At 45.3% G+C, this 68869-nt stretch overlaps 1 protein-coding gene across 1 annotated transcript; it reads left to right on the top strand.

The window, feature by feature from the left end:
- Nucleotides 1-9139: 9139 nt before the first annotated feature.
- Nucleotides 9140-27407, top strand: LOC144098090 (thiol S-methyltransferase TMT1B-like). The gene is made up of 3 exons (XM_077630642.1): nucleotides 9140-9514; nucleotides 18189-18338; nucleotides 27174-27407. The coding sequence occupies exons 1-3, from the start codon at nucleotides 9140-9142 to the stop codon at nucleotides 27405-27407; spliced, it is 759 nt and encodes a 252-aa protein (XP_077486768.1).
- Nucleotides 27408-68869: the final 41462 nt, after the last annotated feature.

Raw genomic sequence — 68869 nt, 5'->3', positions numbered from 1 at the left:
TGGTTTATGGGGGTTTAACGCACCAAAGGCACTCGGGCTATGTGGGTCGCCGTAGTGAAGGGCTCCGGAAATTTCGACCACCTGGGGTTCTTTAACGTGCACTGACATCGCACAGTAAACGGGCCTCTAGAATTTTGCCTCCATCGAAATTCGACTGCCGTGGCCGGCATCGAATCCGCGTCCTTCGGGTCAGCAGCCGAGCGCCATAACCACTGAGCCACCACGGCGGCTGAACTAAATAATGTACAGGCGACATTATTAGATGAAGTCAGAAATATTCATGAAAAGCAGACTGAAAACGACAAAATGCTGCAGGATACCAAAGAGAGAATAGCTAAAATCAAAGAAGAGTGTCCGTATCTAACGACAATCAAAGCAGATGGTAAAGTGTTAAAACGCTTGTCAGATCAAGCGTTTAACTGCTAGAGCAAACTATGCTGAAAATAGGGCGCGGCGAAACAACCTGGTCTTTTTACAGAGTGGATGATGAGTGTGACGAAAGTCGGGCGAGCTCTACGGAAAAAGGTTCCTTTTTCAAGGAACACTTGATAGTTTGCATCAAAACGAGGGACACAGAGCGTGCCCATAGGCTTGGGTCCTTTTGTCCAAAAAACACTAAACCAATTATAGTGAAGTTTGCGTGTTTTAAGAATAAAGGAAAACTGCTGGCCCTATACAATAAGAGTTGCCCAAGTTCTTTGTCCAGCCGCCCGCTTAGCCCAGAAAAACCTAATTGAATTTAAAACAAAGCTTTCGCAGCACTCTTTGCCACAACAGACTGCAAGCAGGAAATTACGCATAAGTTTATGATACGGCCAGCAAACAAGTTGTTCTTCATTCAACATAGCATTTGGCACGTGCCAACCATGGCAATACAAAGAAATCCCTCTCCTTCCTTTCCAGCAACATTAGGAGTGTGCTACACAAACGCGATATCTTTGCTAACCTTATCGATTCATCAGATTCTAATGTCATCGCGTTAACGGACACATGGCTGAATTCATCTATAGCCGATTCAGAGATTTTTCCTTCCCATCCAGACTTCCAAAATTTTCGTACCAACCGCAACAACAGACGCGGCGGCGGTTGTCGCATCACTACTCATCTTGATTTGAATTGCCACCGAGTAGCCATTCATACTTCTCTAGAAATCGTGTTCGGATGCTGTAGAGCTGCACACCTCCATATCATCTTAGGCGCAAACTATCGCCCACCTGATTCAGACTACTCATTCGTGCCCCAGTTTCATGACCCACTTGAAGGTGCACTAAAGAGGAATCGGAACTCGTTTTTTACCTTCGGAGCTCTATATACACGTTTCGAACATTCTTAGAAATTTCGGATTATTGTCCTGTGGGGCCTATTATCTAATTAAGTCTGACTAAACGTCCCGGTCCCGCCTTTTTTTTAACACAACGCGGTAGGTAGGCGGAGTCAGCCAACGCGTGGAGTGCCTTTCAGGCAGTCCAGTGGTGGCTTCGCTTTCGCTTTTATGTTGTTTTTAGGTTTCTGTGAATAAACAGTTTCAGTCACAGACAATATAGCCGCAAATTAGACTGACGGAAATAAAAATATACGTGGACTCTTTGATGTACGTATCACTCCGCCGATGGCAGAGCGGCAAGCCGCCGAGAGACTGGCTGACGCGTTGGTTGACTCCTTCTACCTACCGCGTTCAGTTAAAAAAAAAAGGACGGGAGCCGGGATGTTTAACCCGATTTAATTAGGCAATCGGCCGCACAGGGGAATAATTCGATGTTTTTAAGTATGACCGGAACGTGGAGATAGAGTTCCCGCGAAAAAAGAGTTCAGGTTCCTCTTTAGTGCACTTTTAACTCTTTAAGATCTCTATAACTACATGCCGCTATTGTCATATTCGGGGATTTTAAGTTTCCTGTTACTACTTGGTCTGACCTTGCCCTCTCCACTTCGATAAATAATACTGAAAGCAAGTTTGTTAACACATGCCTAACATTTTCGCTATCCCATATTGTTGAATAAGCAACTAGGCATACCAGTCATTCAGCTAACATGCTGGATCTTGACTTACAACCCACCCCAATAAAATACCTTCGCAGTCATACCTAGATGAAATTCGCAATCATAAAGTAATCCACGGCACATTCCTCCTAAAATTAAACCCGCAACCAAAAGCAATATAAAAACTGACCTTATATGACAAAGGTAATTATCGAGACTTCACTGAATGATTAACCAGGTTTTGGGAATTCCTATTGGTTGATTTCTGAGCGCGATCTGTCGAGAAATACTCGTTATAGTTTAAGTCTAAAATACAGGAACTAGTCAATACCTGTATTCTAACCATAAGCATTAGCGAGCGTATTTCCTCCCGTCGGTTTTATTCTCAACTCAGGCGTCTTCAAAACAAGAAGAATCATCGATTCCGTGTAGCTAAACTTATTAAGAGTCCAGAGGCGTGGCAAAAATGCCGCACCACATCCAAATTATATAACTGAGAGGTTACTAAATCTAAACATTCCTTTTATGAAACCACCCTGCCTAACTTACTTGGAACTAACCCAAAACAAGTTTGGAAAGCAACTAATCCCAAAGAGAAAGACAAATCAGTTTTATTAATGGATCAGAAGGTCAGCCTGTTCCCAGTGAGGAGGTAGCAGAAATACTCAATCTAACCCTTTTTTTCTATTTTTACAGGAGAACCAGACGATGACCTCCCGTATGTTTCTTCTAATAACCATATCATCATGCCAGATGTCACATTTTCGCTCCAAGAAATCTTGAAACTAATCAAAGCTTTAAAATTGACTTCATTAGCTGGCGTCAACAGCATCATTGTCAAAGTGCTCGAAAGCACGAATTAAATCACCAGTGTTGTTTTGTCCCACATTTTTCAGCAGTCATTGTCACCCGGCATCGTCCCTTATGATTAGAAGGTGGGTAAGATTGTTCCAGTTCGTAACCCAGGTTGTGCTAACTACCACCCCATATTCATAACCAGCGTCTGTTCCAAAGTTATGGATAACGTTACTTATTCACAAATCACCAATTTTCCTACATCTGTTAAGTTCTTTCACCGTAGCCAGCACAAATTTCAAAAAGGACTTCCATGCGACACCCAACTTGCTCTATTTCTTCGTGACATAAGTACTAATTTAGACCTTAACACACCTGTTGACGCTCTGTTCATCACCTTCGAGAAGGCTTTAGACAAAGTCCCTCACATACGCCTACTGCTAAAGCTTTCACAACTAATTTTAGACCCGCTCGTCTTCAACAAGATACAGGATTTCTGCACTAACCGCCAGCAATATGTTAAAGCCAACAAACAATCTTCACTCTCTAACGTACTATCTGGGTGTGCAGCAAGGCCCAGTTCTTGGCCCAGGCCAAGAACTGTGCCTTGCAGCACAGCATGTGTGTGTAAGAAAAGAAGAGGGCTTTTCTTTTTTAAATTACATAAGCGACTTTCTTAATCATATTTCATCAAACATCCGCTTATTCGCCGACGATTGGGTCATTTACCGTTCTATTAATAATTCTGCATCTAATAATGTTCTTCATTTTGATCTATTAAGGCTGGGAGAGCGGTGTCGTAGATGTCTGATGGTCTTAAACACTAACAAAACTGCGCGAGTTTCCTTCCACAAGGGACAAAATTACCCTGCCCCAAATTATCATCCGAACGGTTCTAGTGTCCTACCCCGCAATTGCTTAAGTGCATTGGTGTTGACATCTCGGGTATCCTTAACCGGTCTATCCATATAACGCGGATAATTAACAATGTTGAAAAAACTGTCGGCTACCTTCATCGCAATTTACATCTAGCTTCGCCAGCAGTTAATTTACTAGCTTATAAAACATTAATTTCGCCAATGTTAGAGTACGCATCTGGCATCTGCGACCCTGCTCAACTTAACTTAACCAACTGTATTGAACTTCTTCAAAATCACGCCGTACGATTCATCTACTCAATCAACTTATACTCCACCATTCTTACTTACCTCAAAAATAATGCCTGCCTAACCTCATGCAAGGCCGTATAGTTTGAAGGCTATGCTTGTATCACAAAATATACCAAAACTTTCCTTACAACTGCCCTATCCAGCCTGCTCATCGCTCTTCAGCCCGCAAAAGCCACCACAAGGCCGTTTAGCCACCTCCTGCTCGCACCGTGGCCCAGCCTCATTCCATCTTCATCCAAACAGCACGTGACTGGAATAGTCTTCCCACTAGTACTGTCTTTCATAGAAACCCGGATCATTTCAAGAAAGCCACCGAAACGATGTTTTATTAACACCATGTTGCTAGCCCACCCCTCATGTAAAGCCCGCATCCAAAGGCCCTTAGGGTATCTGCGATAAATAAAAAAAATAAAATATTACGTATACGAAGGCAGGTACATATTACTGAAAGGAGCATGTTCCGCCCTTTCGGCTTCCTTTCAGGTTTCTTTACAGCAAACGTTTTGTACAGATAGATTGGAGGTGGTTCGTTAATTTACACCTTAGGTGCGAAGTTTTTACAGAAAGTTCCAAGCCCATGCGGTGGGAGAGCAATTCAGGGTAGTTTCTGAAGTAAGGTTTTGTTAAGAACATCTATAGGTGCTGCAGCTGCCGTCTTCCTTAATTCATGTATTTATTAAACGGCTGCATTGTTACCTCCCTTTTCCGAAATTTTTTCGGTCCGGTTTCTGTCCGTCTACATCAGTGTAAAAGTCGCTAATGCCGTTTGGGTCCTAGGGTTACGCGCTAACTACTCGAACACTTCCTCATTGTTGCAGGAAGTATTTGTATACGGTATTTTTGTGTACCTGATTAGAAACTACTGACTTTCATGTTTTACAAACGATCACTTGTCATAATCCAAGAAGGGAAAAAAAGACGATGCAGAAAACAGATAAGGGAGAAACAAGGAGGGCAGAAGGACACTAGATAAAATGAATTGGAGCGAACACTTAGGCTCAGCCTTAGGGGTATGACGAGATAGCGCAAAAGGGTTAGATCTCATGTACGCAGAATTGGGCATTCTCTACTTAACAATCGCTGGTGGTCATCATACCATTCCTGGTGCAGTGGTTAAGTGATGCGCCACTGCCAAGGGATGACAGGTTCTACTACTGGTAAGGCTCGTGCGACCAAAGTTGCTCTCATCTACCAACTTCTCGCGACCAATCATTCATTGGACTGTCACCTGCCACGGTGAGCAGTTTGGTCACAATCCAGTAGGCAGGTTGTAGTGACGTCACGAGGTTACATGAAGTAGGCGGCCCACCTCGATTCTAGGTGGCTTCTCTGGGGATTTTTCGCTCACGGTCAGCGACCCCTACGACGATACAAGTTTCTTATTCTACTGCCATGACAAGTTAATTACAGATTAATTAAAAGTAAAGCGGATGAGATCGAAGGCCACGAGGAAGGGGGCACTCGTACCCGTCCTCTAAAGGATGGTCTAACCCGGGATGCAGGTCAACAGGGCTTGGAAGAGGCTCAGCCTGTTTTAACCAGTCCTGTAGCCTTCTTTCATGTCTCTGGCAACGGGTAGCCAGGCCAGCTGTGTCAGCGGCCATTAACCAAGTAGATATTTAACCAGCACCAGTTATGCCGCCGAATTCTGCTAACAGGACGCACTCCAAACCACTGACAGTCGACAGCTGCTCAACCGCGCCGTGAACGAATCGGCAAACTCGTTTTCTTTGCACTGATAGCTGAGATAACAGCTTAACTGCGTGTTTCAGTTTATGGAATAAACGGCCACTTACCCTTCTGCAATGAGCATATTGTTTTTCCTCGCTAAGCGTTATATTTAGCGTACGTTCCATCATGCATTTGTGGCCTTTCTTGTAAGAGCTAGCGCTTGCCGGCAATCGCACATGCTTGCACTTTGCGAGTTGTTCTCTTCGTTTGTTATAGCTTTTATTTGTCTGGTGGTCTCGTTGTGCGCCTGGTGTCCTCGTTGTTATATCCCCTGGGAGCGATCTCTTCATGAATATGTGACAATACTGGAAAAGGAGATTTTTAGCACAAGAAAGTAGTACTCCTGCCGAAACGCCGCGAAGAGGAAATTGTCTGGAAGCCGACATGACGTGAGTGCTTCATTACCGTTGTTGTCATTTGAGAGCTGACTACCGATGCAACAAAACGAGTGCATGAAAAGTTGTTTAGCCACCTATGTGCTCACAATACTCGCAGTATACATTTGAGAAACCACGACACAGCACTCGTGCATTAGTGCAGTGGGTGAATCTAGGGGTAGCACAGAGAAGGCCGTAAATATTTTTCCCTTCTCGTGGAAGTTCTCATCTTTTAAAATCTATGTTACAATTTTCACGTATTAAGAAACGTGCGTGTTAGTCATTAGAAAACACGCAGTTTCAACCTGATTTCTGTTGCCTTTTTTCTGATGAGAATGCATTTTACTCACATGATGGCGCAGCTAAAGGATATCAGCCAGAAAAGTCACTTTAAACCTCAGTGGGCGCCATTTATGTTCTGATTCCGTTGCGCATTTACCCTTTATTAAGTTGGTAAATCAGAAAAAACTCAGGTCTCAAGTTCGTAATTTGTAATTTAATATAAAATGCCAAAACGTCAAAAGACGAGAGCTGAGCGACTGTTTTGTAAGATTGGCATTAAGATTAGCTTTGCAAGATTGATGCACAGCAGCAGCACATAAGCGCTTTATGCTGTACAAAAGTACTGTGTTGCCTTAGGCTCAATACGCGCAATGTAACTCCTTTTATAACACTTCTGATTTATAAAAGTCAGTATAGACCAATCGTCTAATAATAACAAAAAATATTCTGAGGCCAGCAGACTCCTTGCTCTTGTTCTGACCTGGAAAGCATTCCGCGCCTCGGAGCAGAGTTTATAGCAGTAGGTACGGGCATACTGATTTACCAAGTTTCTTGTGTAAATGTGACAATCAGCAAACATTTGGTTTCAAAACCGAACAGGACCGCTTGAAGCGGCTTTTCCAGACTGCTGACAACTAGTTGCAACTGACAAAATGAAACTACTTTTTAAGTAAAAAAAAAACACACGCATCACATCAACGTCACAAATTCGTTTGTATTCCTGTTATCAGTTCTACCAACGACTTTCGCCGACTTTGCTCTATCCGATGAAGCTCGTGCCCTGCTTCCACCCAAGTGTTGTCTCAGGCCAAGCGGCCGGCGCCCAGTGACGCCAATGTCAGCGGGAGACACGCGTTTGAGCGTTCGTGTTAAGCGTGCTGACGGTGGTGCATTACAAAAAAGTAGAAATGGCACTTTTCTGATGAAAATCTGGCGGGAGCAGCTACTCTTATCGTGTGTTCATCAAAGGCCCTATCCGTAATGGGAATTTTTGTGGCGTACAGAAAGAACATACTAAGCGTAATAGGTTACGAGAGTTTTCTAGACGTGTTTTTTTTTTTACAGCGAGACAAGGTTTTAGGGCCACTGAATCTATATAATCCACACAAAAATAACAAAAATTTGTAATCTGCGCTCAATGTACCCTCGGGGCTATTTTCAGGACCGCTGCGCTGCTCGTGGCGGTGCCCGTTCCTTGGCTGCATTCATAATTCTGGAGTAAGCGTCGTTGTGAATTAATTGTATCTGCTGTACAATTAAGGCGCAGTAACGTGTGACCAGTCACACTCAGAACAAATGTTCTTGTATTCAGAACAACGATTGTTATACGTTGATGTTTCTTCAATGCCTTGCATGGTCTCTCCACGGTTGTTTCATTGCGCGAAGATCGATGCCACCCCATCTACTTTCAGGAGCACCATACTGACAAATTTCACACAGCGCATTTCTTTTACACAGGAGATTTATGAACGCAGTTTTTTCGCACATTGATCGCGCTGAAAAAATCTATAAATCCCCCGATTCATTCTCAGCATAATTGTAGTTTTTTTGTACAGGTGTTAATTCTCAAATCCACATCCCACTGATTTTATATCTGGATTTCAACTACTCTGTGTGAGCCCAGAAAAAGCGTTAAAAGAAAGACTTTCACACGCACCGCCAGGTTAGACCATTCCGACCGATGTGTTCATAACAATAGGTTACAAAACTCTGCAGTTCGCTCACAATGAAAAGTGCCCTCCAAGAAAGCCATACTTGTTGGAGCAGTACACCAAAACTGTGTAGCAACCCCTGTGTCATGCATCACGGTTCATCGCTAAAGTGTTCCAAACTATAGAATCTGACCAGCTTCATCGGATACTATCTAGCACACAGATACTACGCTGTAGATCGCACCGAGGAAAGAACATGATTATTGGTTTCGTGGAGATCGTTTTAGTTGGAACACCGAACAACTACGCGTAACGTTGACATTGTGGTGGTAGCTGCGATTTTCAATAGCATCACCGGTAAACGCCTGTTTTTTAGAAAACGTTGTGAGAGGTTATTTTGCGCCTTTTTAGGAAAGAAGTGCACTAAAGGGCTTATATTTAATAGAATATTTGCGAAACAACTTAATTTAACTGGTGTATTTTGCATCCGGTTAGGAATGGATACTGATATTGTCTGCTGAATAATAGTGCAGTAACAAAGTAACAGCATCCACTCTATATAAATCTGCACGGTGCCTTGAAATCTCAAAAGCCGTGTTTTATGAACTCATTACTTCGTCTTTACACTAATTTATTCAAGTTGCTTCTCGAACTGAGCGGATGCTTACTGAATTTTGCGCAGGCTGTTCGCTAAGCAATTTTGGCCTGTGAAAGACAAAGAAAGGGAGACCCTCTAAAGCGTGTCATATGCACGAGACTTGTTTATATAGCGACAGGGCACTCCACGCCTTCTCTTCATGAATGTGGGGCAGGGCTCGTGGATGCTGCTTCAACTGGAAGATTTTTATCATAAAACGGAGGTCTTATCGGCCATTTCATCAATGCAAACGCTCACAACTCCGCCGAGAGAAATATATCTAAAAAGAATTATTCACATAGGATTGTTGCGTCAGAGCGTCAAGAGCCTGGAAACTGTAAAAGAAGCCTCTCGTGGAGGAGAGCGGCCTCGACGGAAGGAGCACGCGGAAAAATAAATGTCTGATAAACACTTTCCGTCTTCCCCACGACGAGCCAGCGAAGCAACCGTCCAGGCTAGCTGCTAACCATCCTCTTATGAAACGTAGCAAAGCCACAGTTGCCCTCGCCATCCGACATGCGTCTCACTGGGCGCCGCTGGCTTGGCTACGCGAGTATTACCGCTGTGGCTTTTCTCACAGTTGTGCTGCTGGTGCCTCTCACCCTGAGCCGATGGCTGCGAGAAGCCTTGTTTGTCCGTCTCTACACCCTCATTATGTACTTTATGGCCGATGACCTGGTCCCAGTTCGCAAACAGGTGATGTCTTACATGGACGCCATGGACTCGCACGACGACTGCCTTCGCAAGGAAGGACTGCTTAGGGTGCTGGAGATCGGTGCTGGGTACGGGGCCAACTTGCCTTACATCCGGAGGAAGATCAAATATTCAAACGTTGACCCGAACAAGGAGTTCGACACACTGCTTATGCAAGAGCTGGCGAAGTACAAAGGCGTAAGTTTTATTATCAAATTTTCATTTACTGCGGCTTCTGCCGCTCATAATACGCTGTCTAGGTGACTCCCTGCTCGTTAGAGTAGGTGGTGCTCAAGGGGTTCTAAGCAATGTTTAGAAGCCTATGTATGGACGAGAATACGTCTTTTGGCTTTCAGACACAAGCGTCCCAGACATTATAATACTTTAGAGATGGTTCTCAATTCAATTTCTGTGTGCCGCTACGGTCAAGAAAAATGGAAGGACATTTTGTGTCTTCTCACATCAGGAGTCACTCGTCTACACAAACAGATGATCATAAAGAACGTAATTTTGAAACTGTTCTTCGATATCTCAACCGAAAAGGATGTATCTGTAGTCAAAGTACTGGAAACAGGCCTTACGTTGCAAGCTTCACCTGCCCACCCCAACGAACAATGCCTGTGTGGGCTGAGGCGCCTCTAATAAGCACCAAATTTACTTGCTCAATTTTGCTGGATCTTATTTCTACCGCTTAGCAAAACTCAGCCAATACTTGGATGTAATAAGCGCCTGGTACTGCAGTTTTGGCTCCGTGCTAATAATCATAAGGACACCGTGCTCCCCTGCCTGCAACTGTATATGTGCACGGCATATCTTCAGTTGTGTGAGCTGCGGAAATCTTTCATGCTTCCAGGCAACCCTAGTGCTCACTCTCTTGGTTCAAGCGGTATATATGCACAAATTTATCCTAGCGTTGAACTATTCACAAAATCGGTTCCCGTCGTCGAACCGTGAAGCGACTTAAGGTTCCCACATTGATTTTTTGTTTGATTTCTGAAGTAAAAATTTCCCCACTTAAAGCACACCGCCGTAAAACATATTGACTAGCGCATACACAAACAGGGACCAAAGTAAGAGTAAGAGACCGGACACACGCTAGTGTCAATATGTTTCACAACTACAACCAACTAGCCCAAATAAAAGCCTTAGCACACCGCCCTTCGGCGAAAGAAAATAGTTACACAATCCGTATCCACGAATACAGTATTCCCCAACTCCCTGGTAGCGTGAAATAGAATTACTCATATTGCTTTGCAAACAGATTTATTAAGCCCTTATTAAAGCTGTGCGATGTGCCCATCAGTCCACTCAAAAAGCGTGTCTGGAGCTCCTGATGTGAGATCTTTACAACCTACAGTTGCATATCGCGGCTTAAGCCCGCAAAGTAGGACGTATAGTTCCTTATTTAGAGGCATATTTACGATCGGTTTTCTCGGAAGGTTCTGGACATAGGTCGCTCGGGTTTCTTTCATTTTTTTGTCGTTTTGTTGCCTTCTAATTTGTGTAGGATTAGTGTTTATGCCAAATATAGAGTTTGTGCATAATTTCCCGTAGCAATAGCTTTCTTGCAATTAATATTATTCCGGAGTCTGAAAAACCGCGAAAAGCACTTGACGGTTAGTAGCTCGGCAGCGTTTCGCAAGTCCGAACCGGACCCGTAAAGTCGTGGAGGAGCCCGAGGCAGCTGCCCCGGGTTAGAATCTCCTGTCTCCGAGTCGGAGCTATTGCGTCGTTGGGTAGTCGGGCATCCCGTGAGTGGAGCCGCACCATTGGTCAGCATCGACGCCCTCCCTGTCCTGGCCAGACAAGAGTCGAGCAATGATAAAATGAGGGTCAATGTCTCGCTGTCCCCAGTCCCATCCCATTAACCATAACCCTTACCTCATTCCCATTCCCACAACTTATGTCCCACCCCCTCCGCTACGTCCCAGGGGAGATCAGGGGAGTCTCCCCGGGCCCGCTCCCCCGGCTGTGGGTCGCTTAGTAGCATTACCCCCCTCATTTTTTTATTTTCCCACCTACGGGTGGCAAAAGCACAACATTGCCTTCGGGCCATTTCATCTATATTACGATTGGGTTAAGCCTGTTATACTTAAGTGGCACAGGCAGGGGCCTATTGGTTTACATTCTTTTTTGGCTGCCCCACCCTATTTTTTTGTTCATGGACAAAAACTGCTGCAAACGGTTCGTGAAGGTGTTGTGCACCATTTTCATCCACTTTTCAGGACTTTCGAGCCCGAATTTTGTGCTTGACACGTAGCGGCAGACGCTTCGCTGGGCCTTGAAGTAGGCCTAGCTGGAACCTGCCGCGCCTAGGCTAGGGTAGGCCTAGCCTCACAGTGCCACATCGCGTCACCAAACGCTGAGCCTGCCTGCAGCAGCAAGGAATACCAAGTGGGCGGAGCTCTGCTTATCCACGCAAATGAAAGCTGGGTTAGCTCTACTGGTAGCGTTTCAAGCGTTCGAGTTATGGCGATTACAAGCATAGAATCAAAGATGGCGGCCTCCGTAGCAACTACATTGTATTAAACCATTAAACTGAACTTCTCCCGTTTCGGGTGTCACCGTTTTTCGTAATAACGCAAATCGCAACGCAGTGGTAGCCATGGAAACCCAGGTGGTTGCATAATGGAATAAAATAACAACAGACGGGAACGTGATGGCTGAGCACCACTACTCGAAGCTGAACTATGTCGCTGAACTAAGTCAATCCGGTAATAATTGAAATTGGTTTGAAAAATTGGTTTAGAAGAAACGAAATCGCGCAGTAATTCACTGAAATCTCGGTGAACACCCGAACCACGCCACGAGGGAAGGAAGGAAGGTTGGAGTGAAATAAAAAGAGAGCTATTAATTAGTTGTTGGGGAAAGGAAATGGCGCAGTATCTGCTTCACAATTTCGCGGACACTTGATCCGCGCCGTAACCGAGGGGATAGAGAAGTGACTGAGGGAAGAAAAAAATTGGTAGTGGCTTAGCTAGGCTATGCCAGGATATACGCAGCGAGAGCTTTAGTTCCCCACTGGTTACGCATGTTGTCGAGTTTGTTGTTGTGACTAAAACGTTAAGCATTGAAGAATTATTCGGCAAGACACATTATTTATTCACTTGTTTTGACAGAGATAAACACTGCCCGATGATCTGTAAAGTAACGCCCAGTTGCCTAAATGCTGCCTACACAGTATTCAGACTGGTTGCTTTCTCTCAGATACACAAGGTCAATCCTTGCGGTCCAAGATCCGGAGTACCCAGGTTCGAACGCGACCGCGGCAGCTGCGTTTCGATGGAGGCGGAACGCTAAGGCGCCCATGCACTGTGCAATGTCAGTGCACGTTAAATATCCCCAGGTGGTCGAAATTTTTCCGGAGCCCTTCACTACGGCACCTCTTTCTTCCTTTCTTCCCTCAGTCCCTCCTTTATCACGCCGGTGCACACTGATGCGTTCAGCGGAACGGCACCTGCGATCCATGCGACGCATTCCCTGGAGACCGAGAACGCAAACCGCTGCCGTAAGGATAAATTGGTGTTTGGGGAAAGGAAATAGCGCAGTATCTGTCTCACATATCGGCGGAAAACTTAACCGAGCCTTAAAGGAAGGAATAAAGAGGGACTCGGAACGAAAAAGGCGACGAAGCGCGCGGCGCACCCACTCCTCCTCTCCGGTTGCCATGGTAACGGCGCATGCGCACATGGCCTCCCCCATGTACCATGGTAACGGCGCATGCGCACAACAGGCATCTGGCGTGCACCGCGAAATGCTTGACTGGTAGCCTAGTGTACCCGCCGCGGTGGCTCAGTGGTTAAGGCGCTCGGCTTCTGATCAGGAGTTCACGGGTTCGAACCCGACAGCGGCGGCTGCGTTTTTATGGAGGCAAAACGCTAAGGCGCCCGTGTGCTGTGCGATGTCAGTGTACGGTAAAGATCCCCAGGTGGTCGGAATTCTTCTGGAGCCCTCGACTACAGCACCTCTTTCTTCCTTTCTTCTTTAACTCCGTCCTTTATTCCTTCCCTTACAGAGCGGTTCACGTGTCCGCCGATACATGAGACAGTTACTGAGCCGTTTCCTTTCCACAAATACAATTACTATTATTATTATTATTAAGCTTAGTGTAGCTCCCGCTACAAAAGGTGCCGTAGTGGAGGCCCCCCGAACAATGTCTACCACCTGGGGATCTTTAACGTGCACTGACATCGCACAGCACATGGGCGTCTTTGGCGTTTCGCCTCCATCAAAACCCGGTACTTCTAGCGTTTTATTGCGAAAACAATACTGCTCGAGTTTTCCGCTCTTGGCCGTCGTCCCGGAGAATCCACCATTGACCTTTAGCGTGACCTATGTGTGACGTCATACCAGCTGTGGAAAAGCGGAGCCCCAACTCGGCTCGTCGCGATCGTCCCAGCGAACCCTCCATGCTGCAGCTGCGCGCCGCTGCCGCGAGGGGCGCCCGCTGTACGTGACGTTTAAACGAAGAAGACACATGTGCTGTGTGTGGTAAATCTGTAGAAACAATAGAACGCCTCATCCTAAAATGCGATGGTATCCATCCCGACGTCGATGCAGGCACAGTCACTCTTCCTGAAGCCTTAGGGTTTAGAGATAACAATAGTCATGTAAATAAATCTGCGGCGTAAATTAGCAAAAAGCGATTGGAGGATTGGTGGCACAAAAGCAGAGATGTCATAGTTTTAAAGTGTAGGAAGAAGTTTTTTTAAAGTAAATGGCGAATTGCATTAACAACTTACAGCAGAGTAAACAAAAATAAAGGAAAAAAACTGAGCATAGTGGCAACAACCACTGCCCCGTTTCAAAGGGGACGCTCCTACCTACCTTCCATCCATCCATCCATCCATCCATCCATCCATCCATCCATCCATCCATCCATCCATCCATCCATCCATCCATCCATCCATCCGTCATGCCAGCTGTGGAAAAGCGGCCCCCCCAACTCGGCTCGTCGCGATCGTCCCAGCGAATACTCCACGCGCCGCTGCCCTGGGGGAGCCGCTCGCTCTACGTGACGTCATGCCAGCTGTGGAAAAGCGGCCCCCCAACTCGGCTCGTCGCAGTCGTCCCCGCGAATCCTCCACGGTATGTCGGATGATGTGTATAAGGTGAAGCTGCAACGATGTGCTGCAGCTAAGAAGCGGCGGCGTGCGGAAGAAACGGATGAAGATCGGGATCAACGTTCTAGCTAAACAGCGTGCATATTGTAGTCGTTGTGGAGAGCGCGAAAGAGACGCAACAACGACAGAACGAAGCGAGCAAGAGACAACGCGCTCAAGAGACGCCAGAAGAACGCGCCGCAAGACTCGAGAAGCGTCGTAACGCAGATGCGGCTAGAAGAAGTGACACCTCCCTTAGTGACTCTTCAACTGCGGAAGAGACCGCTTTGAATTCTCGAGAGCGTCGGAATGAGACGCTGCGTAAACGACGTGCCGAGGAAACGAAGCTTTCGCAATTCGACTTGGGTTAACCAGAGCTAAACCACCGACAAGTTTTTTTGTGTCAGCGTTATGCGTTATAACGCTAATTGTAACGGAGTGGTTGCCATGGTAACCGAGGTGGTAACATAATAGAAAATAACAAGCCCGAGCACCACTACTCGACAATGAACTATGTCGTTCCGGTATACTATCTGTCTGGCAGGCGTCAGAGTGAGGCCACTAAGTCATGACATTCGCGTAAAATTTGTAAGCCAACCGTTTGCCGCAGAATTTTCCGGATGGTATTATACGATTCAGCGTTCCTACAGCATAAACTTTCTAGTTTATTTAAAGCTTAGCTCGCAGCAGGGAATCGAAACGACGACCTATGTAAACCAAATTCCGCATCTTTACAAATCTTCATATGAAGACTGCGGCTCAACCGGTTGTTGCAGAGTATTAGATGTGGTGGCATACTATTCCGTGTCGCGTGCAGCATACACTTACTAGTTAAGTTAGAGTCTAGCTTCCGGCAGGAATTCGAACCAGCAACGTATGCTAGGTGCCTTAACGCTCGATATTCGACCACTGCCTCAGCGTCGGGTCATTTTTTTTTGCTTGTACTCTAAGTCGTTCGTTTTGTTTAGGTATTACACCATTTTAATGTGATAGCAAGACAATGCATTGTTAGCCATTAAATTAGCGGATTGGTTGAGACAGGGAAAACGTCGAAGCGTCACGTGACATAGTCTAACACTGATTCGTTAATGAGGTCTGTTACAGCATGACACCGCGTGACATGGCCGAGTTAGCAGGCGGTTTGTTGTAAAAATACGGCGTGGTGAGTCTAAATAGAACAGAACATGCTTAGGCCTAAAATTCGCTTATTGATAAAGTGATGTTGCACACAGGATCACGTGGCCTGACTCAGCACTGAATCGTCGACGTGGTGTGTGTCGCCCGAGACCACGTGGCATGGCTCAGTATGCATGCGCGCTTTGAATTGGCAGCTGCGCTGTGTGGTGCGCAGACATGACTAGACAGCTCCCCGCATCAGCTGGCAACGGACCCAAAATCAACGTCACGTGTGTCTGCTGTAGTGGAAAATACCCGAAAGCGGAGAGGATGGCAACGGAAGTACGTCGCTGAAGATGGGGTGTCGCGGCTGGAAAGGAGAAGCAGGCCGAGCGGACTTCGGACTTTGTTGTTATCTCAAGCTCAACACGTAATGTAATGAACTGTCCTCTGAGGATTTCTCTGAGGGTGTACTCATTTTAGGTTGCATTGCGAGATGCTTCAGTGCGAAAAGCAGTGCTTAGACTATTCCTACAAAGGAATTTTTCTCGCTCATAAAAATTGAATTGAGGTGTATGGAACCATTTCGGTTGCATTTCGACATTGCGTGTAGCCTTAATCGCCGTTTAAAACGCTTCCTGACAATCCAGGAGAACAAATCAGAGGTTCGTGCACTCTACCGTTCACGGAATGAAGATACGCGCATTAGAGCTGTGCAATGTCTGCGCGTGTGCTGTGCAATGTCAGTGCACGTTAAAGATCCCCAGGTGGTCGAAATTATTCCGGAGCCCACCACTATGTCACCTCTTTCTACCTTTCTTCTTTCACTAGATCCCTCTTTTATCCCTTCCCTTACGGCGCGGTTCAGGTGTCCGCAGATATATGAGACAGGTGCTGCGCCATTTCCTTTTCCCCAAAACCAATTATTATTATTAATATTAATAATAGTAATATACCAAATCAGTTCAGCACGTTGACACTGGACATGCCGCCTTTACAGAATGTCAGAGCAGCATCACATGGGGCAAGGGAGATTTGTATTTTAAGAAAGCCTCTATTCAGAGCGCATACCAAGACAACGTCACGGCGTAGGCATACCAAACCTCACTGCAGACTGTCGAGAGATGAAGCTGTCATGTTTAGACAGCTACAGAAAGGCACTATCCCCTCACTTGAAAACGGAGATGCATGCGTTTTCGTAGGTTCCTCAAGACTCTACCACATGGACTAAGAATTCTAGAGCGCTCCACAAGCACTCATTAGAAACCGCACGAGAGCCTCTTGTGAATACTGCCAGTTCTGCCACTTCTCTAGTCACCAACTTCTGCTATGATCAGGCTATGAGGGATGCCGTAGATGGGGGCTACGGATAATTTCGGCTGCCTGGGGTTCTTTAACCTCCACTGACATCGCAAAGTACTCAGGCCTCTAAAATTTCGTCCCCATAGAAATGCTACTGCAGCGGCCGGGATTGTATCCACCTCTTCCGTGTCAGCAGCCGAGCACTGTAACCGCTAGGCCACCGCGGCGGCTTGCGAAAATCGAAAGTAATATTCATTACTTTCTGTCTCAAATCACATGGTCAAAAAGGGCTCCTTGGTGTTTTGAGTTCATCCGTGCAGACACTTCCTGCAAAGCTGTGGCTGGGCTGCTTACCAGAAGATACACTTAATGATGAGAAGCGCATATTTTGGCGAATATTTGTGCAAAAAACTATATCGTCGCCGAGGTTTTTTAGTGCGTGCGCCATTGGTGAGGTGTGCAATGCACCCAGGCTGTGGAGTCGCGTGGTTAGGAAACATGTGGGAATAGGGGTTCCAATATCCTAGTGGGTGTTTCTTTCAGCCAGCAAAAAGTTCGAATTAGGCACATAAGAGCGAATAAACGCAGCTGCTGAAATGAACTAAAAAGATTAAAACATGCCAGCATTAAATGAAAGCTTTAATGTGGCTTCTTCGCTTCCCCAACTGCCTGTTGATAACCAGCGGAGCTCAGAGAAAGCTGGGGCGTCATGGTCGAAATATTTTTTAGAGAGAAATGTGACCAGGCGCATGCTCTAAAAATGCCGAAATGTACGCTCGCCGCTTATTTTGAGCAACTGCGCTTTTATGTCGGTTTTAAAGCGCTGGAATTTATTTGATTCGTGCTAAAATACATTTGGCTCTAATAGGAAACCAAAAATCTTTTCTTTATTCAATTTGAGTGCCTTTTCTTCAAAATGCAGTTGTGCTATATAGAAGTCCTTATGCATGAAAGCGATCATTGGAGAAAAACTTGGTCTCTTCTAGCGCAACAAACAAAATCGAAAAGCCTCTGGTCGGCGTCTTTTAGCCGGAAGAAAGAGACGTTAAAAACCTTAGCGGCAATGTGAGACTCGGTGTATAGTTTTTGTCACCTTCTCAAGATCACTCATTCCCAGTGGGATACCATAAGCAAGAGAACAATTTTGCACGTTCCCTGAGCTCCTTCTGTCTGTCTGTAAGATCTACAGTGAAATCCTTAGCGATATGACCCGACTCGTCGCTATAGTGTAATGGACTCCTTAAATCGCTAACCATTGATAGGTAACCAGGATTAAGCACCTTATTTGGGAGAGTCACCAATGAAAGATATATCGTTTCATGCATGTAAACTTGTTCTCTTGCGGCTGTCAGGTGCACTTGGAGGATTCCATCTGCGGTCATGGTGAAGATATGCACAGCCTTCCGGACGGCCACTTTGATGCAGTGGTCATGACATTTGTGCTGTGCTCCGCTGATGACGGCCACAAACTTCTCCAGGAGGTCAAAAGAGTTTTAACAAAGGTATGTCTTCCCCGCTCTCGACTAAGAATGTACCAGCTTCTTCTCAACGCTAAAACATGGCGGCCGCCTTTTGTTCCCGAGCCTCTCAGCCATGGCGATAATTCATAACCCACAGATGAACAATTTGCATTGGAGGCACGTGGACAACTCCTCCGAAAATAAATTTTTCACGAGAAATTTGAAATTGCCGTGCATAGCTCTTAAACAATAAACACATTGCTTACGTGAAATATTATTAAACGTTAATTTCCTAAAAACTAAGGCGAAGTAATTGCTTAGCGACAAAAAGTGTCTAATAAATGAGAAAACTGTCACGTGGTTGCAGTTATTACTACAACACCACCCATGGGCAACGCAGTTAATTTTAAGAGCCATCAAGCGCAGCAGGCAGTGGCAGAAAGTCAGGTGAGCGGATGTGATCAGGAAGTTTTCACGAATAACGTCTCCGCAGCTAGCACAGGGGAGGATTAAATGGAAGGATACGAAAGAGCCCTTTGTCCTCCAGTGAGTGTCGTTAGACTAATCATGATGATGAATATCCCTGCCTCTAGATAGCTATAATGTCAAAAGGGATCAGTAACAATTGAAAGAAACGTTTACGCGTGTTAGGCCCTCCTATTAAAACATGCCATTTTATTGTACAGCACTCACACGAGGAACTCTGGCAGTGCTGGATAAGATAACTGGCGGTGTCGCCGCCAAAGCGGCAACACAAAGACCTTTCACAGAATATTTGATCTATGCTTGCTGACTGGGCCTATTTTGCAGTGTTGAAACTTCTTTCGCAACTTCGCACTTACCTTCACCACTCTTGTAACCTTTATGAGCGCTATCAATTCCCATTTAAGGCCCTGCACTTCGGGACATACGTTTCCGGGAAAAACCCCGTTCCCCCCTACCTGTGCCCCGAGCTGAATTTTTAGGCATAGTGTGAAACCCAATTTCAAGAGGAAAAGGCAGTTACCAACGTAACAGTTCACGAGTCTACAACGCTGAGCGATCCGCATGTAAACTATCTGGTGCCTTGAGTGAGATGTTGCTTCGCGTATGATATTTATACGGTCTTTATATAAGAAGTGAGGAAGACGTAGAGCGCCGAATACCCCGCACAGAAACATGCGCTAACAGAAAATTATATTTGCTGCAAAAAGCAACTGAAACAGCCTGAATTAAATTTGCTTAAGAACGAAAAACTGCGCAGGAACACTGAACGACGCGACGCTGCAACGCACTGTTTAGCAACTTGTTTTTGTTCAGCCAGAAGCGAATTGTATAAAGTTAGAAAAATATCTAAATAACAAAATCACAACATTATAGACAGCCTCTATACAGAAGGTGCAATGATTGCAGGTGTTCGGCACGAGTCAAATTCAACACCTCTATCTCAGCAGCATTCACCCACAAGGCTGAAACGCGGAGGCTAACGAAAAGGGTTAAATTGGTGTAAACGCGGCGGGCTATGAAAGGAAAATGAAGTCCTTTACTCTTAACGACCATTGCTTGTCTTGCCTTCGGACTAAGTGCCCCTGCCCAAGAACATTACACCTCCTGATCTCGAGCTGGATGTAAAAAAAAAAACTGGCTGTGGTTTAGCTCTGGTTAAACCTGGTTGAATAACGAAAGCTTGCTTAGTTTTCTCCTTAGAATTTAACTGTTCCGAAGCAGTAGAGCAGCTAGATTCAGATATAGACTCTTCGTCGGTAACTTTTCCATGGCGAGACTGATCAACCAACGCGTAGCGCACCGCTATATATTCCAGTGAAGCCGCCACGGAGCGAGCGCAAGGCGAGGAGGTCGTCATATCAACGAAGAGACCACATGTTAGGCGCGCCGCCGGATTGGGGGCCACGACACACGCGAGGAGCTGCTCCCTTCTAGCTGCGGCGGAGAGCAAGCTTAGAAGTTGACTGTTCCGAAGCAGTAGAGCAACTAGATTCAGATATAGACTTCGTCGGTAACTTCTATGGCGAGACTGATCAACTAAAGCGTAGCGCACCGCTATATCCCAGTGAAGCCGCCACGGAGCGAGCGCAAGGCGAGGAGGTCGTCATATTAAAGGAGAGACCACCTGCTAGGCGCGGGGCCGGCTCATGGGCGACGGCACACGCGACGAGCGGCTCCCTTCTAGCTGCGGCGGGGAGCAAGATGACGTCACGCGTCGTCATAGCAACAGAGAGAGCTGACGTCACACCACCTGCCAAGCGCAGCGCCGGCTTTGGGGGAAGCACGGCATACGCGACGGGCGGTTAGACCTGGCGTAGTATTGCTTTCGCAATTAAACCCGCGCCTATTCCCTGGCCCAATCTGCCCTCTTTCTGCCTGATGGTTACACCTAGCAAAGAGAAGGAAAGCGTAGCTGGCAGCGGCAGGAAGTTAGGTTGGAGGATGAGATTAAGAAGTTAGCTGCAATAGGGTGGCCACAGTTGTAACAGGAAAGGGTTAATGAAGAGATATGGGGGAGACTTTAGTCCTGCAGTGGGCGCAGTCAGGCTGATTATGAAGAAGCTTGCATAGAGAAAGCCGTGGCGTGTAGCATAAACAGGAAGTGGGAATATTTTACAGGACGAAGCCCCCCATGCTACTCTAACCTCGTGGGTATTTTAGTTGTTAGGCAGCTGACTTTAACCAAGGTTACCAAGATTCAATTGTTGATTAACTCTGGAGCATTTTTCAAATCAATGCGCCACAGAGAATAATTTTCACTGTTTTGTGAGCGCTCTCTGCTCAGATCTTGTTCTTGTTTGTAGATTACAAAAGATATTTTGGGCTGCTGCACACTGAGGAATGGTCTTAACACAACAGAAACATAACAGATTTGTAGTTCCTACTAATTAGCGCTTGTTCATAATTGGTTTTATTTCTTACGAGGTTGGCGTCTATTACTGAGTTTGTATTACAGTGTAACACTGGTGAAGAATTTCGCATGTTTTCTAATTATCTGCTTATTATTGTCTTCTATACTGTAACTAAGTTTTAAAGACTTTTTTCAGAATTTCTTTTCAGTTATCGTAAAATTTGTACGAATGTCCTCTGAAATACAGTACAATGTTTGACGGGGTGCTGATGATACTTTTCGCATTTTTCAAAGTACTCTGCTGATGTAAACCTCGGTATTAGTGCGATACTACTGCTGCGGATACCTACTTATACTTTTGGAGGAGTGCATTACACAGACACAGGAGAAAAGTGTAAGAGACCATCGCTGTGAAAATCACTTGTCCCTTTCTTTGTGTCCCTGTGTATTTCGGGTGCGCTGCTACCTAATTACGACACAGCAAGTAGCCTAGCAGTCCGCATTACTGGGAAGGCATGTGATGGTTCATGCAATTTTGGAAACGTTCATCACTGGCACCAGTGGCTACAAACCTTTCGTTTGTCCGTATGCCTAAATATATATGGTATTTAATGCGTAATTTAGGTGCTTAACTGGACGATTGTAAAATCACCAATTCTCACAATAGTAGAAAGCCGAGCAAACTTTCCTTGTCTTTTTTTCTTCCTTGTTACTTTTTTGCAGTTCCCCCTTTCATGCAGGAGTGACAATGTGAAAGCTTCATTCGTTCAGCTGATGTTGCACACCATGGTTTCAATCATTGAAATACCATAAACACCTGTCAAAGTTTTCCACACTTTTGTTCGAAAGTTTTTCGCTCGCTCTCAGTCAGGAAAAGTGAGGATTAATTATAAAACACACTTTACCCGAAGCATTCAGAAACAATCTGTTTAAGTTTTATTGCACAAGTATTCTTGACGTACACACCAAATAATTTGGTCGTCTGCTGATAGCAAGTAAATGTGACACAAATGTGTTCATTGTCCTCGAATACGCGCTGAGAGGTGTTTCGTGTTGACGGCTGTACTTATTGCTCTTTATGGCAAATTTCTAGAGCAGAATTTTTACTTTACAGTACATACAATAGTTTATTTATTTTATTTCATGTCTTTATTCTACACCTAAACTTCCTCTGGTAGCAGTTAAAAAATTGTCTGTGGTTTACCTCTGGTTAACCCAAGTCGAATTGCGAAAGCTTCGTTTCCTCGGCACGTCGTTTACGCAGCGTCTCATTCCGACGCTCTCGAGAATTCAAAGCGGTCTCTTCCGCAGTTGAAGAGTAACTAAGGGAGGTGTCACTTCTTCTCGCCGCATCTGCGTTACGACGCTTCTCGAGTCTTGCGGCGCGTTTTTCTGGCGTCTCTTGAGCGCGTTCTCTTGCTCGCTTCGTTCTGTCGTTGTTGCGTCTCTTTCGCGCTCTCCACAACGACTGCAATATGCACGCTGTTTAGCTAAACGTTGATCCCGATCTTCATCCGTTTCTTCCGCACGCCGCCGCTTCATAGCTGCAGCACATCGTTGCAGCTTCACCTTATACTCATCATCCGACATACCGTGGAGGATTCGCGGGGACGACTGCGACGAGCCGAGTTGGGGGCCGCTTTTCCACAGCTGGCATGACGTCACGTAGAGCGAGCGCCTCCCCCACGGCAGCGGCGCGTGGAGGATTCGCTGGGACGATCGCGACGAGCCGCGTTGGGGGGAAGGGGGGGGGGGGGGGGGGGCGCTTTTCCACAGCGGGCATGACGATGGACTCTGCTGTAAGTTGTTAATAAAATTCGCCATTTCCTTTAAAAAAACGTCTTCCTACGCTTTAAAACTTAAGGCACCTCTCTGCTTTTGTGCCACCAATCCTCCAATCGCTTTTTGCTAATTTCCACCGCAGATTTATTTACATGACTATTGTTATCTCTAAACCATAAGGCCTCAGGAAGAGTGACTGCGCCTGCATCGACGTCGGGATGGATACCATCGCATTTTAGGATGAGGCGTTCTATTGTTTCTACAGATTTACCACACACAGCACATGTGTCATCTTCTTCAGTTAAACGTCACGTACAGCGAGCGCCCCTCGCGGCAGCGGCACGCAGCTGCAGCATGGAGGATTCGCTGGGACGATCGCGACGAGCCGAGTTGGGGCCCCGCTTTGCCACAGCTGGTATGACGTCACACATAGGTCACGCTAAAGGTCAATGGTGGATTATCCAGGACGACGGCCAAGAGCGGAAACCTCGAGCAGTATTGCTTTCGCAATAAAAAGAAAAGTACATGCGCAAAATAATGATGGATAATACAGTACAATCTACATGAATCCTTTTTGTTTTCAAGTAAAATAGGGCTTCACACGATTCTCTCACCATGGGCGTATTTCTCAAAACTGGACTTGACCTTGATTTTTATCTGGAAATGCGTCTTCAAGGAAACATAATTTGCGAGACGACATAGTTGAAGGCACCACCCGAGAATTAGCGGAAGTCTTCCGTTTCCATGACGGCAATGTTTTCAGTTTAATATTTTTGACTTTGTTCAGTGTCGAAATGAATATCTGTGCGTTGGTTTAAACTGCTTACCGGTACAAAATACGACTTAGAAGCAATTTGTAAGAAAGCAGGTATATTGCCGGAAATCTTACTAGGAATATTCTTCAATGCTACCTTCCTTAACGTGGTCATGCTTCAACATTGAAAAGCGAGAAAAAAAATTAGTAGGCTTCCCCAATGCTGCCATCAGCTTAAAATGACCACTTTTGCGATTGAATAAATGTTTGGAGCACTTGAGAACAGGTGGGTCTTGCACAGGTGCGGAGGTGCTGCACATGAGTATGGTAATAAGAGCAGTATTGAAGATCACATAAAGGGAACTGTAGGACAGCACAAAAAGGTAATGATAAAAAAGGTCACCTAAGTACTACGTAAGAAAATTATGTAGGACTAGGCTATTTGTGTAAAGCATAAAAATTGCCCTAAAAGTCAAGTATCTCTTCTATGAGAAATATTCCTTAAAAAATGTTACAAATGAACATTTAGGAGAAACGATGACTGAGGCCTGACAAGTTAATTTTTGCAAAAACAAACACGACGTTTCGGGACCGGTTCGGTCCCTTGTTGATGGTGTGACTACGGGCGAGGCAGCTTGGCCAAGCTGCACCTCGCCCTTGATCACACCGTGTCAGTCATCATTTCTGCTAAATTACATTAAATTTCCCAACCAGACTGACTTCGGTTAAATGTTTTTTTTTCTAATAAATATGTGTCTAATAAACTTGCTTATGGCAAAAATTGAACTTGAGAAACTGAGTGCGAATGCTGAAACTGAAATTTCAAAGAGAATAAATCCAGAAAATGATGAGCCGTACATATACGCGAGGAATCGTAAATTAATGACAGTCACTTAAAGGATAATGTTTTGGATGGGGATCTTGAAGTTAATGGTGCTGGCGTGGAGTGTGCCATCGGCAAGCAAATCATTTCAGTCGACTGATGTCTCGGCAAAGCAAAAACGCCGGTGCCCAGTGGCATGTGCGCAAATCGGATGCACACAAAACTGCCCGACAGTCAAATACACACAGATGATTCTCAGATGGTTTGTATCAAATCCATGTCTTTACGAAAAATTTTCCAGGCTTTTGTTTCAATGACACCGAAGCTGTGTCACTCCAGGGAACAAGTACTGTACATACGTAGTGTATTAAGTACCAGCCCTGTAGCTCACTCAAGGGAGCTTCCTGGAACGATGAGAGTAGTCTGAGCACATGAATCTAATTGAACGAATGTGTACTGATCCAAATGTTTTATCCAGAGGAGAAATGCCCGGGTCCCTCATTGTGCATGCATATTCCTCATTTGTGTGCTTCGATTATGTGTATGTGAGAAACTTGACAGAAGAAGATGAAGCTTATCTCAAATCGAAGGCTCTTGAACCTTATGGGTCTTGTGCGCTCATCTGCAAACATGCTTGCACCCGTGCCCAGGCAGAAGTGTAAATGGATTGCAAAAGAACGCTTCATTCATGTAGTGCATTTCTTAGCGAAAATGGTGTTTTTAATCTTGGGAAAGGCTGCAAAGGCACCATTAACTTGCAATGACGTTCTTAGAGGCTCATATACATGGCAGCAGTTATGGGGAAAGGCATTTTGGAGCGGGAAACCATTTATGAACGGAACTTTTTCACATAATGTTAGATTTCACTATAACAATCAATATATCCGCAGATTTTCGAGGCAGTCTTTCATTTCTTTATTACATTTTTGCTACAGTCAAAAGCGTTTCCCATTGGTTTTCCATTCCAGACTTAACTGTTCAATGAGATCGACGGGAAAGCTTTAAAAGAAAAATTTTGCTTCATATCAGAAGAACGGTTCATTAGCTTTAGTACTTCCGTAACAGTGTCTTACAATTTTTCAATTTTCCAAATTTTTGTCCGAGAATGTTGGACATGAGTTCGAGCATAGGTTTTACCCGACTATGAGTGCATAATGAGAGAAAGAACAGAAACGGAGGAGACTGGACAAATGCGGAAATAACACTCCTCCATCCTGTGGTGACCAAGCAGCTCAAATAACTGGCAGAGAAGTTTTGTTTCCTAGCCTAAAAATGACAACTCCGCCGGCCAGAAAAGAAAACCACCACCGCCGCATATCGAGTGCAGCGCTTAACAACTGCTCTGCGGCAGCTTCCTCTCTTGTACTTTTCACTATCTTCGTGTTGCGCGTGGCCAAGCATAAACGCAGTTGACCCCACATCGCCTAGCGGCGATCGTAGAACGTTATTATACCGCAGGTACTCCGCCTAACCCGATGATCGATTAATTACACGACGTCGAACTTTCGACTCTCTCCGTAGCGTTGTGAGATTTGGCTCTGGCCACCCGTGGTTAGTATTTTCCGCATCTTGCAACACAGCAGCGCTCACAAAAGTGAGAGCGTTTCGCTTCACGACAAAAATCACCTTTGCTCACCGGAGCCAGCCCAATAGCTCCTGGAAATGGAATCCTATTATTATTATTATTATTATTATTATTATTATTATTATTATTATTATGATTATTATTATTATTAATAATAATAAGGGCTCCGCCCCTGGAGGCCTCCATATGACCGCAGTGTATAATAAAAGTTTTCGCCTTCATTTCTTTGTACGCTCGATGGAGGATGGAAGTCAAGCTAACTAAAAACGAAGGGTGCTTTAGGCGTTCCCGTATTTCACTTCGTGCTCACTATCAAGTTATTTCGATGAGATCGCTGCGCTCTTAAGATTCAATCTGGATAACCCCTCGGTTCAAAGCCCAACATGACGACATTACCCTTGAAAAGGTCTCCAGAGGTGGCGAGACGTTGAGGTAATTCTACATGCGCAGCATCTGCCGGGTCTTGAGCCGGTCGGTGCCAAAACGATGTGGTTGAGCATTCGGCTAATGCTCGATAGATGCGAGCTTTATGCTCGCCCTATAGTCACTCACCGAGTAAAATTTTTCTCGTAATTTGCGGCGTTTGTCAGGCTTCGGCGTGGAATTGACATTTGAGTTTCATCATGCTTTGTTTGTCGCTACGCCTTCGTTTTCAGCTGTAATGAACCTTAAACGCCTTACACCTTGACAAGAACGACGAGCTCTCGCGGTAAAGCCGGTGGCATTGAGATATATGCCGGAGCACCCGAGAAAGGAATGAACTGAGGTTGGGTACAAAAGGAGTGAGAAAGTACAAGAACTGCCATGTAGCTTAACTAAGGCGTTTCTGCGAAGGCTCAAGCGCGAAAAAAACTGTAGCGACTCACGCGGCCACCACCGGCGAAATGCCGAAGACGACGAAGTCTGGCCAGCCCGCGCTAATGAGAACGTTCGGCCTCGGCCGCCGCTCCGAGGACCTGCACGTCGTCCTGTTCTCTAATAAATTTGACCGCGGTGACGTGATCGGTAGAATATTTATAACGCAGGCGCCCAGCTTGTGCATACCGCAAGAGCCTAATGCAGTGTGTGCAAACTTTCACCTCTCCATCGTATTGCAGGGCGGACGGCTGATATTCGCCGAGCATGTGGCCCATCCGTATGGAACCTTAGCAAGAGGGCTACAGGACCTGACGAGCTTCTTCTCGAGGCGTGTCGCGTGTGGATGCCGCCAGAACCTCGAGACATGGCGTACCATCGAAGACGGCGGGTTTCAGAGACTCCTCATGAAAGACGTTCACCTGAACTTGCCCCTGCCCTTCAGTCGTAACGTGTTCGGCTTCGCAGAGAAATGAGCACGTAAACAATCTCTGTGCGAAGAAAGTTGCACGGGGCTTGTAGTTTTTCGGTTTTCACCAGCAAAGAGAAAGAAAAAAAAAGTTCTTAAAGGGGTCGGACGCTCCAACGAAGATAAGTGCCAGCGAACTGCATTATGCACTCTGCCTGTCCCTGTATTGCAACATCTTCTGGGTCGTTGAGATGTCTCTTCTTGCGTCGAGGATACGAGCTTTAATCAATAAACGCTGCAGGGGATTCAGGCTTTCTGCAATTTTATTTTTTCTTTTTTTATCGCAAAGGACACAACAGGCCCCATGTGACTAATAGAAGATTTGAGCAGACAAGGGCAGGAAAAAGTGGGGCTTGTTATGACCTACATGAATGAAGCCGACAGTCGCCGAAACCAAAGAACATAGGGAATATTTGCTTTTTTTTTAATTCGTGCTCTTCATCAATAGGAGGTTAATAGTGTAGTTATTTTATTGCATAAAGGTAATTGATTAGAAAGCGAAAGAAAAAAACAAGCACATGGAGCCGGTGGGATTCTAACCTGTACGCTCCGAACACACGACGTTCAAAGTCGGGGGACTTGCTCACGCACTGGCTATTAGTTCGTAAGCACTATTCCGATGCACCAACAACAAGCAAGTTCATGGAATCTGTGTATATTAGCGGTGTTTGTTAATTTGTGCCAAGGGAAAACCCTGAAAATTAACCCAAGTAAATATATACGACTTGAATTCGAACCCGCGCCGGCGTGAAAAGGTCACCTACGCAGGCCGCTGGGCAAGATTCTAGACTTTAGGCGCTTTTTTTTTGCATGGTATCTATTGCAGTGTAACCATATGCCTTGCCTAGTAGCGTAGTTCGTTTCCTGTTTGTTCGATTAAAAGTCCGCAGGTGAACATGCCCAGGGTTAAACTGCAACACTCACTCGCGCTGCGCCCTCCACATCCTTCTTCTTCTTCTTCTTCTTCTTCTTCTTCTTCTTCTTCTTCTTCTTCTTCTTCTTCTTCTTCTTCTTCTTCTTCTTCACCCCAGGTATATGGCACATACCCACGCGGGGGGATTGGCCAAGGTGTAGTTCCTCTTGCTCCTCTTCATATTCTTCAAGAGGAAGAAATGGGCTTGCGCAAGGCAAGATTACCGCTGGTCCTTAAGAGTAACGGAGAGGATGTCAAGGGAAGGCAAGCTTAGCACAAGGCGGCAGAACGTTAGTTTGGCGGAGGAGATTAAGAAGCTTGCGGGGCATACGGCGGGCGCAGCTGGCAACAGACAGGGCTAATTGGAGACACATGGCAGAGGTCTTTGCTTTGCAGTGGGCGTAGTCCCGCTGACGATGATGATGATCATGACTAACACCAAACTAGTATTCGCACGTTGAGCTATGTGGCGGCAGTGAAGGGCAGATGTGCGCTGCCATGCGCTGGAATGGACGACGTTGTGGCAGAAACACAACACTGAAGCAGTACATGTCGGCGTTGACAAGATCTCTGCTGAAACGCGGCACTAGAGCGTAGGCCGCCGGCGTGCATTAGGTAAATTGGCATTGACGATGAGAAAGTTGAGGACGCGCATGACTGGCTCCCTGGGTCAGTGGTAACCTCAATCGGCCTTTAGATCCGTGGAGGCCATGCCCACGCATGGCCTCGCACAATATTTCTTGCTTAGCAATGCTAAACCGCCAGCAATTTTTTTTCGATTTTCATATTATGACTGAAGTGGAGGGCGGCTAACATGAACTAGTTCTCCCCTATCACCATGCTCGCGTTCGAAGATGCCACGTAACACTGGGAACAAACAGCGATATTGGCGCGTAGGTGCTGTCTTACAGCCGTCAGTTGACTTATCTACCGAACATTACTGCACGTAATGGCTACTTTTCTCTTAGCAATAGGGGTCTCTAGCCAAAGGCTAATTGCGCAGCTTTTAGATTCGGTTTCCACTCACCCAACCTGAGAACTCTTTTGCCCGCTAGTCGCTCGCTGTGATTGTCGCACGGCTTCCCAGTGCGAAGAGTGAGCTGTTGCAGAATATACAAGCAAGGCATCTTCGTTGCGACCGAGGGATTCTGGCCGTGCCAAGAAATTCCGACAGCTCACCACCTGTGTCCAAACCGTTGTCACTTGATGCGGTCTGCACGTCGGGTTCGCAATTACATAGCTCGCCTACATTGGTCTTCCCAGTATTATCGGAGATAAAGTCGGTAAAGAATTCTGACAGAGCTGCTTTTTGTAAAAGTAAAAAGGTTTTACGTTCCCTGATTATATGGCATGCGTCCGTTTCATTTTGCTTCGTCTTTAGCATTCATGAGGCGCTACCTAAAGCCTAACGGCTCTCTGCAGAGCTTTCCTGAATGCTTGACTCATCTTGCCTCATTCCATACGGTGTAGGTACCTTTTGTAGTGCGTGCTGCGTTTTTCGACAGAGCTTTGCAATGCTTCCAGATGCTCATGCAGTAATATAAAGGAAACTGCACCGTGCATGGTCCGTCATGATGCGAGCGCAACCAGTGTCTTCCCGAAGCATGGTGCAACGAATCTGGCCGCGTCCCAGTGTCCCCAGTCAGCCTGGAAAACGTGTTGGCTTCGTACTGGAAGGCATTGAAAGCCGCATGTTTATACAGTTCGGGTCTCTTGTTTTCTTGTTTTTTTTGCCCCCGTTGGTTACAGTACACAGTTTCTAATATACAATATCTGTGTTAGAGGAAACTGGTCGCCGGTAAACATGCACGCGGACTGTAGCTTAGCCGGTTGTGATTATACGCTGCAGGCGGAGAATCTGCCGTGGGTTGTCGTTGGCGTGTCGATGAAATCCGTGCGGGTAGAGGGAGCGGTATCGTCAAACCACATGTCCTAGACTCCATAACGATGGCACAGTACAACAGTGATGACATTGCTACACAATTCCTCATTCGTCTACAGGGTTCTGACGTCATTCCGCCATCATTACATAGTTCCTGTGAAGAAATAAATGCGCTCTGGAGGAAAAAAAACGATCGAGCCGGGGCTCTAACCACTGTCCTTTGTGTTAAGGTACAGGCGAGCTACTCAACCACCAGTAAGGAACGTTCGAACGACTCGGGTAAAAATGGAACCCTTTCTTGTCATGCGGCAAATTAAAATAACAACAAAATAAAACTAAAATAATTGGCAGTGGCTTACCGAGCTATGCCAGGCTGTACGTAACAAGAGGCACGTTTCGCTGACTGAGCTTGTTATGGTCACTGTATGTTTAGCAATGAGAGACATTCGGCTCCATCTCGGTGGCTATCCGCCGTCTATTACGCTCGGCAGTCTGGCATCGCCGTTTGGCAACCCGTCCCTCTCTCTGGTCGGGCGTCTCCGCTGCTCTCTTCGCCAAGTGCCAGACGACAACCTCAGGATTGAAAGAGTTAATTTTCTCTTGTCTATACTGCCGGTTAGCAGCGGCTGGACTCTCATTCTCTGCGTCCATGTCAAACGTTGTGATACAATTATCGTTGTTGTTGCGACTGCAGGAAGAATGGAAAGAAAAGTGCACGGGCCTGCCCAATTTCTCAAGCTGAGCCACAATCGCTGCCTCGTGCAGACAGTGGTAGAGTTGAAAGATAGGAGAGGAAAGATTGAAAGGAAAGACGTGCGTCGCAACAACCGTGTCATCAAAATCGACGACGACGGTTTAGCAAGACACCTCCGGGGGCAAGGAGCCCTCACCACAGGCACTAGAGCCCTTAGATCCCAGCCCAGTGAGGCCAGGAACCCACCACCGCTCCGATACAGCCGCCCATTACATCTCCGTCTCTTAGAGGCGATGCTGTGCAAGCGACGCGCGGTTCGGGTGATAGAGCGGAGTGCAGCGAGGCGGCCACGAAGCGTGCGGCGAACCTGTGTGGTCTCTCTGGTCCCCAAAGTATTGGCGCATGCGCACAACTGCTCATCCGTGTGACATCACGCGCGGCTCCGATGGAGGAGCTGGCGCGCTGCCGCGGCGATGGCGCAGCCCACGTCGCACCTTGCTCCTCTTCGGTTGCCATGGTAACGGCGCATGAGCACAACTGTCTCCCCTGGTCCACAGCGAAAGTCTCGACTGGTAGCTCAGTGTAGCTCTCGCTACAAAATAGAGCAAAGAACAGTGTCCGTGGGTAGGAAGTGATATCAAAAGGGGGCCCTCGGCCGGTGTAGGGACCCCATTCAAGATATCGCCTCATACCCTTAAGGCGGAGGTTAAGTTTCCCGCAAAATTTTACTGTCGTCTTCAAAAAGAGTTTAGGCACTTCACCGATGGCCTCGGTTCGCTTTCTTCGCAGACGCGTGACAGCGTCTTGACGAGTGCATCGCGCCAGTATAAAATGACGTGCTGGGTGGTGCCGTGTGCCGTTTTGCGATCCGTAAGCGCTTATAGGAGACACTCCGCAGTACCACTTTATGACTGTCAACGCAATGGTGTTATGCAGTGCGCATCGGATCTTTTAACACGTGCTGGCTTTCGATTCTAGGAATAATATATTTTCTACGATAAGCTTGAAATCCTTTCACTGCATTAAGCGCCGTTAAAGACACCGCAATTGGTACGGAGTTCAGACGAACATGCATTTTCGTTCGTTAGTTCTGCGAATTTCCGCGGTTCCTATTGTCTTCGTAGAAAAGGGTTCACTGCGAATAGCAATAGCAATAGCAAGCGCTGTGGACAAACTAAATATTAGGGGTGTGCCAATATTGAAATTTTCGAATACGAATCAAATAGGAATATGAAGAAAAATTGGCTTCTAATATCGAATATTTGTTCAGTGCAAAAAAAGTTCTGAAAATGATAAACAAGCAATTTTTGTTGCCCTTATTTTTTTTTCAAAATAGCGTATGGTTTTTGCAACTAAAATAAACAAAACTTGACTGTCTCAGTACCTTATAAAAAAACATGATGTGCACAGAAATGTGTAATACTTGATTAGACACCATAACAGTATCCAAACTATAATGAGGTGATGCATAACAATACCTAAAAAATGACAAGAGTGGCAACAAAAAATAACATTGTGACTATCAAAACCTAAGTCATTCGGAGTTCAAGTGACCTGAAGAATAGCCCGGTTCGTCCGAGGGCCTCGGTTTATAAAATTAACCCCCCACCACCCCCCCCCCCCCCGAAAAAAAAAGAACCTGTCGAAAATCCGAAGGTGCAGTAAGGCCTTATGAGGCGGCTCCATAGCGCTGACACCTGTAAGCCAGTGCTGAGCAGTCCGTTTTGGAGTGCTGGAAGAAAAACACAAAAGCAATCAAGGGGCCGGGGAACACAAACTGGCGTCGGAACGGCGAGACTGTTGCTAAAAAGAAAAAAAATAAATAGCCTGCGACGCGCCAGTCGGCGTCCGAAAGCCGCGCGGAGCTGGGATTTGGCTACCGGCGAATGCGCGGGCCTACAGTGGCAGTTGCCGCGGGGCAGCGGCGAAGGTCAGCAGCCGAAACTACGCGGCCAGGCAATTTATTTTTACCTAGCGACAGCGGCCTTCCGATCGTTGTCACGCCTGCCATTACGCCCAATAATGAGGTTCGCGGGTTACATGCACCATGCAACAGGCGAGATTCTTAACAGGATCGCTTCCCTATCGTGACATTTTGACGTGCCCCTTCAGGATGCTTCATTACGGAATCAAAACTTTTATTCCTTTTCGGTTCATCCGGAAGAAACCTCCAGTGTTGCTTTCCCGTGTGCTTTTCATTTTAATTACCTGAGTACAGGTGAATAGCCACCCGATTCTTGGCCGACACCCCAGTGCGGGTATTTGCCATCTTTTGATAGGCTGACAACAACAACATCTATGCGCAGTTTCAAAATTTAAAACGTGGTAACATTTCATTCATGTACATGTTTATTCCACAGGCTCTTCAATGAAATATAGTCAAAATCTGTATCACTTTCTCTCGCTAAATCACTCAGCAATGTTGGTAGTATAAATTTCAACATTTTCCTTCCATATCCTGTGCGGCATTTGCTCAATTTCTATTCATCTGGGTTGCGCATTGAGTCCTTAGGCGTGTATTTTTCGAGATTGGTAACTAAATTCGAGGTGTCGTTCCCTTTGGCTCTTTCTAATCTGTATTGCTTAGAAAGTCTGTAGTCATACATAGATTCTACGCTGACAATATTTAGCTGCTTTATATCTCCTGCGTGCGACTTAAATAAGGCGCTTTGCACATTATGCGGATGGCATGTTTGTGTAGCAAATGGAGCTCATGAATATTGCCTTTCATAGTGGTTGCCGAAGCAAGTTCGCCGTAGTTGAGTGATGATGAGAATAAGCATTTGTAAAGAAGAATATTACCTGCTCTTGGAAACATGAAACATTGTCGGCGCATGAGACCTACAGCTTTCAAAATTTTTTTGATGAGGTCATTTATGTGCGCATCCCAGGACAAATTTCCGGAAAAATATAACACCGACCGACTTGAAACCCTGAACAACCTCTATCTCTATGCGGTCAATGACAATTGGCGGTATTACATAAACTTTATTTCTTTGGTGAAACATAACAGCCTTGATTTTTGCAATATTTAATTTTAATTCATTTCTTGCTGCCCAGGTGCTAACGAGGTTAAGTGTTCGATTATCATGACAAGCCAAATCCGGACCAGAACTGCCTGGAAAGAATAATCTTGTGTCGTCAGCTTAAATTATGTACTTAGCACTAAGGTCAATGTTAACTATGTTGTTTATATATAAAAAAATAGGAAAGGACCTAGGATGCTTCCTTGCGGAACACCTAGTTTAACCGGTTTGACGATAAAGATTATCCATTTATTAGAACGCATTGAGATCGGTATTGAAGGTAACACGAAATTAACTTCTGGGCTATACCGCGAATGCTATAATGCTCCAACTTTTTTAGAAGTATACTGTGATTGATATTGTTACGAAGACGAAGAAGAGGGCAGTGGCGCGGGACGGATCGCTCGCGCTAGGCCCGCAGCCATTAAATCATATTTTCATATGTCATCATGTCGTCCCACTCCTTGGCTTGCCACCTTGTAACATTTGGTGTGAGGTGCCGGTTCCTCATCGTCGTCCTGGTCCCTGGAGCATCACCGCCTTCAGCTCGCCTTCGTCGTCGGCCGAGGGGACCTGGACTCCGTCACCCGGCTCAACTCCAGCTCGACCTGACCAGAACCGACAAGCCGCTTTTCCCCGCCGTATCCCCAGCACCGACGACTACAAGACACGAAGACCAGGACGAGACGCAGTATGACCCGATGACGACCCAAACCGGGACGGCACCCCCGCCCAAACTGTCCTGCGACTCCTTAAACTTTGATCTTCGGCTGTGGGCGACCGACCGCTGGACCTGAAGCTCCGGGGGCAACCGTTCATCAGATGATCCGTTTATCTTGGTGGAAAGCCTTTCATCTTCTTTCCTTTCTGGCCATGCTCATCGTCACCTCACCATTCAGAATTCAAGCAATCGATCGCTCGTAGGACCCGGGTAATATTACGAAGACGAAGTAGAGGGCAGTGGCGCGGGATGGAGAGCTCGCGCTAGGCCCGCAGCCATTAAATGATACTTTCATCTGTCATCATGTCGTTCCGTTCCTTGGCTTGCCAACTCGTAACGATATAATAGAAAGCTTTTGTAAAATCAAGGAAGATACCAAGGACCATGTTTCTGTTTTCAAAATTTTCAAGCATGAGTTTTTTTTTGCGCAAGGAGCGCTAGTACAGTGGATCGATTTTTTTCTAAAACCATACTGCGCAAGAGCTAAGATGTCGTAGCGATCAGTAAAAGAAGTTGATCGTTTAAGATTACTTTTTTGAGTCCGTTCAAAAAATCGGGAATATTGAAATCGGACGGTAATTAGGCAGGTTGTTCTTGTCGCCTTTTTTATATACTATCGTGACTTTTGCACATTGCATTCTACTAGGAAACACCCAAGAAGAAATGCAAATGTTAAATATGTGCGCCAAGATATGTGCAATTAGGCCAACGACATATTTTGTAGGCTTTATTTGAAGACCCATTATGTCAGTGGACGTGCTGTTTTTCAAACTGGCAAATGTGGTTAATATCTCAGATTCCGAGAATGGTTCAAGAAACACAGTTTGTTGGAAAGAACGTGTCATGAAAGGCAAGTACTCTCCACCGGACGACACTGAGGTTAGAGAAAGTAAATGGTCATTGAATGCATTAGGGAAGTCATTTCCTTAAATTTCTACTCCATTAATATTCAGTTTTGTACGCATCTCTGGAGATTTGCCGCACATTTGGTTTAACCTGCGCCAGACGTCACCAGACTCCTGATCCGAGGAAGTTAGAAGATTCTAGTGATAACGATTTCTAGCGGCACGAAGTTGTTTGGTGACATGATTTCTTTAGGTCTTAAAAGCTTCGAGTACCTCGGGCATTTGTTGTTGGTAAACTCCTGGAAGAGCCGGTCACGCTTTTTTATGATGTTAAGAAATTCAGACTTTACCCATGGCTAACGGGTTTTCTTTGATCTAGTACATGTTTTCTGGGGAAAACGGGTTTTATAAAATGATAAAAATTTCTTGACAAACGTATCATAGGCAATATCAGCGTTATTTACACAGAGCACATCATTCCAGTTCACTTCCGCAATGCATTCACAGAATCTCGATAAAGTGCGTGGATTGATTTACGAGCGAAACAAAGGCGACTCAGATTTATGAAAGCGAGAGTCGACACCGAAGGGAGATAAGAGAGGTGCAGCTAGCGATTCTCTTGAACGATCGCCACCGAGCGATCGCCTTCGGGGAAAGCAGTAAGGCCGTCGCCTCCGGGCCGATTTCTCTTGAGCACACTCTTGAACACTCTTGAACCCCCAAGCTGTGCGTTCCGGACTGTGGAGAGAGATGCCGAGGCTGCGGTGAAAAGGAAGGCAAAAAATTATAACGTAATCGTGTGAGTTTAACTGCACATACTTACTTTCTGACCGTTTTGAACAAAGTGTTAAAGCTATACATCGCGTGTTCAACCCGAAACATGCCCAGAGTACTACAGATCGCCTTTAATTTGAAAATTTTGGGGGTCACTGTAGCAGTACACGCTGCTCCGCGCTGTTGTTTTTTCGCCCTTGCGGTTGTCCCTCTGACTGCTTCAGTTTCCTGCGAGGTTCTCGACACCGCACCTTTTCGGCATACTCTTCCTGCTTGTGTACGCGGCGTCAGAACACGTACTGTTTTGCCTGCGTGAAAACTGTGGAGCAGAAGGACTTTGCTTTTGGGCAAAGAAGTTTGTCTCTTTACGCATCACCTTTGTTGCAAGTTTCTTTATAAAAGGAACTCGAGTCGTTACGCCTCCTAAAACTGAGACTTCTATAGGAATGCTCCAGATGCCCTATCAGGCGGGTTAGAAGGATGGACTTTGTACTGGGTACTTTTTAAAAAACGCTGTGGATTTTTTAGATGGTTCCAAATGTTCAGAGCCTCCTGCGTACATACCGTCTCCACTGCTTCATCATGCTACGAGGAGCTGGCACGTGCTCTGCACAACTGTCTCTATGCCAGTACGTTTGAAGCATTAACCGCCGATGCCTGCTTTCATCGTAGGCAACGGGACCACACCACACACCAGAGCGGAAGAACTTTTTCCTTACTCTTCAATGACCAATCAGCACCCTGAGTATTTTCTCTTTTCTCCTCTTCTCGTCACTAGAAATTGCGCCTGCGATGCGCACTTGGTGTCAGTTACGAGAATGCGAAAGGTATAATGGCATTTTCTGCTTACCATAAGAGAGCACTGTTGAGCGTTTCTGATGCGACAGCATCTTCGGCTGATCGACATCAGGCACTACAAATACATTTGGCTCTCTTTCCGAAACTCTTGCATCCCGCTAAGAACGCCTCAAACCTCTGCTACTTCTTTCTCAAAGCGGGTGGACGCTCTCCATCACTTGGATACTTCCCACCAATCCCAGCGCGGCGATGCCACGGCGGTGATATTCAACAGTGCGATTGCTTGCTGACTGGCAGTGAAGTAGTTGTATTTTAATTTTTGTTTGAATTTAGCACAAGCTCAAGGTTAGCCAACGAAGCTCAGCAATATGTGCTGGAGTCGCAGACCGTTTCTTCACAGTGCTCTGCAGCACCGATCACTCTATGGCGTGGACTGCAAGGAAGAGACGACCAGCCTGCATGACAACCGTGATAAAAACAATTTTTATTTATCTCTGATTATGATAAGCGGAGAGAGAACGCGCGTTGGAGGCGAGCGTGGTCCTCATCGAGAAGCATCACCCAGATTGAATGTACATTCTGTGCAATCACGACGAAAAAGTCGATGACTCCCCTAGCAGCGTTTGCTACTATGGAAAACATTTAGTACTAGGCGAATTCTTCAGTCTCTTGGCGCCTAAGCTTTTGAGGAACCGCTTTTGCGGCTCGAAAAGGAACAGCAGTTCACAGTAGCGAGGTGCTAGAAGTGGTTAAGAGAATACGTCTATACTTAGGGCAGATAGGGACCGCTCATCCGGATCATGACAGGGAAATAAGAGTTAGAATGGGGTGGGGTGCATATGGCAGGTTCTCTAAGATCATGAATGGCAGTTTACCAATATCCCTCAGGAGAAACTATACTATAGCTGTATCTTACCGGTACTAACTATGGGGCAGAAACGTGGAGGATAAAGAAAACGCTTCAGGGCAAAAAGAGAGTGATAGGTATAACGTTAAAAGATACCGGAAGCGGGCGGAGTGTGTGAGGGAACAAAAGCGGATTAATGACGTACTAGTCGAAATCAAGAGGAAGAAGTGGACTTGGGTATGGCATGTAATGCAAAGGCTGGTCCTTCAGGGTAACGCTGATCTTTAAAGGCAACGGAGTCGACTCCAAGAGAAGGCAAGCGTAGCAGGGGGCCGCAGGTAGTTAGGTGGGTGCGTGAGGTTAAGAGGTTTGCGGGAATACGGTGGCCGCAGCTGGCAAAGGTCAGGGTTTATTGGAGAAACGTGGAGATGGCCTTTGCCCTGCAGTGGGTGTAGTCAGGCTTCTGATGATCAGTGCGTACAGTGCAAAAATGTCTGCGGGCGCGCGGCAAGCATGCTATGTTTTCTGTCGCCTTTGTGGCAGTCAGGAGGCGAATTTGTCGGTGACGACTGCGCAGGCGAAGCTCGGCAGTCATCTTGCGGTACTGATCACGTATACTTCTTTGTCAGTGAGTGCCCTGAGGGTAGAATTTTGTACGGGCGTGAACTGAGACGCATCACGCGGAATAGATAAAACGCTCTAAACGTTCCTGCCGCTCAGCTTCAAGCATTGATTATTTGTTCTCTTCACGTTACAGCTCTGAAAGCACCCCGCATATCTTGTTTGGTGGCACCTCTTCCGACCTAAGAACATGACCTGGTATGCGCGCTCTGGATCAGAGAACCAAAGTGACGAGTCGAAGGTACCATAAATTTTTTCAGATATTTATTAGGGCTGAGCGAATATTCGAAATTTTGAATACGAATCGATTATGTTTGATATTTAAATCGTATTAGTATTCGAGAAATAGATATTCGAGAATTTCCGAATATTCGAAAATCCCGAATATTCGCCAGCGATCGTATATTGCACAGCTTTTCATAAATTCGACCACAATATCTGGGCAAATCAGCCGATGATCGAGTTCAAAATTCTGGGAAAACAATACAGAGTTCCTAACCTCTTTCTTCTCCGTCGTTTATCACGCGGACCGATCGCATTCCGGTGCCGCTGGGCTTGGTCTCGTGCGTAATTCCGCAAGTGGGCCTTCTCACATATCACACGTGCTGCGAACATGATGGCCGACGGCCCGCTTCGACCAATCGCAACGTGATATCGCGTGTTTTTTTTTTAATCCTTCCGTAGTACGTTTTATATTTAATGCCCACATCAGAAGAATGTGTCCTGTCGCCTACATAACTCTCCAAGCGTGACCTCCGCCATCCCGTTTTGTAATTTATGCTATGCGGGAAAGCCTACTTACGGAATGTCGCGGAATCAAAATGAATAATAATAAAGAGTTGGACTGAAACAGATTTATTAAGTCAAAGTGTAATAATTGACAGAAAAGAAAATTTTGTAACACTTAGCATGGCAGTCGGTGAAATTCTAGTAGGAAATTTAGAACAGAGGTACAAACAGATCTGTGGCTGAACCAAAATGTGGTGGCCCCAAATGATAGCAAAAGCGGGCTACTTAAACTAAGGCCAAGCGGCCGCAAAAGCTCCTCCAGCAACCTTTTTCTCAAAGAGGTGTATCGACGACAATAAAGCAAAACATGCTCAACAGATTTAGGCTCACAGCAAAAATACACAAAGGGCAGAGGGCGCCAAACCCGACCTGTGTAAATAGAAATTTAGAGGAGGGATACGGCACCGCAGCCACGTCAGAGGTACTTAAAGCGGCCGAGATCGGCAAAGTTGCCTGTTCCAACAATACATGAGGTGCTGATAATCCGCCAATGTTACAAGTGTTGTGTCTTGCGTACTTAAAAACCCACATCGACGAACTCAAAATGCTGTAATATAGGCTGTAGCCGGGATGATAGGCACCACGGGGCCGCTTAGGGAAGCCTTCGCGAGAGCATCATCAGTCTCATTAACTGTCACACTGCTGGGACCGGGAACACATACTAAATGAACAAGACTCAAATGCGGAGGAAGCAGGGACAAGAATGTGTTGGAAATGGAACCGTAAACATGCGCGGCAAAGGACCAACACAGAGATAAAGAATCGGTAATTACTGCCACTGCGGTAATAGAGGGGTCTAGCTTGCGTAGAACAAGTAATACTGGCAGAAACTCTGCTTGAAAACAGGGGTGAAATTTGGAAGGCGCAGTGAAAAGGACCAGTCTAAATGCAAACAGAATATTCCCACACCTCCCTTTTCTTTGCACTGCGATGCGTCGGCTGCTATTGCAATATTTCTAGGTAGGGTCCTTAGATGATCTTCTAGTAGACCATTTAGAATACGGGGTGGCAAATGTTTTGCATTTGGGGGAAAAATGTCGTCTAAAACATTGTGGGCAGCGGGCCCTCTGCATAGCACAGGAAGGATCTCATAAATTTTTACATTATAAAGGTTCAAGTAATCTTTGCACAAACACTACCCGTGTGTTATGAAAACGAGACCAGAGGGCACTAAAAGAGGAAGTGGGCTGGCAACAGAAAATGCTTTGTGAACTGTGGAAATGAGATTTATATATTCTTAGGTAAATCTTCACAGTTGGAAATTGAAGTCGAGATAAGAGGGGGGGAATGCGGGCTTCAAGGTACAGCACATTGGTAGCCACAACTTTTTGGAGGCCGAGGCACATCCTAAGTGCTTCCCACTCCATAAGGACGAAAGTACGAAGTTTGTATGAAAGCAACACAGATCCAAATTCCAAAATTGGCATGGCATACATTTTGTAAATAATTAATAGCGCATCTCTTCGCATGCCGTACCGATGACTACATAATCTACGTAACATGCCCACGGCACGAGCCCCTTTCACCGCGACATGGTCAATGTGGGGTCGCCAGGTGAGTTTCTCGTCATAAATGTCCCCTAGGTATTTTAGGGACTGAACCTGCGGTATTGGTTCTAACTGGCAAGTGAGAGAGACCACTACAGGATTCTGTAGCGGGAAAACAAGGATGGCGCACTTGCTAATATTTACTTCAGGTGTAAGCTGCTCAGTCAGTGCTCAAGTGTACTCAAATTTGACTGCAACAGACCATACAGGGAATGTATATCCGGCGCAGCAACAAAATACGCAATGTCGTTCGCATAGACGTAAGTGCGTACATGGCGATGGAGAGGAATTGAGCTCAACAGAATATTAAAGAGCAAAGGAGAAAGAACAGCTCCTAGCGGTACAACTCTCGTTTGCACCTCTCTGAATGCACACCATTATGGACGCAAAAGAATTCCCTGTTATAAAGAAATGCAGATGTCCAAGCAACTATAGAATCTGGAAACTGAAGAGACTAGCATATGTATTAGGATGGAGTGCCCTACACTGTCGTAAGCTTTGGCAACGTCTAGCGTAACCAAAGCCGTGACCTGGCGTTGCCGACGAGCAATGACAATTCTGCTTTCAAGATCAGCGAGTGGACGGTATCCGAGTTGACGCGGGCTCAGTATATTTTTGCTGTCAACGAAGGTTGACACCCGAATCAGTAAACCCTTTCTATATTAATTTTACCACGTTTCATGTTAAATTAGCCTAATATTATCCAATTCATAGCCTCCACCCTGATTTTTAATAAAAGGGATCACCTTGGCCAGCTCCCATTCAGGACGTACCCAAGCGTGTTTGATAGAGTAGTTTATGAGGTGCAATAAGGAGTCGGGAGACTCCTTATAGAGGCTCCTCATTTACTTTTGTTTTTTGCTGTGTTCTTTATTGGTGTTGTCTTTGGATGATGTATGTTGGGTAAACGTACACGCTTCACCATGTCAACTAATAATTTCATTACAGTGCGCTTTATTTTCATGTATGCTCATGTTTGACTTGTGTTTGTTTTCTCCTATCGCACCCATTTTTTATTGTTTATTTTTAACCACTGCAGCATGTATCATCACACTGCTTGCCATGTATTGGGGCATGGGCCTTAGTCAAGACTTCTGGCTTTTTGTCCGTGCTCCTAACGTCCCTGAGACACTGAATAAGCATTGTATTTTATTGTATTGTCCGCAAAAAGTCGCAACTTCGACGACATCCCCAACTTGACAAGAGAGCACAATCCAGTAGCCGAAAATTTCGAGGACTACGACCATAGAATCAACTTCGAAGAAACCTGCATCCTCGGAACCGAAACAAATTACCGCAAAAGGCTCCTTCTGGAATCCTGGCACATCCAAACCACCCCGAACAAAATCAACCGCTTAAAAGGAAACCTGCCCCCAGTATATGCCCAGGGACTTCGCTCTTCAACTCAACGAAAAAAAAAGTCGCCATTGACCGCCTCCACACAGTGCGACAACGTGACTAACAGCCTTAACTCCTCCTTCCTCCCCCTCCCCCACGCCTTTCGCATCACAGCAGTCGTTACTTTGACCCCCTCCTCCCCTCCGTACTTAAAAGACACTAACTACTGCCATCAGTCACCCCTGATGAAGGAGCCGAGTCGGCTTCGAAAGTTGGGTTAAAATTAAAATTAAAATTTTTGGTTGGATATATGCAGTATATTATAAGTCTTCAAACCCAACCAGACAGACAAATCTGTCAAAATGTTTAGCTTTCATTGCATTGTATTGTATCCCATAATTGCCCAGACGGCATTCGAGAGTTCTGGGCCAACAGCGTTCCGGGAATGCTCCAAGACCTCCACAATTCTGCCGATGGCGGCCACCAGGTGGGTGACGAAAAGGTGCAGCTGTATTGGGTCAGATGGCGCGGCGCCTCATGCGCTTCTCTGGCATGTCCGGGTGTTGTGCCGACGCTCGAAGGGTAGCAACACGAGTTGCGCTGCTCTGGGTAGCACGGCACTGGTCTTTTATAGACAGCCAGCTGCCGGCCTTCTCTTTGAATATCTCCTTGGACAGCAGTGCTTTCTAAATGGCGCAAGATAGAATGCATTTCCCCATGGTTCCGCTGCGATTTTCCTGGCATTCTGTTCGCAGCTATGTGCGGCGATGGCGTAGGTGTAGAGCACATGCCTTGCGTGCAAGGAGACAGGGGTTCGAATCCGGTGCCACGCAATTCTCCAGCGTGGTAAAAAAAACCTCCGCGTACCATTTGAATTGCACAACCTGGCCTGGGCACGGCCTGATCTTGGTGACCAGAACAGACAACGCACTCCCTCATCACACCAGGATTTGGCCATCCTGGTGTATTACTTGGCCACAACCTTCTATGAACAAACCAATTAACCCTCGGCCCTCAGTCCCCAGCGGCTGCGGAGCAACTGACCAAGGCGGCGATCATACCTGTGACGCAGCGCATGGTGATAAGAACCTCTGGCTCCGGACAGGCCGCAACTGGAATCTGAACCTGGCAACGCTTAACGCTGGAACATTATCAGACAAAATTAGGTGAGGAGAGATCTTCGCGGAACTAGCGGGTATTAAATGGAATGTCAAAGGGCTAATTGATCTTACGACGACAGATGAGGCGTATACAGTACTAAACGGCAGGCACGTGCTGTGCTATTGTGGATTATCGGACAGAGGAGACCTATGTGTGGGATTGCTCACGAATCAGGATACAGCTGACAAAATAGAGGAGTTCGATAGTATTAACGACAGGGCGGCAGCTATCGTAATAAGCCTCCGTAAGAGGTACAAGCTGAACGCGGTGCAGGCCTACATCCAGCCATGATGACCAGGTCGCTGAAAGCTTGTATGAAGACGTGGAATCGCCAATGAAGGAAGTAAAATTGTCGACTTCAATGCGAACGTAGGCAAGAAGCAGGCCGGAGACCAGGCGGTAGGCGACTATGGCATAGGCATCAGGAATAGCAGGGGGTAGTTACTAGAGTTGACAGAGAGAATTAATTTATTGATCGTGGATGCCTTCTTACGGAAACGAAAGAATAGGAAGTGGACGTGGAAGAGCCCCGGTGGTGAGATAAAAATGAAGTAAAACTTCATATTATGCGGTCACCCTAGTATAGTGCAGGATTGCAGGACGTTGAGTTCCCCGGAAATATGCTTTGTAGCGACCACAGAATGACGAGGTCTCCAATTACCTGAGACTTGAAGACGGATGCGAACAAACTGGTGGAGCAGAAGACCATTAACTAGTTAGCGGTAAGAGGGAAAGTAGAGGAATTTAGGATATCGCTGCAGAACAAATATTCAGCTCTAAATGTGGAAAACAATCTTTATGTTAAGACATCGAACGATTTACTAAACGATTAAACGATCAAAAATTACTTTTTAGTACTGCATCATGGTGTTCGTATTATGTTATTCTGTGCTACTATTTTAGTGTTTTGCCTTCTTTCTTGTCAATTTTTGTTTTCATTATTTATCGCCTTGCATCATTTTTTTACAGATTTGTTTAATCCAGTCCTGCAATATCCCCATACAGGGGCTGCAGTATGTATGTAAAAATAAATAAATAAATAAAATGTAGGGTGGTTTATTGGAAGACTGAAAGGGCTGGCGGCGTAACCCTGGCGCTAACTGATCCAGCAGCGGCAGCACCATTCCGGACCTCAAGAGCGAGTTCCAGCTATAAATGTGCGCGGCAGCCGGTCGCTGAGGCCGTCCAAACCTCTTCATCGTCGTTGGTGCGGACGCACTGTCGTCTTCTTCATTACAAGATAAAAAATCAACAAATAATCTCACAGCTATCATTACGGAGCGCGCAGTAGAAGTAGGCGGTAGGATTGTTCAACATAATACCAGCAAGTTATCCCAGGAGACGAAAAATCTGATTAAGAAACGCCAAAGCATAAAAGCGTCTAACTCCACGGACAGAATAGGACTGACAGAGCCATGAAAATTAATAAATGCGCTCAAGTTAGTCGACATGAGGCAGCTTAACATAGAGAAAATTTGGAACGCACTAAAGAACGAAGGTAGGCTAAAAGCGGTGAAGAGAAAACTAGGCATAGGCAAAAACCAGGTGTATGCGCTAAGACACAAAGAAAGAAATGTCAATAGCAATAAGGATAATATAAATAATGTAGCCAAAGAGTTCTGCGCAAATCTTTACATCAGCTGAAGTAATCAGAACGTTAATGAGAGAGGCAGTAGCGAACAGCAATCAGACATCCTGCCAGTAACGAAAGTGCAAGTAAAGAAAGCCTTAGGAGCGATGCAAAGGGGGAAAGCAGCTGGCGAGGATCAGGTAACAGCAGATCTCTTGAAGGACGGAGGGGAGATTGCACTAGAAAAACTAGCCACTCTATATACACAATGAATTATGACCTCAAGCGTACCGGAAGCTTGGAAGAACACTAACATTATCTTAATTGATAAGAAAGGAGACGTCATGATGTTGAAAAATTACAGGCCGATCAGCTTACTGTCCGTTGCCTACGAGGCATTTACTAAGGTAAGCGCAAACAGGGTCAGGACAACCTTAGAGTTCAGTCGACCAAATGATCAGGCAGGCTTTCGTAAAGGATACTCGACAATTGGTCATATTCACACTATCAATCAGATAATTGATTACGAGGAAGCATTTGACTCCGTGGAAACATGAGCAGTCATGCAGGCATTACGGATTGAGAGTGTATAATTGTCTTAAACGAAAATACTGGAGAACATCTATAACAACTGCACAGATACCATAGTCCTTCATAAAGTCCGCAATAAAATTGCAATTAAGAAGGGTCTCAGGCAGGGAGACATGACCTATCCTATGCTGTTCACCGGCTGCTTACAGGAGGTGTTCAGATGCCTGGATTGGGAACAAGATGGGAATAAGAGTTAATGATTAATGCCTGAGCAATTTACGATTCGCTGGGAGTGCCTTGCTGAGTCACTCAAGCGATCAGCTTCAAAGCATGATAAATGAGTTAGACAGGCAGAGAAGAATGGTACGCCTTAAAATTCTCTCTCCCTGCAGCTCGGAAGCGAATTGCTCGGTATGAGGGAGCTCAGCCAACAATCGCTGTCCGGGCTGCCGGTAAAACAATATAACAATCCGAAAACGCATAGCGTGCAAGAGCCTGTACCCTTCGTATGAAGCGTTTAATCACAAATTCAGCCCGTGCTGTTTTGAAAAGTTGTCGTAATACTTTCCGATTTCACTGGTTTTACGGGATTTTTTTCCACGTGACCGCCATATATACATCACGGCCTTCGTTCATTTGGTCTTCATATTTTATTTATAGAAGTGACAACACTAAAATCTGGCAACGACGTGGCCTTCTCTCAATGTACTTTTTTTTCACCATCATAATTTAATGTACCTTAACGGCCCAGGGTACGGTAATACAGAAGTGGAGAGTAGTAGCATATAACAATAACATAACAGAAATTAAATAAAATTGAATAGTATGAAAATTGTTATCCAAAGCGCTGGTGGTAATGAACTATATAATTATTTGTGCGCCGAAACAAACATTCGTTCGTAGTCGGCTCTCCCAGTAATTTTTTCGCCCGTTGTCCTTATGGCTTGCGCTGTGCTGTGTCTTCACAACGCAGCAAACTAGCCCGCCAGCTTGCTACTGTGCGGAAGCGCGGGTGCAATGCCACTTAATTGTTTAAACAACAATCTTGTGCAGTGCCGGTATCCGATGTCATCAATGCAAACCGGCGTGCATTCGCGGGGCCGTTCCCAGCGCTACATTTTGTTTTACCCGTTATTTAGCATATACTCATTAGACATGTTGAAAATGCAGATAAAGTGAGAAAAATCGTCCTAAAGCACACTTTCAATGCTGAGCCAATCACCAATGCAGATCCACTGCTCGTTCATATCGTCATTGCGGAATGCGGGCTACTGGAACCGAATAAAGAAACAAATATCGCTCTTTCGCGGCTCCAGCTAACTCGTCGTTGGGTACCACCATGTCCCACACGAATCTAATGAAGGACAAGAAGAACATGTTTGACTTTCAGAGAAGACATGCGTTAATATTTTAATGTATCACACACATCGTATGGCATGCATGGTTAGCAGTTTTGCTCTAATTTCTGTAAAGATCGCATCGCCGACACCGTTTACACCACGGCTATCTAAACATTCACCTACCCGTCCTCAGGTCTTCGTGCATACCAAAGGTCGCGAACAACCCTCCTCCAGTAGCTTTCACAAGGCCAGACCCTCTGTCGAGTGGAAGCGGTCAGCGAAGCCACCTCATTCGCGCGAAGCTGTGTGGAGGAACTTATGGAACCTGCGCGCCGACTCCGCCGCGAGCAAGACCAGCGTCATCCCTCGTGCGCTGCGAATTTTTTACGAGCTTCACATGCGTCCGCGGCCGATCCCCCCCGCCAGAAAGATCTCTCAAAATGCAGCTGAAATGACCCTACGACAATGTAGCACCGCCAGGAAGGCGTCCCACCACGACTCTCGCTATGCATGGAGTCGAGTTGCTAGCATTCATTCGCTATTACCTCTTTTGTCGGCAGCGCGGGTGCCGCAGTTACAGATGTTCGCCTTCGGGTGGCACTTGGACCAAGCCAGTGTACGACCTTGGTTTCGCTTCCTGTGCAGCCGTCTGTTTATGATTAACTGAACGCCAGCTGCCTTTGGTTAACTGCGCGCCCATTTGTCGGTGAGCAGGTGACTATACTAAAGGACACTTGAAGGAATTTTATCCCTGTCGCTCAGCCGAGGAAGATGATTGATGCCGAGATGAGCGCCTTAAAAGAATGTCAGACTACGGCTAGCTGGGAAAGAAAGCCAGTCGGCGCCGCCGACTCCACCAAAAAGCGGCGCTAAGAAAAGAAGGCCGGAAGAAGGCGGGAGAGGCTATTTAAATGTGCCAAACACTTTCATCCGGCAGTATATCCTTGAGTAGTCTTCTCAACTTTCAATTTGCTTGTCTTTGACTGTAAACCTCAACGTTGTAAATACGGTGTAAATATGTGAATACAGTTTTGCCTTGCTTGCCCTGCTTGTTGCCTCGCACAGCGGCGGTGTTCTTACCCGGTGCCTGGAGGAACACTCTACTAGCATTGCGAGTCGTAACAACGGCGTCACAAATGTACAGCGGCGTCACGTCGTTCCTTATTCATCGACGAATCCTCTTGAAAGTAATCATTAATTGGCTAAACCATATGAGAGAAGTAAAGGCGCTCTACCCATCTCATCGTATGCGGACAGCACAACTTTAGCGCGAGGGCAGATATGAAAGAGGGTGTGAAGAATTTAAGTTGAGACCTTAATAAGTACATCAGACACCAATAAAGTATGAAAAATATTAACACCCAGCGAGAAGTCAGAACGAAGTATCCTTTAAAAAGTTATAAATGATGGCAGGTTACTCCCTACAAAAGCAGAGCAAAGCGGAGCAGGAGGCGGTGCAAAACGTGAGGTCTGTGACTACTCCTAAGGGTGGGCTCAGGAAGGCGGTCGAGCCCATTCTGTTAAGCGAGTGGCCCAATTATTTAGCTCTGACATTTGCTTAAAGAGACAGGCGGTGGATGGGTTTAGAGCTTAGGCAAAGTTTCCTAACGTTATTCAACACTGCAACTTTGACCTTGAGCCCGCTCGGCGCGAGTCTGGCAGATGGTAGTGATGGTAACTCACAGCTATGCGACGGCAATCATTCCTCCGCCTCACAGTGGCTGCTGAGCCGGCTGAACTGGTGTGTGACGTCATGCTGCAACATGTGACCTTGTCTATAGAGGATAAACAGCTGCCCCGCGGCATTCGCTCCTCAGTCTGGCCTTGTACTGTGCGACGGCGACTGGGCAGTCTGTATTTTCGCTTCATCGCGACCAAAACCGACCATCCACCAGATGTAGCTCGGCAGCAATGCAATCTCGCTAAACAAAGAGAACGCAACCATGCCAGACAGACTTCCGAGACCCCCGAACAACGAGAAGCCAGAATGGCCCGTAACCGTGAGACGCTTGCAAGCGCGGAAGCGTCCCAAGCTTGTAGCGAGACCTAGGGCCGCGACCAACGAGGGTCGAGTGAGTTAATCTGTGATGGACGTCAACAATGAGCGCGTAACCAACCACACCGTTTGCCTTGCCGAATGCATCAAATAAAGCAAAACAAAGCTAAACCTATAATAACCGACCTTACGCTTGTAAAACTAGGTTCACGTGATTTTTAAACCAGCCTAACTTTTTTTTTCATTTTGCTTTTCTTTAACACTGAATACCAGAGCAACCTCACTGTACTTATGCATAAAATATATCAGGTGTTTGAGGGAAGTCCGCACTGCATATTTAAAAAGAGACTTTTTGAGGTATAAAAATGGCTTCTACGGCAGATGACTATCATTGTTGGCGTATATCAAAAAGAGGCAAATAAAGTTACCTAGTTACCTGGTTAATCAATTTGCGATAGTAAACTTTTCAACTATTAGAGCTAGCCGCCTGGTTGCAAATGAAGATTTGTAGCATGCCGTCAGAAATTGTCATACCTGTTTTTACAGTTTCGTATACGTGATTAACCTCTGCCCTGTAGGTCAAGGTCACTCAACGCCAAACGACTCAGACGTTGATTTGTTTATTTATTCAGCCTACACCCAAATGCCCTCATTCGAAGGTATTACATTAGGAGAGGGGGGGGGGCGGAAGAGGATATAAGACCTTGGTTATAGGTTATAATAACGCACACAAATAAAATAAAGAGAAATCGCAAATTTAATGACAAACACGCATCCCCGAAGAGTCGAAAAAATGCACATTGCAGGAATAAATGACAGCACCGCAAGAAAAAGAGAACCCCGGAAAAAGCGTGCCGAAGTACAAATGAAAAACGAAAAAGAAGATAATGCCGCAAAAAAAGTAAGCTGAACGACAGCTGAGTCCTTTGCCCTGTAGTGGGCGTAGTCAGGCTGATGATGATGATGATCATGATGATTATGATGAACTTCTTCCCTTGGCCCAAGCACAGAAAATCAAAAAAGCACCTATATAAACCGTCTCTGCCCTCGGCTTCCAGGAAAGCCATCAAGTTGCGCAATTTGTAAAGACGCCCTACTCCGTTCTCCGTGTTGTCGACGCGGCCGGCCCAGAAAAACCTGTTACTAGAAAGAGCGACTTCGCGCATGGGTAGGCGATCGCCGGCTCTCAGTGGTACGGCGTCGCTCTTAACATCTCCCCGCCCTCTTCTTCGCAGTGTGCTTGAAGGCGTCGCGCCTCTCGAAACTATCTAAACTATAAGCCACTTACGCGTGCACACAGGCGACCGCCGTGCTTACCGCGACTAGGCATTTGCAGAATTCCGTTCGCACGTCGATGCATGCGGGGAGAGGCAAGAACCTGAAGTAAGGATAGTGTATGTAATGACCCTCGGTAACGCTGGTGCAGCCCGCTTTGGACGGGTTTTCAGTCAAAGCATGCTCGGAATACTACGCAGCCATCCATTTTCAAAGAGTTGTTTCTGCGGTCCGCAGTGAACGGGGGTCTATCCTTCATTCTACGTGCTCATCCCATATGTTGCTATGGGGCAAGTTAAATACAATATTTTTGTTTTGTTGCAAATGAACGTTTGCCGTTGATTCTCCCCTGTGTTCGCCTAAGCAGTCCCGTTTACTTCGCATGCCTTTGAAGTGTCGATCGAAGTGACACTCAGGCCTATTTACAAGAGCAATCTCTTTTGGAAAGGTACCACTCTCTTTCAGGCATCAGCTTAATACCATCTCCCTTCGTGTCTCAAAATTTTTGGAAAATATGTCACAAATTGCTCCACCTCAAACTCTGCAACTTGTACCTTCACCCCTTATTGTACCGAATAACTAGAGCATTTTCCTTGGGACCGCTGGAAATTTCAAGCAGTTATACGATCTGCCTTCCCTCCTCCAGCTCCGTCCATAATGGACTTCTCGAAGAGGCTGTATTAATCTCTCTTTTCTTCGTTTAACAATCATTTCTGTTGCCATCTCCGTATTTTGGGAAATCATAACTCCACTGAGGATGACATCCTGTAATACGGCGTTGACGCGAACAGTTGGCACTGGTGTAACAAGTGGTCGGTCAGTTGAAGAGTACCAAATCTTAAGCATTAAAAATTTATGGCATATTTATGCGTTATACATTGCTTCGATTTCTGTACAGGCCGAATGAAACAGTGACACAACAAAAGCGCTATGGTACCACTTAATCAGCTTAATTAAAACGCCAACGGGTGCTTGGTGATTCTTATAACTTTCGTTCTCTTTGCTATCTCATTGCAACTTGTTGTTGTAGCTAACCCCCAGTAAACAAAATATCGCAGTGCATCCCGCCCGGATGAACTTGTTTAGTGCACTTGCGCTAGTATAAAATAACTGTGCTTCCTTCGTCCTCCTGACTTCAAACATCGCTGCAAACGCGACTTCTGTACAGAAGGCATTATTCGTAATGTCTCTTCCTTCACATTGTGAATTTTGTGGGTCTTGTATACTTCACAGGATATCCGTTCATTATTTAATTATTTTCAGTAGTGTAAGGACAAGGAGACATTACAGAGAGGAGGAGCATAGAAAATCGGCGCCGATTTTGTATGCCCCTCCTCTCTGTAATGCCTCCAGGTCCAGACACTAGGTTTTCTTAAATTTCTCGCTGTCGGAGATAGCAGCGATGAAAGCAAGAAGGTAGTACCAGTGATTCCCAGTACTAGGAATACATGAATTGAAGCAAATGCTGGATCGGCAGTGCGGTATTCCTACCTTGAAGTTATGCCCTGTTTTCGTACATCCTCTACGATACGACTCATCCAGAGTATGTGTTTCCCACAAGGTTGGTGTTTCGTTTTTGAAAGCTGCATTTATTGTATGTTCTCTGCTCAGCCGGAAAGCAAACGAGCGGTACCGCGATCTTGCAGTCATGAATCAGCTGCCTTTTCCGACTGCTTCACCTGTAAGTGTATAACCCTAGATTGAATAGGACTGCGGTGAACCGCTCTTCAGTTTACTGTGTTTTGTCACTTTACCACACCCCTCCTCAACGCCTGTACCGGCAGTGGCAAGGGGGAATAAAATAAGGAAAAGCAAAACCCATTTTCACACCGGCCAGTGAACGCGTGTAGGAAGTAGATTTGAATTCGTCTCTGCGATGCGAAGTTTCACGGCGAGGCAAAGTGAAGGTGACTGCTGCTGCTCGTGAGTTTGATGAGAACAATATGCTCGGCGCACCGAAAGTGGCAATTTAAGGCGACAGCTTTGAGACTCCGGTTTTGCTGAAAACTCGGCGTCGTTGGTGTCCTCGTCGCCGGTAGCGGTGGTGTTGTGAGTGGAAAATTTGCATTGGTAGAAAAGATGGCTCACCTGGCACTTAGGTCACATCACCTTCGTCGCAATCACAACCTCCCACCCGTGGTAGGTTGCTGTTAAATTAATGACTAGTCGCGTGATGTTGTTAGCGAAGAGCAACATGCGTCTCACAAGCCCCACCGGTGGTTGTGCTTGAAACAGCCACCTGCAGGGCAGTGGCGTATCGCTTATCAGCTGCGCCACTGCGTCAGGAGGGGTAGGAGGACTCCTCGTGATCTGTGATGTAAGGAATGGGCTTGTAGGTAAAATATAGGCGACAGGGAAAGAGTAATTGTGCTGGAAGAATCTTTAATGCCAGCGCAATGTACTCTTCAAGGAAGGGTAGCCGAAGCATTATGTGATGCTCAAAGAAAAAAACCTGTGTTTGTGTCGGCGCAGTGATACATAAGAAGGACCCCTGGTCGCTGAAGAGACCCATTAATCCAATTGCGTTGTACCCTTAAGGCGGAGTTGATGTGCTTATTTCATTTGCTTAGAAAGGTGTGTAATTTCCTAAAGAAATCGGGCAACACCTCTTAAACTCATACGATCATGTACTCTGGCGACAGAAGTCAGCGCGTGCAGGTTGATGAAAGGCGGTTCTCTTTAATGGTCAATGTAGACGCAGAATCAAAGCCCATAATTTTGAGATATAATATTTTTAAAGCAGGTATTGTTGATATTTTCACGATTTATTCAAATATTAAATTTATTATTTACGCAGAACCATCGATAATTTCCCTTACCTAGAGTTTTCCGCATGATGGCCTCAGTTGCCTATGTGCCGTAAAACACAACACAACACATTATTTACACCGATGACAACAGCAACTGGCCAAGATGAAAATGATCTTGTAGAGGGGAGTTATGACCTCCATAAAGACTGGTTTGCTGGCAACAGTGCAACCGACTCGAGATTAGTTCGACATAATAAGAAAGTGACGATCTTTCGAACAAGAAATGAAATATTAATCCTGCAAGATGTCAATCAGCGCGAAGGGCGAATGTTGCAGCAGTAAAGGAACATAAGGTGATAGGGTGATTAACATTCGACGCTCACAATGACGACATCTGCATCTAACTTTTCAAAACGGCCAGCGCCCTACAGATGTCGCGCAGCTCTTCCAGCCCGTACTGAAGTCCAGCTATACGAGCCACTTTTCTTAAAGCATTGCACGGGCTCGGGTGGCCTGAAAGCCTGGGCCCGTCCGGGCAAGGAAATGCTCTGCTGGCCGGGTTCGGCCGGCCTCGCGCCCGTACATAGGAGAGCTGTGTCCAGCTTTTTATTCATCAGTGCATGGTTAAGTACACTTGGGGTGTTCTATCAGTGACACGAATGAAACAGGACCAAAGCTTGGGCAGAGAGAAGAAATTATACTCAACGCTTATTTGTGCAATTTTTTTGGTGTCCTCTATATTGCATTTACCTCACGCGGGAAGAATCACGAACAATAATGGTTTTTTTTTTTTCCTGGAGTGCCGGAGGCCTGAGTAAGGACGGAATCCGTATATTAAACTGTTTCTAGGAAGTTCTTCATGCCGCAGCATGAGAGAAAGCATAACTGCATCATTTTGTCCGAGTTTATTCAGCGTCACTCAGAGTGAAATATCTAAATAACTTCGTGCGCACACGTCCAGCCTCGCAGAACTGTACAACAGAAGATAAATGGCAAATTCCAATGAATGAAGCATAGCAGGCTGCTCTCCCAAGTTCTAAAGCGCCAAATCCAGCAGTGGGCGGCTCTAGACTTGCTTGCGTAGGAAATTCTCTCAGATTAGTTGGTCTTGAATAATTTTCAGCAGCGCGTATCAACACGAAGACCAGCAAGCACAGAACGTTACGTTTAATTGAACAAATATCCAAACCACTGCATATATACTCGCAGAATCAAGACGATCACCTCGGTTACAAAACATTAAACGCGTGGTGAAAGAGAGGCGACACAGGCAATATGGAAACACCGAGAAATAGAACAGATAATACTGCGAAGGTCCTATACCGATACAGTCAGCAAGAAATGGGAAATAACATAACGCTACAACAACTCAGTAGCTAACACGGCGAGAATAATTGAACAATATTTTCAACTCCTGCTTTTTTTTAAGAGAATAAACAGAAGCAACAAGTAAGCGCAAAATTAAAACCAGGTGAACTCATGTGAACTTCAATGATAAAGCTAGCGTGACATGAAGGCATCGAGGATTTCAAAAAATTATCTGCGGGGGTATTCTTAAACCATAAAAAAGTGAGAGCCAACGGTAACATAATAAAAGCTAAGAATATTGAAATTAAGTCGGCTGGCAAGGGAACGACGACTGAAAGAGAATAGTGAGAGTGAAGAGATAAAAATAGGGCGCAAAATCTAAAAAAGCTAAAAATAAAAGAAAAGAAGTAGAAGTAGACCTATCCAAGCCACCAGCCCATCTCATGCATATGCACATGAGCATCAGCTCTGAGAGTAAAAGAAAATTAGAGAGAAGAAAGAAATCAATAAATTCACTTATTTTATGACATTAGCCACATCTGCCACGAAAGAAATCTTGAATTCTGAAAGCGCTTCTCCTTAAGTATATTTCGCGTAGTTTCCTGGAACATCCACTCTTTGAAAAACCTTGAGAGTGAATAATTCTCCGCCGCACGAATTTCATTCTTTCTCAGGCTCAGATCAGCGACCGTCTTGATGGCTAGCTACTTCCAGATGAACTTCTAAGGAACATTTCACTTACTACGTCAATGGCCCAGCTGCTTACAAAGAAGAAAGTGTGTTCAATGAGCTACCATTTCAAAAAGCCTTCACAAAACATAGCAGATCTGCTCCTCCCATGAGTCCGTCGTGCTCCATCAGCCCCTGCGTTCAAGCCCAACTACACTTCATCAGTGGACATAATCAAGTGCGGCACTCTGCGTCCCTGCCCACTTACCTGGTACGGGGCCTGAGGGGCTACGGAGTTCCGCAGCCGAATACCAGTACCTGAGCCCTACCCGGGCCACTGCAGCCGAGCTTGAATAAAGGCGGAGGGTGGAGGCACCCGAGTACTAAAACTACGGTGTGGGTCAAACTGTACCTAGATGATCTGGATTAATCCGAATCCCTGCACTGAAACATATTTATAGACCAGAACCCAGATAAAATTCTGGGTACCGCCATGCTGAGACTCTGCGGAGCTATCTTCGTGAATTCAAAGCGCTCTGGGCCGCCATGGGAGGCCACCACTGCTGGCCTTAGGGCTTGGTTAATGGCATATTTTTAGAGGTTTCGCCTCAAACTGATTGCATATTCGTGCTCAATGAACACATTAGCCTGTGAGAAAGATTATGCTCCCCATCGCGATGGCTGTTGCATGTACCGCGTCCACTAGTCGAGCGAATAGTTTGAGAAAGTGCATGACACCTTCTATGCGAAAACACGGGTGATGTGACTATTCCTGGACGCGGAATATTGCATACTACCACCGTTCAGTGCAGGAGTTATGTACAGTTCTTTTCGCCATTTCCTTTAGAGTGCTGCTCTTGTTGTTGTTGTTATTGCCTCAACATACCCACGGTGGGGCATGGTCCAGAGTTTGATGTAGATCCATAGAGGAAAAAACTCATCCAGGTATATCTCCAGCGGCTCATAAATATAGAGAAATCTGAGAGAAATAAATATCGCGAATTTTGAGAGACCTTGAGGAAATCGGAATGAAAATCGAGGAAACAGAGCGGTGTGGGTTGAATAACAAAATTTTAACGAATTAGAAAGAAAAAAATCTTTGAGAGAATAGTAAAGGCACCGAGAAGTTAACACAAAAATGTCCCGGTTTCAAATAATATACTTGTGAAGAAGCTGGCACACCTCCCTAATGGCATGCCCTTTTACGGGTGCACCGAAGGAGAGGAGGATGGGAAGAGTAAAAGGCAGCCCTAATTGACCGAGAGGATTTTGCAAAAACTGAATTCTCTGCGGTGCAAATCATCGGCAGTGGAGGATGAAATGATCTATCGTTTTAGCTTTCCCGCATTACGCACATAGATTCGACGGCGCGAACCCAGAACGGCATAAATATAGATTAAGGCGAGGAGTCCTGGAGCTCAACACCGTCATGAAAACCTCACATTGTCTTCATACGCAAGAACGTATGTTCCATGGGAATTATAAATATTCGAAATCCGCTGTACCAAGGATGGGCCCATGGCTCAGGTACTGGTGTATTTGGTAACGTTCATAACTGGACGTGGTCAGCGGGGTGAGGTTCAGAACGACATGGGCAACAGGCCCACTGATAGGTGATTTCGCTAAGAGATCGGCCATCGAATTTGCAGTAAGACCACAGTGGCCTGGCATCCACTGAAAACGCATCTATTGGATATGAAGTGGCCCAAAGCGCATCAGGAATCGGCGCAAGAGACTAGTTCCTGAACTTTCAACCACTGCCAAGACTGAGCGACAGTCCGAGAAAATGATAACTTGAAAAATATTGCGGGGAACTTTTTGAAGGGCCAAACCAATAGCGAAAAATTCAGCAGGAAAAACTGATGTATAATCAGAGGCCCGGATAGAATAACTCCAATCTAGCGTGGGGGAATAAACACCTACTGCTGCCTTTTCGCCTTGTTGAAAGGCACCTGTGAAAATAGTAGCATGGTTCGGATACTGGAACAGATATTCCACCAGGAGACCATTTAGCCGGTTGGCAGAAAAGTGCTTTGCATATAGCGGCAGCGTATGTTCGAAACAAACAGCTGGTGTAGCCTGCACATTACTAACGCATTGCACGGACCTAAGCGATACTGCAGTTCTAGACAATAGGTGCTCAGTAAACACAAATTGAGGAAGTTTGTAAAGCGGCCAAAGTTTATCTAGAAACAAAGCTGGGTTAGTTAAAAAAATCGAAGGGTGCACTGCACGAATAGGCTCTAGTAAAAAAAAATTGGATGAGCGACTCCAGACATAGGCTCAAGTCCCCATAAGAAGGTGCGCACTGCGAGAAGCTTGAATCGAGAGTTAAAATCCCGTATGAGATCTTCCAGAAAGAGGACACAATTTGCCACAGATTTTGGTGGACACAGGCAAAGCCGTAGAGCGCGCCTCTCCAAAAGAACCACAGGTTGAATTTTGTATCTAGGGCAACCGGAGAACAGAACACTACCGAACTTCAAAATTCGTCGTACATAAGTCATAGAGAAATAAGAGACTGACTCTGCGCATATCGAATTTCTTATTGCTGGCTCGCGTCAGGCGACAGAGAGCTCACTCACCTTTAAGGAATAAATTTCTGATATTAGGTAGCCAGTCTAGATGAGGGTCGTATATTACACCTAGATAATTTAAGGACTCAACTTGGGGGTTTTGAGTGCCGCAGTAGAGCAGACAGATATGAAGAGGGGATGGTGGAGAAAAATCGAGAACGAAAGATTTTTTTTCAAGTTGAGAAATAAATGTAACTTGCCCAGATATACTTCCAGGGCATTGAAGCAGGCCTGCAATAGCAGGTAAAGGGAATAAATGACTCTAGCAAAAGCGAAAAGGGCGGTGTCGTCCGCATACACATACACTTTGATGTCACCCTGAATTTGTATGTCCCGCATAAGTATGTTAAAAAGTAAACGATACAAAACCGATCCCTGAGGCGCACCTTAAGTCTGTTAAAAGGTTTCGAAAGTAAAGGAACCGTCCGAACAGCAGAAGCGTCTGTTTTTTTGGGAACTCCTGCACCCATGCAAGAATGCAAAAAGGCGGCCGAATTTCGTCAAGCTTGTTCAGTAGTATTGAATGCTCTACGCTGTGATATGCTTTAACGATATCAAAGTGACTAAACCTGCGACCTTTTTCTTCTCCATCGCAACCCTAATGCTGCATGCTTTCCAAATCTAAATGAGCTGTCCAGATCGAGTACACCCGAAGAAACGCTATCTGAGAAGCACTGAAGGCTTGTATTCCAAGCACGTGATCTGTGAACAATGCGTTCAATAATAGGGTAGAACGTTGGGCCAATTGGCATAGCGACATATTTGAGAAAACTTTGCGCAGAATAACACAGGACGGGAGGGAGAAACACACACACGAGCGCTCGTATGTGTGCGCGTGTTTTCCCCTCTAGTCCTGTGTTATTCTGCGCAGTTTTTTTTTAAATATGGCGTTCAATAAGTTTTACTAAATTAGACAAGAAGGAAATCGGCCGAATGTTATCAATTACAAAATCCTTCTTAGGATCTTTGAGAAGTAAGACTATTTTCGCAATTTTTCATTCAGGATGGAGCTAAGCTGTCTCAAGGGACCCATTTACAGTATGCAAAAGTTCAGAGGTAAATTCTTCGACAAGAGACTTTAACATACCAATAGAGACCGCATAGCATCCAGGAGCTACAGGTTTGAGGCCAGTAACAATGGAAAATAATTCAGAGGGTGTAACCGCAGTGAAGTCTGCGCGTGGAGGGGGCAGGACGAATGGAACCACCAACCGCGCTTGAAAGCGCAGAGCAAGGCCTTGTGCTATCTGGTCAAATTGGTTTTTTGCATCCTGAGGTGTAACACCACTGACTCTGTAACATGAGAGGACAGTGAATTATGGTTCCGTTCTATGAATTGGTACAGATCTTTGCGGTTATTTGAGCTTTACAGATAGCTGTTCATATTCCAATTGTGCTCCCCCTTGACATTAACAATGGTCCTTTTTAATGAAGACGCGCAAATATTTGTAATTCATCTAATTCCACGGGCAGTGGTTATGAGAGAGGCTTTTCCAGGCAGCTTTTCTAAGTCAATATGCTCTCTCACATTCATCATTTCACCACAAAAAGGGCTGTTTGTTTCTGACCATAGATTGCAACGTGAACACGGAACGCTCAGAGGCCCTTAACACTGAATAGATAACTTGCTGAGCGCGATCCATGTTATCAGATGATGCAATGGAGGAGAAACAGGATTGCACAAGTTTTTTGAAAAGTGTGTGGTTTGCAAATTTTTGTGGCGAAGCTGTCGCCCTGAGGGGAAAAGCTACTATGTTGAATGTTATCCGAAAGTGGTCACTGGAAGTACCACAATCCACTGTAAACCGCGATAAAACCTGCACCCCTTTCACTGCCATTGTTAAGTAAATGACATACCGAAAATCGGAACGCATGTAACTCCTGAACTGTTTCAGCAACTCGCGTTTCTTGCAAACATGCATGACCAAAGAAGCTGCCCACATGCATCAGTACGAAAACCCCAAATTGCGTGATGAGAATTGAAATCACCAGCAATCACCACTCTTCTGTTGGAACGCAAAAGAACAATTAAATTCTCTGTACAGTGTACATCTGAAGGAAAGTGAACATTAGCAACGGCAAGGAGAGGACACTATGGAATTGCGATATCAACAGCCAACAATTCGCAGTCAGGTGTTTGAATTTGGTCTCACACATGCGCCCGATGAAAAATTTTTAAAGAAAATATTGTTAACAAGCCAATACCCCGACCGCAATTGCGATCGGCTGGGTATACTTGGAAATTTTTGAGAGAAATTGGCCTAATAGGAGGAAGGCCTGTTTCTTGAAGTGAAATTATGTCTGGGTCGAATTGTGAGACAAGTTTCTGTAAATCGTGAAAAGAAGATGCGACTGAACGGCAATTCCACTGTAGCACTTTTAACCCCGCCATTGTTGCTTTAAAAGCAGAGGGGCTGTGACAGCCTCCTTTAATACGTCAGTTTTATGCAGATTACTGGGGGAACCTCTCTAGCTTTTCTTGTTTGGGAGGGCACACTTCGGCGGAGAGGAAGCAGCTGGAAGCTTCACGGAAGGATTCGCCATCTCGACGTCCGTAGTGCTAACGGTAGGGAGGCTTGTATCTCCGGCACAATTTACACGCACAGACGAAAACGCAGCAGGAATAAGGAGAGACACCAGAGAGTCTATGGGATAGACTAGTTTTTGGAACGGAAAAACCAACAGTTGAATGAGCAACCCGACTTGAAGTGACCTAGAATAGAGCTTCACTGAAGGTAGTCAACATACGGTCCACAACACCTGCAAGCACCTTCTCGACAGTTGACACCACCGACTTCTTCAGCAAGGCCCCCTCAGATCTGCAGAGGTCAGCGGAATGCTTCTCCCCGCATAGTCGGCAACGAGTCGCAGATTTGCAAGCTTTGCTGCTGTGACCAAAGCGCCAGCAATTCCCGCATTGCAAAGGATGAGCATGTAGCGGGTCGACTCGGTACACTATGGGCCAAACCTTAAGCTCAGACGGGCAATAAGATACTGAAAATGTTGCAGTCACAGTCTCTGTTCCCACGTGAGCTATTAGCATCTCTGGTGCAGCGGTAAACGATAACACGCCAACACCGGCGTCCTGAAAGTCGTCCAGTTGTTCCTGAGGAGAGACCGATAGGTCTACGCCGCAGATGACACCTTTTGAACACACAAGTTGCTCTGGAATGAAGGGCTTAACTGGAAACTACGCGAAGGATGTGCAATGAAGCAACTCCGACATGAACTGCACACCCGGGGATTGGCTCAGAATGCACCTACGGCCGAAAGAGCGCACTTAAGAGATCTCCAGGTGGCGACTGGTAACAGCATTCAGCTTCTCCTGGATAACTTTCGAAAATTTCAATTTTTAGCCCCGTGTCTAGTGGGTACAAGTGCCACTAGGATGTCACTGTTGCCATTTCGTCCGAGAGAATCCAAGGGCAAAATTTGGGCCAGGAGGCTGACGAACCAGGGAGCCAGACCCCCACTTGGGGAAGCTAAAGACATTGCTCGAGGCATAAGGGTACATTAAACCTTACTATCAATACAGCAATAAAAGAAATCTGGCATTTATCGAGGCCTAAGGGTACATTAAACCTAACTATCGAGACAGAAATAAAAAAACGCCTGGTAAAAACCCCAACACGTGGAACGTCCTCACCGTAGAAGGAAGAAGAGGGAGCGCAGAGGAGGCAACAAGATCAAAGACAGGAACAGCGGCAGGAACCGGCAGGCATCAGTTCTATACAAGCAGCAATTGCTCCAAAGCGGCAGAGCTATAGCAAAACGAGGGCTGTTATCGGCATCCATGTGCACAAGGCATATGACCATGTCCGTCATGCTGCCCTCACTGAGGTGCTACACTAGATTCACTTGCCCGCCAACATCTGCACATTTCTTCACACATTTCTTACGTCTTTTCACACATTTGCCTGCTACCCTTGGCATGGCGCTTGGGTGACATTTCTGACCTGCATGCACTCATTTATGCGGATGACTTTATAGTCTGCTCTCTTCATCTCTCCAAACTAAGGCCACAAAGTTCACAGCTCACTCTGACAATTACAGATTAATAGTTTCCTACCAAGCGGTAATGTGCTATCATTTTTAGGCGTTGTAGTTCGTACTGAGCACATTATATATATAGTACATGTACTGCGGTGAAGACAGAGTTCGGCGCTATCTACCAAGGTGGCTGGCTACGGACTTCAAGACGTTTTTTTGCGCGTCAAACTAAATTTATTCGAGCGAAAATTACTAAATTTCAAGACGCGAAGTTAGTGTCTATTATTAACTATCTCACGTGTTTTTATCTCAAGGGTCTTGATACTTAATTCATATCTGAGTCTCAGGAAAATGTGACTTTTTCGAACATTAAAAGTAATTTTCTTAACAAGTCATTGGTTTACCAATTTTAATTCATCTTTTGCATAAGCAAGAGCAACGGGTGAAAGACGGAAAAAACTTACTGTGGCTTAAATGTCAACGACGTTTTTGTAAAAAATGTCTTAAAACGCCACATTTATTGCTTTTTTACTGAGCCAGGTATACGCGGAAAATTCTTGCATGGCTATATAATAAAGTAAGATTAAAGTGCAAAGCAAGTGCAATATTCTAAAATAACATTTATCCTTGTGCATTTAAAATTTCATTTAAAATTTTTAACTCCAACTTTTGCTTGTTCGCGTAAAATTAAACAGCGCTCATGTGAGCAAAAATATTTTTCGAGAAAAATACTTCGTTGAAACTCTGTTGGCATAATCGCCAACAATCCCATGCTTTTTCGAAAGAACCGGCTGTTGTCACTTTTGTGGTCTGAGAAGTTTGGCGTAGAATGACTGTATTGTAGTCTACCAACGCAGCTTTCTTCAGGTAACCACACATATGCCTCTTTTCGAGCACTTTCGGCATGTCGGATGGCTTTTGAGGACAGCGCGAGGAAATAAGCAGTGTAGCTCACTTCAAGGTTTTCACTAATGTATCAAACATTTCTTGCGCATACAAGTCGAACTGAATAGCCACAACTTTAGTAGATTTGCTTGAAAAAAACCATGTGCTTTTCATGCGATTCGCCCGGCTAGTGGCGTGCTTCCTGCCACAGCCATCGCGATCTGTTTCAAATCTTTCTTAAATGCGGAAATTAGCTCAACACGATCGCGAAACCATGAAATCATGCCATTGTGGATGACTTACAAAAATATCGCGCAACAAGCTCTAAATCAGAGCGTGCCTCCTCCCGAGGCATCCCTCAGTGCTGTGGAGCCATACAGATCGCTCCACAGCGCTCTTTAATGTTCTGGACCATAGGTCACCCTGTTCCATTGGCAAAAAAATATTGACCATTACAGCACACGTTCGCTGTTTGCCGTGGCTTGCAGGTGAATGCGACACTTTTGTTCAGGACTTACTAAGACGATTACGTCATAAGCTTGAGAAGGCCTCTAAACTGCTATCAGTTAAGAAGATAAAACTTTATTCTTGTAGAAAAAATTCTCAAGTTTAGTGAAGCCTACTCTGAATCGTCGGTGCACGTCAACTTAAATGCTCTCATTAGATGTTCGATGGAATACAGTGCATGCCAGGTGAAGGTTCGAGATTTTTAATATTGCGGTGCATAGCCGTATGCTTAGAGAGAACTTGAAAGAATGAAGGAAATATTGAACCTGGAAAGTGTTATCCAAACGTCATCTCATTTAACTTATATCTCAAAATAACTGTGAAACCAACAAACAAAGCAGTCATAACTGTTTGAAGTATAGTAATTTCAGGCCTGAACACTCCAGGCGAATTCCAAGAAGCTCCCTTTTACTTTCGTGTAACATACGGTGGACAATGTGCATTATTTACCTCTATTGTTAACGTTTCGCTACCATGATGACGACAGCCCCAAGGTTACGATATTTGAGCCAGCTGTGAACGGATGGCAACAAAAATAGCGCGAGGAATCAATGACGTAGGCAAAAAATGGACGATCGTTCACAGTAAAAAAAAAAAAAATACGTGCGCAATAAGACAAGTATCTCACCTACAACGCCTATTGTTTCCGCTTCTGCACTCTGACCTTCAACTGAGTTACGCTTTTGCAAACCAGCGGCTACCAACTGTTTATTTTATGTCTTTTTTCTTTGTATGGTTTGTCGCACAAACGCGTAGAGCAACGTGCCTTATTACACGCATGGTTGGTTCGTATACTTTTTCCTACACCACTGCGTAGGCAGACTTTGGCCGTAAGATTTCCTGCTGTGTCGAGGAATTCAGCCTAGTCTTGAGGGAGGAAGAATAGTTAATTTTAGGTTCATTTTCCGGAAGGCAGTGACGCAGAGGGAAATACGGGCGTGTGCCACCGCCTAAGTACGCGGCTTTTCTTGTGTCTTGGAAAAGACGCATAGGAAACTGGAAGGATCAGTAGATGTTGCTGGCTCCCGATCAAGCAGACGCTTGCGAGACATAAGAATGTATCCATGAGCGCGTGCGGGGGCTCGGGCGGTCAGTAAAGAATAAAGAGATGCACTTATTTGAGCTCCCTGTAAATCTTCATGTGTGATGATCGTTTGCCGCGTGGCATAGTCCTCCTTAAAATATTAGGATATAGTTGCATAATTTCTTATAAAGTTCAGGTGAAAGAGCGCATACCTTGCTCGTGTGTGTTCGCCTAAAAGTCAAAAGTATATATCTTTATTTAGTTCTGTTCATTTCCCATGTTCTCTGCTTCCCCGTTTCTGGCCTGCGCTACCGACCCTGCTTCCCACTTATTGGCTGTTTTCTCGCTTAAAGGCTTATGGAATTCGATACAAGTAACTGCAGAAGTAAACGTTGCACCACGGTCGGCAAGGCACTGCAAGTCATGCACCGCAGTATCAAAAGGAAGGCAGTAACTATGATTCTTGTCTCAAGATTATGAAGAAATATTCCTACGAAGAAGTCTTAGTTATTGACCGTTATTGCCAGCAGCCAGTAGAAACTGATATTCTTTGCGTGGCTCGAGAGTTCTGTCCTCCATGGAACCATGAATATAAGCGCCATTGACACGCTCAGTAAACTTGTATTGCCGATAAACATTTATTTGTTATTCACTTTATATTTGACCACCTCAGCGACCCCAGTATGAAGCAATACATGAGCGGCGGGTTATACAGCAAAATAATGGAAGAAAAAAGAGCAGAACCACATTGATGCATATATGGATACTCTACAAAAAAAAAATCGCACACACTTAAACAACACACATTGAAAGCATAATGCGAACAAAAATACAAAGCGCACAAATGCTGCAGCGTGAGATCTAGAATGGGGAAAGAATTTTGAGAAAAACACGCATGGAGCAGAGTATAAGAGCTGGATAAAGAACTTATTAAAGAGCGAACTGCGCAGTAATTCTGAAGTACACCTGATCACTACTTCGGTAGTTTCATTGTTCTAGAACTGCACACTTTTATAACTATAACCGAGGAGCAAGTATAACGGAAATGAAAGCTAGTCCGAGTCTTAAGTCATTAGCTTCGCGAAAGATTTGTCGGCTCATCCTATATTACAAGTCATATTAGCCTGCGGAATAATTTCTTTCATAGACCCTATTACACATCGCGTCGCATTGATCCCGCCCACAAAGTTGCCATCCCCTTATGCGAAACAGTTTTGTTTCTTACGCTCAGCTGTTCCCGTACTTCTAAAGAACAGAAAGATCTTCCTAACAAAATTTTATCTATAACTGGCATAAATAACTTTCCCAAAGCTTTGGCTAGCGGTGTATAAATTCTGGCCGTTTTGTTATGCATTAGTGTATATTTTGCCTTACATAGCATCATATATACAGGATTAATCTTTATGTACCCATTTTTATAACATTGCTTGCTGTAAATTTTGTTGCCCACTCCCGTCTGTAAAGCCTGTGCTGCCCTGAGGGTAAAAATAAATAAATAAGTACTAAGGCACACGGAATCTTAAAACACGACAAACGATTTCAACATCTCTGCGAATTTGATCAAGTGTTCAATGGGTACAGAAATATTATAAAGGCAGTTCCGGTCTTTCGCTAATTGAATTAGGAATTACTAAGCAAATAATTCTGTTTTTGGACAGTGTTACTGTAGCTGTAGGCTGTTTTAGTAGAGAGGTAAAAAGCAAAGATGGTTTGCGACGTGGATGTCCTGCTAAGGAGAATTTAAATATTGATTAGAATGGATAAACTGGCTATGTTCCGGCGGTACTTGGGCAACGATAAGAAGGCTTGGCTCTTACGTTCAGTTATATTAATATCGAATGGGTATTAAGAGTATACAAATCTCAAAGCGCGATTTAAGAAGGCTTCAATGCCTTGGGCGAGTTACTGTCAATGGGGCTGCCAAACGGCTTCTACATATTCTGGTTTAGGTGTGTCAGTGTGGTGTAGTCTAGTAATTTTGCGTGTGCGAGGTTTAACCCAAATCCACTTTGAAGATAACCCAGGGATCGGTTCACCGCAGAAAAAGTTAGTAATGTGCGTTGAGTACTTCGGACTACTACTGACTACGTCCTCATCCCTTGCACTCTTTCATCAATCATAATCATCTAACCAGCCCACTCCTCAAAACGTGTATACGTCAGATCGTTACGCAGGCGTGATCCGACATAGAGCATTTGTTGCGTCAATTGAACCTAATGATAAAAAGCCGCGCACCGCAGCTCATTGAGACCAACAGCAAATTACATCCCGTTATGTGGTGCTGTTCAGGAGATTTTTAAATACTACTTAATTGGTTGATTACTTACAATTATTTACGCAAGATTTTTATTACTTTAGTGTCATTTGCGTTTCGTTAAATAGTAGAGATGTTTACAAAATAACGGAGTATGTTTTTTCAGCATCGTATCTCTTAGCTGTCTATGTTTTTCAGCGTTTACAGACAGCCAATGAAACATGAAAAAAAGAACACGTGATTGCACTTCTCCGCCACCGCATTGTAGTTCTGCTACATCTTTGGTTAAAGGTGCGACAACAGACACAACACAAGGCAGAAAGATGGGACGGAGCGCCTCTGCCTTGTATTGCGTCTGTTTTCACGCCTGCAGCCAAAGATGTACAGTTACAAACTTGCCCAGCAAGACGTTATTTTAAGACGTTCCGCAAAACGCGATCTGAATGAACAAGGTGTTTGCGCTCACCGTCTCGAAGTGAGCGGCCAACGCCCTCGGCGTGGTCTTGAAAGTGCGTCAGCACGACTTTCGTTTGAGCTACGTACTTGGTGAGGAGACATTGCTAATGGGATACAAAGGCGTAATAGACAGGATGGGCGCCAACCACCCAGTGATTTACTATGTTGAGAAACCGCTATTAGCACATGAGAATGCACATGAAAAAAAAACACAAGAAGCGTAGTAAATAAGAAAACCGTTTAAAGCCCGGGCATTAAAAGCCTATCTCTTCATCTGTTATTGATACTGAAGGCTTCCTCACGCACATGGGGCCCCTTTGCTTGATCAGGTATGCCTTCCTCATTTCTCTTTCCATCCTATCAATCGACAGGCTAATGAATCTAGCTTTTTCATAATCAGGACAGCAATGACATTTTTTTGCCACAAGGCTACCATAACAATTCTTCACCTGCGTTTTATGCTGTCTCGCCTTATAATAAAAGCGCTGGTCAGTGTGCCCTATGCATTGAAGGCTGCAGCTTAGAGGAATGTCAAACCACATCAGCGGTGCACTCTGGAAACAAAGTTTTGTGTGTTTCGCAACATTCACTGAAACGTTTTGTTTTATTACGCGTAGGTTGCAAATATGTGACAACTTGCAAGGTGCAGACAGAGCAACATTAATATCGTAGTGCTTGGCCATCTTCTTGATATTGCGCGATGGGCGATGAATGTAAGTAATTACCACGACAAGTCCGCACTCTTAGTTCATTTCTGTCTAATTATTCCATGATGGAAGTTTAAGTTTTTTTCAGAAATGTTTCACTGACACTCCTGGCCAAATTATCCTGCTAAACCACTTTCTTAAATTATTTTCATATGCGTTTCAAAGCTGCGTTCTAGTTCGAGCTCTCAAGATTCATTCAGAGCCTCGGTTAGGCAAGTCACAATTATTTCACTTTTGAAAAGCTTGGAATGAGCACTGTTAAACGGGAGTGCTCTTAATGAACGTGGACTTAAAACCAGCATGCATTCACATACGTTCCGAAAACCGGCAGTCTCAAATCAAAGAGCAAGGAGGCTGACATTGTTAGGCACAGCCCTCTCGATTCACTGGTGAACACTGTGACCGTGTCATTAACAATGATGTTTGGTATGGAACCTAGGTGGTCAGTGAGTAAAATTAGATAGTGGTCCACGTGGGGAAATACCCTAATAATGATAGAGGTAAAATGAAGCCGATCACTGATGCGTGTTTCAACACACTATAAAAAAAAATTACTCAGTATAGAGGGTAAGGACGCGCCAATGCAAGTTCCTCTACGTTGAGGATAAAAGCTGCACTCATAGATTGTGGCAAGTGAAGAAACGCAAAATTCTAAAGTGTTAAAAATCTTCGCAAATAATACCTGTCTCGTCCTCAAATAACAATTCACCTTTGATGGCAATATTTTATTTGAAAGAAATAAACATTTCATCGTGCGGGATTGTACAGTACATATCTGTTACGTGAATTGAAAAGGCGAACAGACGCTCCAGGAAGCCCATTTTTTTTGTTCTTGTGCCACTTGATCATAACTACGAACTAAGAACGGGTCATCAACAGGTGGGTTCTTCAGGTGGCATTGTAGAAAATGTCCGACATACGCCTTCCTGGTCTTTGCCTCGGAAACGATGGTGCGGAGCGGTGACTCGGGCTTGTAGGATTGTGTTCTTGTCTTTATTTTTTTTTGCGGCGTTGCATTCTACTGGAGTCGGCTCATTTTTTCGGAACAAAAAAAGCGCGCACAGTAGCGTCGCTTACATGAAAGCGACAAAAGTCGACTGTAGTGCACTTTTTGAGGGAAAGTGTAGAAAACATCGTGGAAGGGAGTAGAGGACGAGTCATGACTTTTATTCTCAAAAGTCACACTCTTTCGAAAAGTCGACTCAATACGCATTCGGTCGCATTAATGTAAGCGCGGCTCGCGATCTGCGTTAAGTGACAGGCAGGAAACCGACAGCCAATTCAGACGCAGCTTTTGTTGAGCGATGAGACAGATGAAAAAGGAAATGATGGGAAACCGGTCAAGTGGCGTATTTAAAGGTAGCCTACGCTTTTGTTACTTATATCTTTTTGCAGCCCGTCCAGTTGAGCGACGGCCGCTCACTTGGCCACGGTTAACGCACATGTTTTCTTCGTTCCAAACGCGGCTAGGTGCGCGGGAACGTGGTAGAGCATGAGCGCATTCATGTGCTTTTTGTTATGTTTTGCGGGCTTTTTGTTAAATGCCGGAGAAAAGGACCACGTAGGAGATACGTTGGCACAAAAAGCTAGGTTGGTTATTCCTTTAGCCTCTCTAACACATCAGGAATCGCATGATAACCTTTACGTGAATATGAAAAATATTTCAAAATTAACC

The sequence above is a fragment of the Amblyomma americanum genome, chromosome 7 (assembly GCF_052857255.1).
Source record: "Amblyomma americanum isolate KBUSLIRL-KWMA chromosome 7, ASM5285725v1, whole genome shotgun sequence".
Taxonomy (NCBI): domain Eukaryota; kingdom Metazoa; phylum Arthropoda; class Arachnida; order Ixodida; family Ixodidae; genus Amblyomma; species Amblyomma americanum.
Note: the sequence above shows the minus strand (reverse complement) of the source record. Positions and strands in the feature narration are given on the sequence as shown.

What these genes read in the sequence shown, in the direction of transcription:
- LOC144098090 (XM_077630642.1), top strand. Translation starts at nt 9,140, where the DNA reads ATGCGTCTCACTGGGCGCCGCTGGCTTGGCTACGCGAGTATTACCGCT. An exon ending in AGCTGGCGAAGTACAAAGGC is followed by an intron (nt 9,515 to 18,188) that starts GTAAGTTTTATT and finishes TGCGGCTGTCAG; the next exon opens with GTGCACTTGGAGGATTCCAT. An exon ending in TCAAAAGAGTTTTAACAAAG is followed by an intron (nt 18,339 to 27,173) that starts GTATGTCTTCCC and finishes ATCGTATTGCAG; the next exon opens with GGCGGACGGCTGATATTCGC.